Source organism: Pyrus communis, chromosome 3 (genome assembly GCF_041283825.1).
Source record: "Pyrus communis isolate YQ-2024b chromosome 3, ASM4128382v1, whole genome shotgun sequence".
In the NCBI taxonomy this organism is placed as follows: Eukaryota; Viridiplantae; Streptophyta; class Magnoliopsida; order Rosales; family Rosaceae; genus Pyrus; species Pyrus communis.
The window spans coordinates 10,662,891-10,734,787 of record NC_142567.1 but is presented as its reverse complement, the minus strand read 5'-3'; the positions used below and the strand labels follow the sequence as shown (position 1 = coordinate 10,734,787).

General features: G+C 36.7%; 3 protein-coding genes, 1 long non-coding RNA gene and 1 pseudogene across 11 annotated transcripts; 4 read left to right on the top strand and 1 right to left on the bottom strand.

The window, feature by feature from the left end:
• Positions 1-8,153: 8,153 nt before the first annotated feature.
• On the top strand, positions 8,154-9,119 carry LOC148697927 (uncharacterized; annotated as a pseudogene).
• A 17,074-nt stretch (positions 9,120-26,193) lies between these two features.
• LOC137714858 (uncharacterized) lies at positions 26,194-38,561 on the top strand. Of its 4 annotated transcripts, none has more exons than XM_088690999.1 (12): positions 26,194-28,049; positions 28,146-28,776; positions 28,900-29,139; positions 29,711-29,840; positions 31,971-32,123; positions 32,218-32,462; positions 32,551-32,620; positions 33,359-33,565; positions 36,147-36,382; positions 37,066-37,144; positions 37,211-37,348; positions 37,691-38,561. In XM_088690999.1, exons 1-12 carry the CDS (start codon positions 26,612-26,614, stop codon positions 37,892-37,894), a joined length of 3,771 nt encoding a protein of 1,256 aa, XP_088547125.1. In that variant the 5' UTR covers positions 26,194-26,611; the 3' UTR covers positions 37,895-38,561. The 4 variants fall into 4 exon arrangements, with proteins under 4 accessions (XP_088547125.1, XP_068310115.2, XP_068310114.2 ...); XM_068454014.2 differs by having other exon boundaries at positions 32,215-32,462; XM_068454013.2 differs by having other exon boundaries at positions 26,194-28,776.
• A 4,385-nt stretch (positions 38,562-42,946) lies between these two features.
• On the top strand, positions 42,947-52,778 carry LOC137714859 (uncharacterized). Of its 2 annotated transcripts, none has more exons than XM_088691001.1 (11): positions 42,947-43,666; positions 43,795-44,034; positions 45,722-45,851; positions 47,738-47,890; positions 47,985-48,220; positions 48,309-48,378; positions 49,069-49,275; positions 50,762-50,991; positions 51,649-51,727; positions 51,794-51,922; positions 52,261-52,778. In XM_088691001.1, the coding sequence occupies exons 2-11, from the start codon at positions 43,907-43,909 to the stop codon at positions 52,357-52,359; spliced, it is 1,461 nt and encodes a 486-aa protein (XP_088547127.1). In that variant the 5' UTR covers positions 42,947-43,666; positions 43,795-43,906; the 3' UTR covers positions 52,360-52,778. The 2 variants fall into 2 exon arrangements, with proteins under 2 accessions (XP_088547127.1, XP_088547126.1); XM_088691000.1 differs by having other exon boundaries at positions 43,045-43,666; positions 47,982-48,220.
• A 3,578-nt stretch (positions 52,779-56,356) lies between these two features.
• On the bottom strand, positions 56,357-56,816 carry LOC148697926 (uncharacterized). Its single transcript, XR_015960717.1, has 2 exons — positions 56,680-56,816; positions 56,357-56,507 (listed from the first exon to the last, which is right to left on the bottom strand). It is a non-coding gene; the product is annotated as an uncharacterized LOC148697926 (long non-coding RNA).
• Positions 56,817-56,963: 147 nt separating this feature from the next.
• On the top strand, positions 56,964-66,912 carry LOC137714860 (uncharacterized). Of its 4 annotated transcripts, none has more exons than XR_015960716.1 (12): positions 56,964-57,632; positions 57,761-58,000; positions 59,684-59,813; positions 61,687-61,839; positions 61,934-62,178; positions 62,255-62,324; positions 63,068-63,274; positions 64,887-65,122; positions 65,779-65,857; positions 65,924-66,052; positions 66,395-66,550; positions 66,688-66,912. XR_015960716.1 is itself a non-coding variant. In XM_068454017.2 (11 exons), exons 1-11 carry the CDS (start codon positions 57,112-57,114, stop codon positions 66,488-66,490), a joined length of 2,109 nt encoding a protein of 702 aa, XP_068310118.2. In that variant the 5' UTR covers positions 56,980-57,111; the 3' UTR covers positions 66,491-66,912. The 4 variants fall into 4 exon arrangements, 2 of the variants coding, with proteins under 2 accessions (XP_068310118.2, XP_088547124.1); XR_015960715.1 differs by having other exon boundaries at positions 56,980-57,632; positions 61,931-62,178; XM_068454017.2 differs by having other exon boundaries at positions 56,980-57,632; positions 61,931-62,178; positions 66,395-66,912.
• The last annotated feature ends 4,985 nt before the right edge of the window (positions 66,913-71,897 follow it).

Sequence of the window (71,897 nt, the reverse complement as noted above, 5' to 3'; positions counted from 1 at the left end):
AAATAAATAATAATAGTGTTCAGTACTTAATCCATGCACGGTACGTAGAAATTAATCATAAATGATATCCACACGATCGAGGTTAGTTGGAGCTAAATTATGAATACATATAGCAGAAATTTCATAATACATGTTCAGGTACGTAGTCGATACACCAAATAAAAATTAAGTTGGTGAGTCAAAGCCTACAACGGAATGGCAATTGATCTATTAGTATAAATTCTCCACAAGCAAACCTGCCTTATAGTTATGACAAGTGTATGTGTTCGGGCAGAAATTTGGCCCTGGCAAAGCTCCCCTGGGATGTCCCTGGCACGGTGGTTGGTGTGGTTCTTGCTGCTCGATGTTCTGCAAGAAACGTTTAAAGTTAGCTTGAAATGTGTTTTTGTAGGGCCTTTGGTGTGGGACTTAAGGCTCACAATCAAAACTAACAAGGATGTAGGCATGCCACTGTTATCTCAGTATAACAAATGTTGAACAAGTGTGATTTAAGTCGATTACTTGCACCCCAAGTTACTCGGACTTCTTGTTATCAAACGATTGTCACAGATGGGTTAAGTCTGCATTAAGTTCTTTTTATTGCTTTGTAAATAAGGACTTTTAGTTCGTAGACATGCCAAAGCCATGTTAACTATCTCCTTGAACATGACTCAGTTTTAGTGAATACAACTTCATTAAGTTAACCAGATTAACAAATAAATGGGACTCCTCAGTGAGAAGGCAGTTGAAAATGACTTGCATACATAATAAAAAGCAGGTCAAGCGATATATCTACTAAATATACGTACATAAAAAGAGGCTCAGGCAAGATTTTATCTTATCGAGTACGGTTGAAACATCTTGCAAAAACTTCTCTTTGTGTTTACAGAGGTTTGTAGACTAAAAGGATGGTAGATGGCTAGGTTCTACACGAGGGAATCGATACTACAATACTAAGTTAAAGTAGCAGAGCTTTTACAATGGACAAAAGATAGCCTTTCTAAGGGAACTATGGCTAAAAGGACTGAATCTGGACAAGTTTCAGCTTTTTTGGTATGAACTAGGCTTGAGAGCAAAGTTTGGATGTCTTCTGTTTGATTGGTTAAATGTCCTTAATGTTGATGTTTGTCTTCCTTTTTATTGGCAATTTGGCCCAACTACCTTTAGCTTTAATCTTGCCCAAAAGCTCTTGAAAGGTAGTGAGTCATCATCATTTTACTTATAATGCCACTAGAAAGTGCTTTTGTCTTGAGAGTGGGTTCGCCTCCATCACTTGTCAGTTCATTCATAGGCATGCGGCCTATGTCTTGGCTAAGATGTCTTCAAATTACTTTCAAATCTATTGACTGGGCTTCAAGGCTTGGGGCAAGTCTATCTTCCCTTGGTGTTGTTGGGCTTCCCTTCATACAAAGCTCAATGTTTGAATATTAACCCAAACAGTATATGTTCATCATATTAAGTATATAGGTCTACTACGATTTAAGCACACGTCTTAACCGCGACGAGGATTTTGATTACATGATCATATAATTATGACGTTATAAAATTATATATTGAGGCATTTTGATTTGGATTAGATTTTAATTTGCTAAATTATTTTTTAACTTTATATGTGCGTACGTAGGTCACTTGATTAGGAGCGGCACGTCGTCACCATCAAATTTTGAATGCCTTGTAAATTAGAGTAATTTAATTAGGATATTGTCAAAATGATCAATAAATTGTTAACGTTTCACTTAATCATGTATATATACTTATAGTTAGCTCCTTTCTAACCTAAAGGTCCCGGGTTCAAATCGTGAAAACAGTCTCTTTGCAAAGTACGGATAAGGCTGTATACGATATACGTTCTTCATCCCCCCTCCACCAATCTTGAAACACGAGAAGCCTTGTTGGCTTGGAATAATCCTTTACTCAACTTAATTTTAAGAAAATTAGTGGTACGCAACATTTTGATTTTTTTATAATAACATTACTATTATTTAGTAGAAAGTAGCCAGTTAATGTTGCCTAACGTCTTGCTGCTCTTTTAACTTTGTTTTGTCAAAATCCTCGTTGCTTCGAGAAACTGCCTGACATCATCTCTGATTTATTGATGGAAGAATGTATTAGATGATCTACCTTTGCCCTGCTATTTGTTGTAGGATCTTGTTTTATGAAAAAATTTGAGGTTTCATTATAAAATTAATTGATAATATCCGGAATAGTGCAACTTATTGATAAATCTATGTTAGGTCTTTCCTTACATAAATATGAGATTCATTCTCAATACCCTATATCACGTGTGGCGAACTTTTAATCCTAGCACGTGCACAATACAAACAAGATGATGTGAAGCATGTGTGCCTAGCGAGTTTTCAAGCCTAATAGATCAATAACACAAATGAGGGGATGTAGAGCATTGATGCGAGAATTATACGCGCACAAATTAAACCCTCTTTTCGTCAAATTGTAGTATATGTATAAGTAGGGATCGTTCTGGACCGGGGATTAGGAGGGATTGTTAATCACTTGGAAACTGACTCAAAGACGTAAAAACATAATATAAAACACTAAACTAGACTCAAAGAATGCAAAACTAAACTTTAAAACACTAAGACAAACCAAAAGACTCAAAACAAGTTCAAAAGACTCAAAACTGCCTAAAAACACTAACTAGGCAGTTTCTGACCTTAAACCCAATTTTGGACGAATTTAAGATCTAACTTGACTCAAGACTCTTAAAAACACAAACTAAATGTAATCCTAACTAATCTAACACTTTAAAATAAATGGGGGATTGGTTTTGACGAATTTAAAACTAAAACAGAAACTTGGAAACAAAACAGATTGTACAAACGAAATTGATGGAATAGAATGATGAAAAACTAGTTAGAGGGTTCCTTATCCACACATGAACATAACCATATAATTTGACTCCCAGTTATGACTTCAACAAACGATGAATGACAATGCTCCAAGTTAATTAGGTTCGCTTAAATTAACCTTCAGATTTCCCTAGATTCATTGGATTGAATGGGATACGCATTACAACCAAATTATTCCTAATCAAAGTCCCTAACCATGGAATACGCATGATAGAGACATTCAACAAAGATCATTAAGTTCAACGGAAATCATAAACATCGACTAGGCATTCATAACTATGGAATACGCATGTTAATCCAGCCTAGGGTTTACTAAACACAATCGTGACTAGCGATCTTTACTACTCATGAATATAAGTTCATAACGATTATGTGAAATTCCCTTATATCATAGCATCAAGTTTAGGCATGCAAATTAAGTGTCAACCCTCAACCCACATACATAAACAAGTTCTTAATCAAAACAGAAAAGTAAACCACATCTAAAGTTCATGAATTCATAACTGGAGTAAATCAAATCATAACCAACATATGTCCATGGCTTCAAATTCACCTTTAACTAAAACAAATTAGTTCCACATGTTTAACATAATTGAACAACAAGTTAAATTAAACATGAAAACAGAAACAAGAAAAGAAAGAACAAATGGATGGAATTGAATGGATGGAAAGTTAGCTACGGGGTTCATCTCCACATATGTTATACTTGCATAGTAAAACGATTTCCAATTACGTTTCAACAAATCATTAATTCTCAACACTCCAAGTTAATTAGATCCGCTTGAATTAACCTTCAAATCTTCCTAACGTTATTGAATTGGATGATTGCATACGACAACCCAAAACATTCCCCACAAGTCCCCTACATGATTGCATAATAGAGATACAAGCAAGAATCATTACGCTCTATGAAAATTATAAGTGTTAACGAGGCATTCGTTACTATGGAATACGCATGAAACTTATGCCAAGAATTCGTTTAACGCGATTGTTTATAAGCAACCTTCACTACTTGTGAATATAAGTTCGTAACTATTAGGTGAAACTCACTTATATTCTAGCGTCATATTCATGCATGAAAATTAAGTGTGCACTCTCAATAAACATACATAAATAAGTTATCAATCAAACGGTTAAACGAATTGAATCCACAACTTATGAAACGCAATTAGAAGTAATCAAATCAAAATGCAAGCATAAACATATATTTCGAATTACCCCCTAGCCAAGGGGGTTTAGTTCCTCATGGTACAAAACAAAGAGAATCAAAGAAACACCTAAACATTCCAACAACTCAAACTTGAATTGTATGAACGTTTAGGCCCTCTTCTCTTCCATTCCTCATTCGTACAAAACAAAAAGTATTGAAATTAAACATTGAAATCAAAGAAACACCTAAACATTCCAACAACTCAAACTTGAATTGTATGAACGTTTAGGCACTCTTCTCTTCCTCTTCGTTCTAGCACAAGGTCTAAGGATAGTTTGATGGTGTGAATGGTTTGGGGAGTGGTGGAGGAATGGAAGAGGAGTGGTGGAAATGGAAGGATGGTGTTTGGATTGTAAGGGAGACTCACGGCACAAAGGGGGAAGTGTTTGTGGTATGTACAATGGATGAATTTCTGAAATGGAAGAGTGAATGAATGTGTGTGAATTGAGGTGTATGGTATTTATAGGGAGAAAGAGAGGGAACATGACAGCTAGGAACTTGGTGGAAATCTGAAATGGTGATGGGAGATGCATGTGGCTGATTTATGCATGTGATTAAAGGGTGGGAATGCATGTGCTTTGACAGAAATGAAAGGGAATGCATGTGCAATGAGTGTGGAGTGAATGATTGAATGCATGTGGCTGATTTATGAAGAGTGAATGCATGTGGCTGATAGGTATGAATGATTATGGTTGCATGTGGGTGGAAATGCATGTGGAATGCATGTGCAAAGCTGGAAATGGGATGGGAACTCACGGCATGGGCAGATTTCTGGTGGTTGTTTGGGTGTATGTTTAAATGGTGCATGTAGGTGAAGGTGTGGCTGCATGGTTGAATGATTAAAGTGCATGTGGGTGGAAATGCATGTGGAATTAAAACTAGAGTGAATGATGATGAATGCATGTGGATTAAAGAGAGAGAATGTGGTGTAATGATGAAGTGGAATAAGTGCATGTGGATGTGGCTGATTTGATTTATGGAAGATGCATGTGGATTAAAGATGAGTGAATGATTATGGGTGCATGTGGATGAATGTGCATGTGCAAGGTTGTTGTTGTGATAAGTGATAAGTGTATGGTTATGATAAGTGTATGATATGATAAGTGAATGATATGATAAGTGAATGATAAGATAAGTGAATGATATGATAAGTGGTGAATGATATGTAATGATATGTGGGAGTGTGGCTGAAATGAAGGAGTGGAATGTTGGAATGTTATGCACGGCTAAGGATATAGGAAAGGTTTAAATGTCCTAAAACTAAAAGGAACAAGGTTCCAACACTTTGGTCTTCAATTAGGTCTTCAATTTCATCCAACACTTTGGCTCCAAGCATAAGCTATCCATCCTAAGCCCAAAAGTGCTCCAAAAGTCTCCAAAATGCATCTTTTTGCTCCTTTAGCCCTTTGGACCTACAAACACACGAAAATAGCTTAAAGTACTAAAATAACTAAAGAAACATAACGTAAATGCACGAGAACAAGCCATTTAAGTCGCATGAATATGCTCCTATCAAGCATGTGTGCCCTCATTAGGCTTTACACATAGGGCAACCTGCTCTGATACCATCAAAGAAGTTGAGGTTTTATCATAAAACTAATTAACAATATAGAGAGTAATATATAAGTTAATATAAGATCCAAGAATCCATCGCTTAAATAATAGAAAGAAAAAAAGGTAGAAAGTAAGCCAATGTGACATCCACTTGTTCTTTTAAACTTTGTATGGCCGTGCAGGTCCACTATCAATATCACCGATATTATCCAAACTTAACTACATATTACTAGGTGTTGGGTTTTATCATAAAAGTTTTTGGTCGTATTAGAGGTGGAAACTCATATTTATAAGTCGTATATTATTTTGTCATATGCCTAATTTGGATCTTGTTCTCTAACACTGTTACACGCCCTGTCACGAATGTCCCCTAAAAGAAACCAATTCTTACATCGGGAACTTATCAACTCATTATATACCCACACAACTTTTTGAAGCCTCAATCATTCAGTCAATGCCCTTAAGCTAGATCTAGCACGACTTTCTAAAAGCTCAACTTAAGGGAGCACATATATTGGAGTCCAGCAAATCAAGCCCATAATATGTCGAGATAATAGCTTGCAATGATACTATGATAAACTTTGTAAACTCATTGATAGGAGCATATTTATGCGACTTGGTTAGCTTATTTTCTTGCATTTACATAGCTAGTTTCTATTTATTATAGTGATTTAAGCTATTTTCGTGTGCTTGTAGGTTTAAATGGCAAAAGAGGCAAGAAAGTGCAATTTGGAGCATTTTATAGCAGTTTTGGGCTTGGAATGGATAGCTTGCATATGGAGCAAGGTGGATGGACAAATTTGAAGTTCAAGAGAGGCTAGGAATGTGCTTAACATCTGGAAGAATTAAATCAAAGACTTGGAAGATAAGGAATCAGCTATAAAGAAGGAACATTATCCAAATTACCTCATCTTATCCAAACCTTATCCAACCTTATCTTATCTTATCCTATCCTAATCTTATCTTACCTTAATTCTAGCTACAAGGGGGAGTTCTTTTCAGACTTGGACGCATAAAAACCTATTTCTAGAAGCCTTATTTCCTCTCCTAAAAATCTGGCACCTGGACCCTTTCTAGAATGTCTAGAAGCCTGCCGCACCTCTCTCTCCTTTTCCTCTTTGGTTTCTACCATATAGCTAACCTTTTCCTTATGGATTTGAGGTGCTAAAATCCTTTTCCTAAGCTACTTTTGTGCCGCACATAAGCCTATATATATGTATATTTTCTGCCACAAAAACCACCACCCTCTACCATCAGATCACCACACCTCAAAAGCCTAAATTCAGAAAATCCCCATTGTGCCACAGCAAGGAAGGAAGGAAGAGCCACCTGGAGCCGTGCTTGTCATTCAACACGTTGGATTGTTAGAGCGTTTCTAGGTGTATTCTATCTTTGTTTTCAATGTTTAAATTTAATTATCTTTGTTTTGCGAACATGAGGAACTAAATTTGTTTTAGTTAGAGGTGAATTCAAAACCATGAATATATATGTGATATGAATTGATTACATCCAGTTATTGTTTCATAAATCGTGAATGCAGTTTACTTATCTGTTTGATTGATAACTTATTCTTTCATGTTGATTAAGGAGGCCTACTTAGTTTTCATGCATGGATTTGATGCTAAAATATAAGGGAGTTTCACGTAATAGTTACAAACTTATATTTATAAGTAGTGGAGGTTGCTAGCCACAATCGTGTTAAGTAAATTCATGGCAGGAGTATCATGCAGTTCATAGTTACGAATGTCATGTCAATGCTTATGATTTTCATAGAACTTAATGATCTTTGATTGTATCTCTATTATGTTGTTCATGTAGGCAACTATTGAAGAATAATTTGGTTGCCCATGCATTGTCCATCCAATTCAATGAAATTAGGAAAATCAGAGAGTTAATTTGTGCAGTTCACGATTAATTTGGGGCATTGTCATTCATGGTTTAAAGGAATAAAAACTGGAAATCGATTTGTACGCATATGTGTCATGTGTGGAGATGAACCCTCTAGCTAGCCAATCACCCATAATTTCCCCAATTTCGTGCTAACTTTGTTTAAGTCTTTAATCTACTTGTTTTTACTTTAAATTTCGTCCAAAATCCAATCCCTCTTTACTTGGTTGTGTCTTTTAGTTAGAATCTGCCCAATTTTGTGTCTTTTAGTATTTTGAGTTAAGTTAAAGTTAGAATTCATTCAAAGTAATCCCTAGTGTCTAGTTTGAGTCAGTTGCATTGTTTTGTGTTGTTTTGAGTCATTCTAGTTTGTTTTGAGTCATAACAGTCTAGTTTTCTATTATTGAGTCTAGTTTAGTGATTTAGAGTTTAAATTGAGTAGATTAGCATCTCTTCTAATCCCCGACCTAAAATGATCCCTACTTTCATATATTACAATCATAGGGTTTTAATTTGAGTGTTAGAATATTTCACATCAAATTTTGGCGCCGTTTCTGGGGACTTGTAAAATTGCTAATCCCTTTGTTTGTTTGTTTATTTTTCTTTTGATATTTGATTTAGTTTTATTTCTTTGATTTCAGGTACTAGAGAAGCAAGACATGGCAATTACTAATATTCAAGCTCAAATGGTAAATCTTACTTCTCAGTTGTCACTGTATGTTGAAGGGTCTACAATGTAAAGTGTCCCTACATTTGGTGCTTCTTATAGGCAAGAATATCAAGTAAATCAACGTCCGCAAAGAGTTTGGGAGAATGTGAATACCTGGGGTTATCAAGATCATAATCAATCATGTAACTATTTGTTTTCCAACATGTACAATTCAGATTAGAGTGATCTTTCAAACTCTATGTGGTGGGAATCTCAACAAGTTTAACATGAAGGATATTGGCAGCCATATGAGGAGTTTTATTCAAGACCTGCGCGGTTACCACAACCTCATACACAATATGCCCAACCAAACTCAGGTTCGTCAATAGATTGTGCTCAAATTCTTGATGAATTAATTTCTATGTCGCAGGACTCACAAAATCAAGCCAATGAGGCTCAACAAGGAGAATATTAGCAGCCATATAAGGAGTTCTATACAACGCCTATGCAGCCACCACAGTCTGCCCTGCAACAATTCTAACCGAATTCAGGTTCGTCAATAGATTGTGCTCAAATTCTTGATGTACTAACTTCTTTGACGCAGGAATTACAAAATCAAGCCCAAGTGATGAGTAAATTGAAGAATCAAATGGGAGAGATCGCAGAATTCATGGGGCAAATGCAAGAACAAAGTGAACTATCTGACTCAACTGTTGAAATTGCTGAAGCTATCACCTTAGAAAGTGGCCTGGAGGTTGGAGATGAACCCAAGATGTCCAAACCAAGCCAAAACATAAATAAACAGCTGCTGCTCAAAGAAGAGGAGGATAACAAGGCCACAACAAAGGAAGAACCACCCTTGCCGCAGCCCCATATGCCCTATATGCTGTCCACTACAACCAAGGTAAGCCCAAATTCAATTCGTCTTGACCTTGTTCAACCAAATGTCTCTATTCCTTGCAGGATCATGTAATCCAAGGAAGAAGAGGGTGAGAAAGGCATCTTCGAAACCTTTCCAAAGAATCAAAAGCAATAAATGGCTGGGGAATGTCTAAAATTCATCAAAGAGGATATACTTGAGACAACAATTCCCAAAGAAGTTGGATTTTATGACACGGGACAAGTCATAACTCTCAAAACACCAAATATGGCTGAATTTTCTAGTCCTACAACTTTCGAAGGGGTGTTTATTCTTGAGTTCATGTCGGAGCACACAGGTAAGCCACCTCCCCGAATTTCAATTTTGTTTTATACTAATATGTTGTTAATGATTTAGGCACCCCCTCTAGAATTTAAACCATTACCGGATCATTTCAAGTATCACCTCGCATTCAAAGATCAATTCCATGCCATGGGACCTAGGGGAGCTTAAAAGGAGGTATCGTACCGCTGGAAGACGTTAAAGCAAACACTTCTTGGGAGGCAACCCATGCATTCAAATAAAGAAGACCTAGGAATCTCTGGCTCCACAACCAGATTTGCATTTGATGCGAGATTTATACGCACACAAATTAAACCCTCTTTTTGTCAATTGTAGTAAGTATGCAAGTAGGGATCGTTCTGAACCGGGGATTAGGAGGGATTGCAAATCTCTTGGAAACTGACACAAAAACGTAAAAACAATATAAAACGCTATCCTAGACTCAAAGAATGCAAAACTAAAGTTTAAAACACTAAGACAAACCAAAAACTCAAAATGCTTTAAAACATAAACTAAACAGATTCTAAGCACTAAAGAATAAGAAAGTAAAGGGGGATTGAGTTTTGAACGAAATTAAACTAAATGAACAAATTGTAATTAAAGCAGAATGTAAATATGAATATGATGAAAATAGAATGAATGGATGCTAGCCAAGGGGTTCATCTCCACACATGTTACACTTGCATAATAAAAAGATTTCCAATTGCGTTTCAACAAATCATTAATTCTCAACGCCCTGGGTCAATTAGGTCCGCTTAAATTAACCGTCAAGTTTTCCTTAAGTTAATGAATTGGATGGGTTAGCGCAACGCAATTCACAACATTCTCCAAAAGTCCTTTACGTGAAAAGCACAATAAAGATACAATCAAAGATCATTAAGCATCATGAAAACTATAAGTGTTGACGAGGCATTCGTTACTATGGAATACGCATGAAACTAGTGCCAAGAATTCATTTAACGCGATTGTTTATAAGCAACCTCCACTACTTGTGAATATAAGTTCGTAACTATTAGGTGAAACTCACTTATATTCTAGCGTCATATTTATGCATGAAAATTAAGCGCGCATTCTCAATAAACATACATAAATAAGTTATCAATCAAACGGTTAAACAAATTGAATCCACAACTTATGAAACGCAATTAGAAGTAATCAAATTATATTGCAAGTATAAACATATATTTCGAATCACCCCCTAGCTAAAGGGGGGTTTAGTTCCTCATACAAAACAAAGAGAATTGAAATTAAACATTGAAATCAAAGAAACGCCTAAACATTCCAACAACTCAAACTTGAATTGTATGAACGTTTAGGCCCTCTTCTCTTCCTCTTTATTGTAGCATAAGGTCTAGGGATAATTGGTTTGGGGGATGGAAGTGTGGAATGGAAGAGGAGTGGTTGAGAAGTGGAAGGGGAATGGAAAAATGGTGTTTGGATTATAAGGGGAGAGATGGGAAGCTCACGGCTAGGGAAGGGAGAATGTGTTTGTAATGTGTTGTGTATGAAATGAGATGATCCTTGAATGAATGAATGCAAGGGTATTTATAGGAGTAGTGGAGGGATATATGGCTGTTTGTTTAATGAATGATTATGAGTGAATGCATGTGACTTGTGGCTGCAAAGAGAAGGAGAAAAGCTGGAATTTCAAGGGGGAGTCACGGCAATGATGTTGGTGTTGCGTAAATGCATGTGTTTGCTGTTTTGGTTGTTGGTTAAAGTTTGTGTTTGCATGTGAATGTTGTTTGTGTGAAGTGTGTGTGAATGCATGTGAAATAAAGAGTGAATGGTGGCTGAATTAATGATGGAAAACAGTATGGAATGCATGTGAAATGTAAAGGGAAAAGTTGGAAATGGCTAGGAAGGTCACGGCATGGGTGTTTTGGTGCAATGATGAAAGGCAAAGTGCATGTGTTGATTTGTGGTGCAATGATAATGTTTTGTGGCTGAATTGGTAGTGGAATTATGATGGGAGTGCATATGATTAAAGAGTGGGAGTGCATGTGGGTGAATGTGAAGGGAATGCATGTGTTGATGACTAGGTTAGTGGGTGGAAATCTGAAAATGGCATAAGGGAATGGGAGCTCACGGTTTTGGCTAGTGTTTGAATGTGTAAAGTGTTTTAATTAATGAAAGTGTTTGGAGAATGAATGCAATGATGAAGAGTGAATAAAGAATGCATGTAGGGTTAGCTAGGTTGGCTTTGTTTGGGTGCATGTGTGTTAATGGTGGTTTTGCATGTGAATTGATGGATTGTTTTTGATGGAATGGATGGTTCTTTGCATGGCTATAAGGGAGAGAATAAGAGAGAATGGGCTAGGCCCTTTGTTTTATGTCCAAAGTGAATACAAGGCCTTCAAATTCGTCCATCCTCTTGGCTCCATGGATAAGCTATCCAATCCATGCCCAAAAATGCTCCAAATGGCCTCAAAATGCACTTTCTTGCTCCCTAGGCCCTTAGAACCTGAAAACACACAAAAGAAGCATAAAGGACTAAAATAACGAGAGAAACATAACGTAAATGCACGAGAACAAGCCATTTAAGTCGCATGAATATGCTCCTATCAAACTCCCCCACACTTATCTTTTGCTAGTCCTCGAGCAAAACAGAAAAACAAAACAAAACCTAAACCTTCCAACAATCGTCTTAGGGATTTCCAATGCACATGACATGTTAAAAATCATTAGTCCCATAGATTTTTTTTTTGTCATCTTCACACTTAAGTACATTCTTAATCATAGTCACCACATACTATTTCACAATTAAGCATTTAAAACACATTTCGAATGTAGTAACATGCCTTAGAGAATTTGCTCAAATCCTGACAAGATATGCACTCGTTTTTCACACAGATTTTCTGACTACACACCCTACACTAGTTATATGTGAGAGATTGATGTAAACATGAAAGACTAGTATCTCACATATGTTATAAAGAAAGCATTTTCTGGATTTACGATAATGACATGAATATGATCTCATGAATGGAATGCTACTACTTAGAATGAGAACCAGTGATTCCATAAGCTCATACCAAATTCAAACTCCACAAATTGAACACATAACATCAAGATAGAAGTTGAGGGTTGTAACGGGGCTAAGGGTAATGGTTTAACAAAGAAAGGTAAAGTAAAACAAAGGTTCTTAAAGCAATAGTGAGCAAAGTATTGAATTAGGCACTTAGAATTCCCTTTAGAACGCAGAAGTCAACTTTGAACACCCAAGGGGAAGTCACACAAAACTTAGGGCCATATTTAAACTTTTTGGGCCCTTTCTTCAACAATCACACTTGTGAGTCCATTCTCACTTATTTTCACTCTTTTTCTTTCTTTTCTTCTTCTTTTTCTCACATTTTTTTTTCTTTTTCCCGTGCCTCCTTTAAGACTTAGGCACATACATACACACAAAAATCCCTTCCCCCACACTTATTTTCTGCAACATATTAATCAAAAGGAATTCATTTAAGTCATGCTCACTATACTTCAACAACAAGGGTATAGGAAAGTCCTACTCTAGGCTAGGTAAGGGGTGATGTGGTTAACAAAGAAAATAGGCTGAAAAGGCTCAAAAGGGTTAAAACTTACAACAAATAAGAAATATGAAAAGGGATAGGCTTTTTGGCTTTGGCTTGACTAACAACTTCATCTTATTGTATGTTATGCAAACAATGTCATGCTTTGAATGAAACGGATATAAGTTCTAGCATTTAGTTCTATTATGATACAATTGCATTCTAAGTAGCAACCAAGCAAGGAATAATGAGATCATGCAACAACTTTAGAAAACAAAGAATCACAGAAAATAACTCTCCAAAGAAGGTAATAGCTCGAGTCTCACAGGGTTGTAGCGTTTGTTTGAGTTCCTTCCTTCAAGCATGTTACAAAAACGAATTTTTCTTTTATGATTGCATGTGAAGTCATACATTATAACCATAACCAAGCATATACCAAGAGTAAATCAAACTTTTCTCCATGTTTATAACTCTTTTTAACAGTCATGCAATTACAAACCAAATCCTTATCATTGTGTTGGAAGGTACCCTAAGACACAAACACACAAAAACGACTCAAAACACTCTTTTTAGGCTTTTCAAAACATGTTTTTCAAATTTTTATGTGATTTTCGGAGTTATAAAAACAAAACATAATAAAACACTCTAAAACAACTTAAAAACACCTTAAAACAGCAAGGAACAACATTTGAAGTTATGGGTGATAAAATCCCACGAATTTGCATTAACAACATTAGTTACCCCCCCACACTTAAATCAAACATTGTCCTCAATGTTTTAAGCATAGATTCACACAAAGCATAAGTAAACACACAAAAAGCACTTAATTAAACATGGCAGAATGTAATTAACAAAGAGAAGAGTTTAGGGACGCAAATCTGGTTATGGAGTGTAAATTCCCTCTTCTCCTTGGTGATTGCATTGAGGCTTTGATCTTTGTGATTCCACAGGCTCATTCTTGAACTGGTTTCCTCCCATCGTTGATTTTCCTTTGTGCTACTCTTGAACTGGGCAGCAGGATTCTTTTGGTCTCCCCCGGAGGTCTGAGCTTTCCCCTTTTATCTGTTTCTTTGTTCAATCTTTGCAGGAGTGGTCCCTTCTCTGGAAGTGTATCAACCGTTGAAGATGACTACTCGAGAGCAACGCTAGGTAAGCAATCAGGAATAAATTCCAGGCAGTCGGATCCAGATCGGAAGACTGACTCCAAGTGCCAGCTGATTGCTTCTTTCACTTTGCCATGCGAGTAAGAACAAGGACAAAGAAAAAGAAAGGGAAAGAGCATGATATGAGATACTTTTGCTTTTGACCTTGATGATATGAGATACCTTTGCTTTTGAAGAAGCGGTGAACGAATCAGCACACTTCAATCCGCCATTTCCTCCTGGGTCATCTGTACTCCAGGCATCTGGTATCATCTTTGGGGAAGAAGAAAGAATTGAGTATTTCGAAAGGCTTTGCTGGGAGTGCACCCTCAGAGGTGAGGGAGAGTTGGGCATTTTCTTCAGGTTTGCCTTGCCATAAAAGACGAAGGTCGACATATATAGAGATAATATCAAGTGGTGGTATTGTTCTTTTACCCGTGTCGACAAACATCTCTTCGATTTCTGAACGGACGCCTCTTCGATTTCTGCACGACGCCCCTTCGATTTCTGAACGACACGTAGTAGTGCGTACGCGGCTCTGTCTGAGCTCTTTTGACAAAGTCGCACGGGTTTTCAGAAAAGCAGAGAAAGCGTCGCCGAAATTTACGCTTGTCGGCGAAAGTGTAGCTGCGATGATGACCTCCACGTGAACTTTTGACAAAGTTGCACACGTCTTCTGAAAAGCCGAGAAAGCGTCGCCAAAATTACGCCGGAAATTCCGGCTTTTTGAATCGGTGGACGCGTCGCCTTGGCTTCTTATAGATGTATCGATCACCGCAACAAACACACTCTGAAGATTTCCCATTCTTTGAAAATCGACTCCGGCCCTTTGAAAATTAACTCCATCCACCCCATCTCTTTGAACACTTTTGAAAAATGGCAAACCCATCGAACCTTAGCTTAGATTTGAGTCTCAGCAGCGATCCGGTTGCGCCCCGTCAAGGTAATGTATGGCGTCCTTCTTTTTTATCTTCTAACGATCTTCTTACAGGTGAAGACTCCGTGATGCAGGACGCCACAACAGCTACAATAGTAGCTAGAAACCTCCTTACTCCAAAAGATAGTAGGCTGCTGTCAGGACGGTCCGATGAGTTGGCCGTTCAAGAGTCCCTCGCACTTAGTGTTCAGTGTGCGAGTTCTGTGTCCAACATGGGCCAACGCCTGCTTGCCCGCTCCCGTCAGGTGGAATCATTGATGGCAGAGGTGGAAAGTCTTAAGCAAGAGATCAAACTGCTTAAGTACGAGAATAGAAGTTTGCATGTGCTTGCAAACAACTATTCATCGGGCATGAAAAGGAAGCTTGATGAGCTGCAAGAATCCAATGGTCGCATGCAAAGTGACCTTCAAAGTGACCGTCAAAGGCTTGCGGCTTACTTCCAGAGGCACATTTTTCCTGGCTCATCCAGCGCTTGGCCAAGTATTGAGGCCTGGAATGCTCTAGCTCCGATGCCTCCCGCTTCTATGCCTACCGCTCCGATGCCTTCCGCTCCGATGCCTTCTGCTCCGATGCCTTCAGCTCCGACGCCTCGTAGTGGGGCTTCACGTAAACAACCTTTGTGAAGCACCATCTTTCTCCATGTTTAGTATTTTATTTAATATATGATTTTTTTTTTTTTTTTTTTTTTTTTTTTACATAAATAAAATCAAACGGCATGGAATTGGTCCTTGAATGGAAGGTGATACTTGAAGTGAACCGGCATTGGTTCAAATTCTAAAGTAGGTGCCTGGATCATTAACAACATATTAGTATAAAAGAAAATTGAAATTCGGGGAGGCGGCTTACCTGTGTGCTCCGACATAAACTTAAGAATAAACACCACTCCCTGGAAAGTTTCAGGGATATTGGACTTGGCCAGATTGCATGTGAGTATTGGTCCTTGTCTTGTGTCATAAAATTCAATTTCTTTGGGGTTGTTTGCCTCAAGTATATCCTTTTCTAGACATTCCCCAGTCACATCTTGCTCTTGATTCTTTGGAAAGGATTCGAAGATGCCTTTCTCACCCTCTTCTTCCTTGGATTGCATAATCCTGCAAGGAATAGGGACATTCAGTGGAACGGGGTTAGAAATAATTAACTTTGGAACAACCTTACCTGAATTGGATGGCGTAGGAGCGATAAATGCCTGCGGCAAAGGTGTTTCCACCCTTGCCATAAGTTGCGTGTGTTCCTCTTCCTCAATTAGCAGCTCCTCATCCACTTCTTGCTCTTGAATTTGTTTCATGAACTCCATAATCTGCCCAATTTGCTCCTCCAATTTACCCAACTTCTTGTCTTGATTTTGTTCGTCCTTGGTTTGAGTTTGGACTTCCTGCGTCAAAGTAGTAAGTAATTGAAAAATCGTATCATTATCGCTTGAATTACTTACATTGCTTTGGGCAGGTTGTGGTGGCTGCATAGGCGTTGTATAGAACTCCTCATATGGTTGCCAATATTCTCCTTGTTGAGTCTCCTCGACTTGGTTTTGTGAGCCCTGCACCAAACAAAGTAATTCATTAAGCTTTTGATTATAATCTATTGACGAACTTGAGTTTGGTTGGGCATATTGAATATGAGGTTGTGGTGGATGCATAGACGTTGAATAGAACTCCTCATAAGGCTGCCAATATCCTTCTTGTTGAATATGTTGAGGTTCCCACCATATAGAGTTTGAATGATCACTCCAATCGGAATTGTAAGTATTGGAAAACACGTCGTTCCTTGATTGATTATGATCAAATGTACCAACTCTTTGCGTTTGGTACTCTTCCATAAGCTGTGACAAAAGAGAAGCACTATCAAGTGCCATGTCTTGCGTCTAAAATAAAACTAAAAATATATACACACAAACGAAAATAAAACAATCCAAGAGATTAGCAAAGTTGCTAGTCCCCGGCAACGGCGCCAAAATTTGATGCGAGATTTATACGCACACAAATTAAACCCTCTTTTTGTCAATTGTAGTAAGTATGCAAGTAGGGATCGTTCTGGACCGGGGATTAGGAGGGATTGCAAATCTCTTGGAAACTGACACAAAAACGTAATAACAATATAAAACGCTATCCTAGACTCAAAGAATGCAAAACTAAAGTTTAAAACACTAAGACAAACCAAAAACTCAAAATGCTTTAAAACATAAACTAAACAGATTCTAAGCACTAAAGAATAAGAAAGTAAAGGGGGATTGAGTTTTGAACGAAATTAAACTAAATGAACAAATTGTAATTAAAGCAGAATGTAAATATGAATATGATGAAAATAGAATGAATGGATGCTAGCCAAGGGGTTCATCTACACACATGTTACACTTGCATAATAAAAAGATTTCCAATTGCGTTTCAACAAATCATTAATTCTCAACGCCCTGGGTCAATTAGGTCCGCTTAAATTAACCGTCAAGTTTTCCTTAAGTTAATGAATTGGATGGGTTAGCGCAACGCAATTCACAACATTCTCCAAAAGTCCTTTACGTGAAAAGCACAATAAAGATACAATCAAAGATCATTAAGCATCATGAAAACTATAAGTGTTGACGAGGCATTCGTTACTATGGAATACGCATGAAACTAGTGCCAAGAATTCATTTAACGCGATTGTTTATAAGCAACCTCCACTACTTGTGAATATAAGTTCGTAACTATTAGGTGAAACTCACTTATATTCTAGCGTCATATTTATGCATGAAAATTAAGCGCGCATTCTCAATAAACATACATAAATAAGTTATCAATCAAACGGTTAAACAAATTGAATCCACAACTTATGAAACGCAATTAGAAGTAATCAAATTATATTGCAAGTATAAACATATATTTCGAATCACCCCCTAGCTAAAGGGGGGTTTAGTTCCTCATACAAAACAAAGAGAATTGAAATTAAACATTGAAATCAAAGAAACGCCTAAACATTCCAACAACTCAAACTTGAATTGTATGAACGTTTAGGCCCTCTTCTCTTCCTCTTTATTGTAGCATAAGGTCTAGGGATAATTGGTTTGGGGGATGGAAGTGTGGAATGGAAGAGGAGTGGTTGAGAAGTGGAAGGGGAATGGAAAAATGGTGTTTGGATTATAAGGGGAGAGATGGGAAGCTCACGGCTAGGGAAGGGAGAATGTGTTTGTAATGTGTTGTGTATGAAATGAGATGATCCTTGAATGAATGAATGCAAGGGTATTTATAGGAGTAGTGGAGAGATATATGGCTGTTTGTTTAATGAATGATTATGAGTGAATGCATGTGACTTGTGGCTGCAAAGAGAAGGAGAAAAGCTGGAATTTCAAGGGGGAGTCACGGCAATGATGTTGGTGTTGCGTAAATGCATGTGTTTGCTGTTTTGGTTGTTGGTTAAAGTTTGTGTTTGCATGTGAATGTTGTTTGTGTGAAGTGTGTGTGAATGCATGTGAAATAAAGAGTGAATGGTGGCTGAATTAATGATGGAAAACAGTATGGAATGCATGTGAAATGTAAAGGGAAAAGTTGGAAATGGCTAGGAAGGTCACGGCATGGGTGTTTTGGTGCAATGATGAAAGGCAAAGTGCATGTGTTGATTTGTGGTGCAATGATAATGTTTTGTGGCTGAATTGGTGGTGGAATTATGATGGGAGTGCATATGATTAAAGAGTGGGAGTGCATGTGGGTGAATGTGAAGGGAATGCATGTGTTGATGACTAGGTTAGTGGGTGGAAATCTGAAAATGGCATAAGGGAATGGGAGCTCACGGTTTTGGCTAGTGTTTGAATGTGTAAAGTGTTTTAATTAATGAAAGTGTTTGGAGAATGAATGCAATGATGAAGAGTGAATAAAGAATGCATGTAGGGTTAGCTAGGTTGGCTTTGTTTGGGTGCATGTGTGTTAATGGTGGTTTTGCATGTGAATTGATGGATTGTTTTTGATGGAATGGATGGTTCTTTGCATGGCTATAAGGGAGAGAATAAGAGAGAATGGGCTAGGCCCTTTGTTTTATGTCCAAAGTGAATACAAGGCCTTCAAATTCGTCCATCCTCTTGGCTCCATGGATAAGCTATCCAATCCATGCCCAAAAATGCTCCAAATGGCCTCAAAATGCACTTTCTTGCTCCCTAGGCCCTTAGAACCTGAAAACACACAAAAGAAGCATAAAGGACTAAAATAACGAGAGAAACATAACGTAAATGCACGAGAACAAGCCATTTAAGTCGCATGAATATGCTCCTATCAACATTCCTAAACTCTACTCTTTATTGCTTCTATTTTGCCATTATTGTCGTGTTTGTTAGTTGTGTTGTTTGATTGTTTGTTTGTGAGTCTTTGTTTGAAACATTGAGGACAATGTTTGGTTTAAGTGTGGGGGGGTAAACAAAGTGTTTTTCATGAAAATTCGTTGGATTTTATCACCTATCACTTCTAAAGTTGTTACTCACTATTTTTAAGTGTTTTTATTGTGTTTTAAAGTGTTTTAATGTGTTTTGAAAGAAAAAATACGAAAGTTTGAAAAAAATTCGAAAAAATGTTTTGAAAAACCCAAAAAGAGTCGTTTTTAGAGTCATTTTTGTGTTTGTGTCTTAGGGTACCTTCCAACACAATGATGAGGATTTGGTTTTTAATTGCATGACTATTAAAGAAAGTTACAAACATGGATGGAAGTTTGATATGCTTTTTGGTTTATGCTTAGTTGTAGTTATCATTTACGAATTCACATGTAATCACAAAAAGGAAAAAAATCAGTTTTTATAACATGCTTGAAAGAAGAAACTCAAACTAATGCTACAACCCTGAGAGACTTGAGCCTAAACTTTATTTGGAGAGTTATTAATCTATGAGTTTTTGTTTTCTAAAGTTGTTGCATGATCTCATTATTTCTTTGCTTGGTTGCTACTTAGAATGCGTTTTCATCATTATAGATCCAAATACTAGAATTCATGCCCGTTTCATTCAAAGCATAAAATTGAGTGCATAACAAATAACAAGATTAAGTTGTTTAGTTACCACCAGAGCCAAAAAGCCTTATCCCTTGTATTTGTATTGTAGGTTTAACCCTTTTGAGCCTTAGTTAGCCTATTTTCTTTGTTAGCCACATTATCTTTACCTAGCCTAGTTTAGGATTATCCATAACCTTGTTCTTAAAGAATAATGGAGCATGACTTAGAGGGAATTCCTTTTGATCGACATTATGCAGAAAAACAAGTGTAGGGGAAGGTTTTTCATTAGAATTCTATGAGGTTGTACGTTTAGTGTGCCAAAGAAAAAGAAAAGGGCACGGAAAAAAAAAACGTGAAAAAGTTGACAAAAGAAAAGGAAAAAGAGTTGGAAATAAGTGAAAATGAACTCACAAGTATTGATTGTTGAAGAAAGGGTCCAAAAGTTTGAATCTGGCCCTAAGTGATGTGTGAATCTTCCCTTCGTGTTTAGAGTTGATTTCTGCATTCAAAGGTGAATTCTAAATGTTTATTTCATTACTTTGCTTACTATCACTTTAAGAACTTTTGTTTATCCTCACCTTTCTTTGTTAGCCAATACCTTAGCCCTGTTACAACCCTTAGACTTCTATCTTGATTATTATGTGTTTTAATATGTTGAGTTTAGAATTGGTACGAGCATATGGTATCCCTGGTTCTCGCGTCTAAGTAGTGGCATTCCGTTCATGAGATCATATACATGTTGATAATTCCAGAAAGTGCCTTCTTTGTTATAACATATGTGAGTGTTTAGTCTACATGTTTACATCAATCTTCTCACATATACCTAGTGTAGGGACTGTAGTCAGGAAATCTTTGTGAAAATATAGAGTATATCCGGTGAGGAATTGAGAGATTCTCTAAGGCACAACATTCAAAATGTTGTTTTAATTGATTAAATGTGAGCAAGTGAGTGGTGACTGTGGTTAAGTGTTTACCCGAGGGTAGGGATAGCTAAAATCTGTGGTAGTAGTGATTTTTAACATGTCATGTTTCATTGGAAATCCCTGAGGCAATTGTTGGAAGGTTTAGGTTGTGTTTTGTTTTCTTTGTTTTGCTCAAGGACTGGCAAAAGCTAAGTGTGGGGAAATTTGATAGGAGTATATTTATGAGACTTAGTTAGCTTATTTTCTTGCATTTACATAGCTAGTTTCTATTTATTATAGTGATTTAAGCTATTTTCGTGTGTTTGTAGGTTTAAATGGCAAAAGAGGCAAGAAAGTGCAATTTGGAGCATCTTAGAGTAGTTTTGGACTTGGAATGGATAGCTTACATATGAAGCAAGGTGGATGGACGAATTTGAAGTTCAAGAGAGGCTAGGAATGTGCTTAACATCTGGAAGAATTAAATCAAAGACTTGGAAGATAAGGAATCAGCTATAAAGAAGGAACATTATCCAAATTACCTCATCTTATCCAAACCTTATCCAACCTTATCTTATCTTATCCTATCCTAATCTTATCTTACCTTAATTCCAGCTGCAATGGGGAGTTCTTTTCAGACTTGGACACATAAAAACTTGTTTCTAGAAGCCTTATTTCCTCTACTAAAAATCTGGCGCCTAGACTCTTTCTAGAATGTCTAGAAGCCTGCCGCACCTCTCTTCCTCTTTGGTTTTTGCCATATAGTTGACCTTTTCCTTATGGATATGAGGTACTAAAATCCTTTTCCTAAGCTACTTTTGTGCCGCACATAAGCCTATATATATATGTATATTTTCTGCCGCAAAAACCACCACCCTCTACCATCAGATCACCACACCATCCACCACACCTCAAGAGCCTAAATTCAGAAAATCCCCATTATGCCGCAGCAAGGAAGGAAGGAGGAGCCACCTAGAGCCGTGCTTACCATTCAAGACGTTGGATTGTTGGAGCGTTTATAGGTGTATTCTATCTTTGTTTTCAATGTTTAAATTTAATTATCTTTGTTTTGTGAACATGAGGAACTAAATTCGTTTTAGTTAGAGGTAAATTCAAAACCATAAATATATATGATTACATCCAGTTATTGTTTCATAAATCGTAAATGCAATTTACTTATCTATTTGATTGATAACTTATTCTTGTATGTTGATTAAGGAGGCCTACTTAGTTTTCATGCATGGATTTGATGCTAAAATATAAGGGAGTTTCGCCTAATAGTTACAAACTTATTTACAAGTAGTGGAGGTTGCTAGTCACAATCTTGTTAAGTAAATTCATGGTATGAGTATCATGTAGTTCATAGTTACGAATGTCATGTCAATGCTTATGATTTTCAAAGAACTTAATGATTTTTTAGTGTATCTCTATTATGTTGTTCATGTAGGGAACTATTGAAGAATAATTTGGTTGCCGATGCGTTGTCCATCCAATTCAATGAAATTAGGAAAATCTGAGAGTTAATTTGTGCAGCTCACGATTAATTTGGGGCATTGTCATTCATGGTTTAAAGGAATAAAAACTGGAAATCGATTTGTACGCATATGTGTCATGTGTGGAGATGAACCCTCTAGCTAGCCAATCACCCATAATTTCCCCAATTTCATGCTAATTTTGTTTTAAGTCTTTAATCTACTTGTTTTTACTTTAAATTTCGTCCAAAATCCAATCCCTCTTTACTTGGTTGTGTCTTTTAGTTAGAATCTACCCAATTTTGTGTCTTTTAGTATTTTGAGTCAAGTTAAAGTTAGAATTCATTCAAAGTAATCCCTAGTGTCTAATTCGAGTTAGTATCATTGTTTTGTACTGTTTTGAGTCATTCTAGTTTGTTTTGAGTCATAAGAGTATAGTTTTTTGTTATTGAGTTTAGTTTAGTGATTTAGAGTTTAAATTGAGTAGATTAGCATCCCTTCTAATCACCGGCTTAAAACGATCCTTACTTTCATATACTACAATCATAGGGTTTTAATTTGAATGTTAGAATATTTCACATCACTCATGCAAGTCCACCACCAATATATTGTTAATGTCCCAACTTAACCGTCTATTACTAACATGTTGTCCAATATCCTAGTGGATGACGTATTCGGTTTCCACTCCTGCATCCCGGGTTCAAAACTCTTAAATTATTGTAATAGTTTCAAACCCTCTCCTTCACTTAATAATAATAAATTTTAAAAAATACTTTAAATTATTTAAGTACATAAAACTAACTGTAATGTTTTACCAAAATTATCAGAGGATGGAATCTCATATCTACGTATGACAAAACAATGTACAATTAGAGGTTTCACTTGTAATATTATGAAGTCTTTTTTTTTTTTTTTTTTGTATAAAATCCAACACCAAATAAAAAGTTTTTATCCATGAATATTTAAACGTACATACATCTCTGCTGCTAAAAAACAAAATATTGAAATGCAGTTTCCAGGGAGTTCCATAACGATGAGTTGCCAAAAGGAGATAGAGATCTGGGGTGTATTTTTTTTTTTTTCTTTTCAACGAAAACTTTATTTATTTTTTTGGTAAGTGGGATCCAAAATGATCGCCAATGAGGAATTTTTATTAAAACATACACATCTTACAAACAAAACAAAGGTCCAATTTATTCCAAAAAACAAACAAAGAACGGGCTTAAAAACAAAGAAAACACAAAAAAAAAGCCCAACAATAGTGAAGCCCAAACAAAAATGAACAACCCCACCATCCACTGTGGTAATCACTGCCAATCCAAAAATCAACCAGTCACCAGATCCTCCGTCCATTGCAGATCATCCCCTCCACAAACTTAAATAAGAAGTTAAGAGCCAATGGAAGTTGCGCATATATTAGTCCTAGTGTAAAATAATGTTTGACAATAGTCTTGTCGTTTAGGGTAAAAGCCATTTCATATGTAAGACTAGGTTATTAATTAACTATCGCATTTGAGATCACAATACCAGACACAATCTTTATATATAAAGCCAATAGGCTCCTTTTGGAGTCACGGCTTCACTAAAAAATTTAGGACAAATATGCCTCCAAACAAAAAAATTCAAAAAGCAATCCAAAATAATACTGGGATATTTTCGTCATATAAACAATATTTTTTAATAATTATAATAATACATTTAAAACATGTAAGTCATGCGTATCACATCATGATTAAAAAAAATGCCTTCTCAAATTGTGGAGTGTACGCTTTGTTATATATCATTTCAAATTGTGGAGTATACTTTAAATGGCACCTGTAGAGTTAAGTATTAAACTTAACACTCCTTATTGCGCATATAAATCTTTTGCTGAAAAAAATTGAACTTTATCAGCATATAAGTAGTTAGATTACTTTTGATACAACGAATTATTTTGATAATAGAATCTTAATTTTTTTCATGGTATCACAACCAAATTGGTCTAAGTATGAAACTTAATGTCTACATATCACATGCTCCACGTCTTGTGTTATTCACGTGTTAGATTTGAAATTCTCCACGTGGGAGTGGGGATGTTAGAGTATGAAATTCTCCACATGGGACAAGGAATAAACGTCGTGGGGTTGTTTGTTATCCCTCACTAGAGTTCACTAGACCAGACTTGTCCCGTGTTTGTTCCCTGGAAGGCCTAGATTTAATGAGACCAACTCTCACTCGTCTCGACTAAAGTAGGGCTAGCCGGTCTTAGCTAAGCCCCCCAAAAACCTTGGGACTGCTAATCCCATCTCCCACATGCAAGTCTTATGAACGGTGCAAGTCTGCAAGCATGCTTCCGGGCAACTTCGTTTGCCAACCCATACCGAGATATGCAACCCAACCCCATCACTGCCTAAATCTCAACACCAAAATTCGAAATAAAAAATACAAAACAATAACAACAACAATCCCAATAGAAAAGTTCTTCCTTATTCTTGAAAATTCTAGAGAGAAATGAACATAGAAGGGGATAGAGTAGTTTTGGGACGAAGAGAAATTGAGAGACGGAGAGGGAGGAGAGAGTAGCTTTGGGGATGCTTGCAGGAAAAATGGTTTTGGAGAATGTTTTGCAGGAAAAAAATGGAGCAAATGTGAATGGGGGACGGAATTGAAGAACTCTCTGGAGAGAGTCTAGAGATAGGATGAGTGTTCTAGACACTTCGGCCTTGTTTGACATGTCGTATAAGCAATCAGATAGGACTAATACTACGGACCCGACCATTTGGTGTCTTCTCGTATTAAATAGTTGCCGGATTAATTTAACCAGTTGGATAAGGTAGTCAAGTATACACCTTCTTAATAAACCCTTCCAAAAGGAGTGGATTATTAGTCCAGTTCCCGCTCATCCTGATACGCATGACTAATGAAATACTCAGCAGTAAACAGGCGGCAGCAATCAAAGGAACCGCCGCACCAACATTTCCTTTCGGCTAGTTCCTTACAACCCACCTGCCACAGTGCTTGCCGCCAAGACTCCCCATTGAGTTCAACCTTATGATCTCAATCCCATTCAAAATCCCATCAATTGCATAAGGCAGACTCATATTCGAAGGTCCTGCACTTACGGACAAAACACCCGATTCCTCTCCATCAACCACAAAATCTGCATAGAACGGAGAAGCCAACATATAATTTGTTGTCGGTCCCTCCCTCTTCGCCGCTGCATCTCCGACCCCTACAAACAAACAAACAAACAAAGATTTGTCATTTTTTTTTTTCTTTCCTTTTCTTATTTGGTCAATACCAACCAAACACAATATAAATAATACGATCATTAGTTCGATACTACGTCAAAAGCCCGACTAACTTAGTCAGTATTATCCGGTAGCTATCTATCATATCTGACAGAAATAATCAGTACAATCCGAACTGCCAAACAAAGCCTTTATGCAAAAAAAAAAAAAAAAAAAAAAAAAGCTAACAATGTAATATTGTTAATTTAATAATAAAATATTATTAAATGTGTATTACATAATATAATATTATAGTTGTTAATTATTTTTCTTTTTTTAGTTCGACATTACACCAAATGCTTCATTAAGTTAGCCCAGCTTATTCTAGTCTAAGCCAGTCCAGCTTAGTTCTTGAAACTAGTTTAGTCCGAGATAGTCCGATACAATAAACGCAGGCGTAGATGAATTGAAGGTAATCAAAACAGAAATTAATAAAATATGGGTAAAAGCTAAGAAAAGTATGTAGATGATATCGCTCTTAATTTTATATGAAACTCGACCAACGTTAACACACTAAAATTAGATATTTGAAATATTTTAAACGGTTAGTACTAATAATATGAAATTACTCGAAAGATTGGGTACTTATCCGTGTAGTAAAAAAAAAAACAAAAAAAAAAAAAAGGATTTGTTACGATAGAAATGAAAGGGAAATAAAGTAACTAAAGAGATCAATGAAAACAAAAGTTTCATGAAAACGGCATGAGAGGATCATTAATACAAGAACAAGAGAAAGCCTTTACCCTTCCTTCCTTCTCATCACCCAACGGCCGAAAGGCTTTACAGAAATTCATAAAAATCTCCATTTTTGTAATTTTGTATATGAATATATTTTGCATTCAATCATTAATATCGATCACGACCAAACCAGGGTTTGATCAAGCATCACGATCTTCAATCAATTCTCAACCGTCTGATTGATGACTCCGGCGTTGACATGTCGCCGGCGTTGCTAGAGACCAGAGCTCCGGCGCACCCCCATCAACAGCAACAAGCGAACCTCAATAACGGTCAGATTTCTCGCCCTTTGTCGTTTGATTTTTCCTGGGTTTTCGTTGCCATACCAATCCGAGCAATATCAAAGTTCGTCACACACGATGGACCCATCAAATTTAGGCGATACATCGTCGAATTCGAAGGAGTTAAACTCCAATTTTAGCTTCAATACGCCGCCAGGTTCTCGGCAGGGTTCGGGTCTTTCCAGGCCGAGGCTTGTGAAGGTGAGGAGGGGCTCGGCCTCCCAGGTTCTGAAGCCGGCTGCCTCCTTGGAAACTGGGTTTCATCCCGGATTTAATCCGTTTCGAACGAGTTTCGAGAGTTCGAATCCAGTCTCATCCGGGCCAGAAGCTGGGACTTCAGTTTCTGGGGCATTTGGGACCCCTAAGAGTGGGAATGAGGAAAAGTTGTTTGGGGCCAATAAGATTGATCCGACTGCGAATTCGGGGAAATGGGATTCTAGTGGAGGTTTGGGGAGAGTTGTGATTGATGATATGAGGAATTTGAAAATTGGGAGCGGCAATGAGTTTTTCAATACAAAAGTGGGTGCTATTAGTTTTAATGCAAGAAGTTCGAGTTCAGCTGCGGGGTTGGATAAAGGTGGTTTTGTTTTTGGAAATGGCAATAAGAAGAATTCTAGCATTGATGAAAGCATTGTGTCAAAGCTTCCTGAGGATATGAGGAAGTTGAACATTGAAGGTCCCGAGAAGCGTGAATCTGTTGAGATACGTAACGATCAAAAGTTTAATTTCAGTGCAAGTGATAAGACCAAGTCTGGGTCGGGTATTAATGACAATGTGGGTGGTTCTCTGGGCGAAAATGACGAATCAGAACTGCTAAATGAGTTGAAGAAGAAATTGAACATTCGAGAGACCGTGCAGCTGGATCAAAGTACTGACAGGCGTAATGCCGATGATGTCAATAAGTTTGTCTTTGGAAATAGTAAAAAGGATAGTTATTTATCAGCCGGAGCCTCAGAAAATGTACTTCCAGATAAGATGAAGACTCTGAACATAAAAGATACTTTTGATGGAAGAAAAGGTAATCTTCTATTGAGAAAGATGGAGAAGTTGGATATAGGCAGTAGGGCTGGAGACTCTACGCAACCAGATCCAGGGAGATCTTCACATGAAACATTTATAAAAACTATGGAAACTGGAAATTGTAGCGACAAGTTATTTCACATGAATGAGAAGAGGGATGAGTTTTACTTTACAAGCAAGCACGATGGTTTAGGCACACACTCTGTAGAATTTAAAACACCACACCCTAAAGCAAACGTGTTTACTGGCGTAAACAAGAAAGTGGAATTCAACGCGAAGAGGCAGTCATTCAAGGAAACAAAAATGAAAAAAACAGCTGCAAAATTAAGGCGTTCTACCTCAGCCCATCTGGGACCTGGGCATGATTTTGTTTCAAGAGAAGGCAGTTCTGAAGAAAACATTGAGGCCTCTGAATCCTATTCGCCAATGGAGGTTTCTCCGTATCAAGAAACATTGGCTGATAACCAGTGTTCAAAAGAGAATTCTGCTGCATCTGGTGAGTCATTTAATCTACATAACAACAATTCAGCCCCTTGTTCAGTACCTACAGTTTCAAATATTCTTATTGATGAAGATCTGGCTATGGCTACAGAACATTTGGATATAAATGAAGCTGATGCAACAACCAGAGAAGCAAAAGGGGACACTTATGAGTACCGTCACGATGGTAGTGTTGGTACCGAAGGAACTCTTGAAGGATCTATGTCCGAGGTTGAAACTGAAAGCTTTAAGTCTGCAGCTGAGGAGGTAGACTTTAATAGCGATAACTCTCATACTTCAGCAGAAACTGAAGCCAGTTCGAGCTCAAACATGGAGAGCCATGATAATGATGGAAGGCTACACTTTGGCTTCCCTTCAAGTTCAGAAAATAGAAGTGGGTCTAACTTCACCTTTGCTGCCTCTTCCGATGCTCAAAGTCAAGTATCTGCATCAAAACGCCTCCAGAAAAAGAAAAGTCTGGTAAAGGCTGGTCAAGATACCAATAATATAGTTCCAAATGTTAAGATTCCATATGCAGCATCCTCTTCACAGTTTTTGCCCTATTCTGGTGCTTCAGCACTTATGTCACCTGGACATTATCAGAAAATAGAGTCATCTATCCCACAACCCAGACATGGAGATAATACCGGAGTGCGTAAGGAACAGGAGATAAAGCAAGAATCTATTTCTTTGTCTGCTGAAGCAGCTGCAGCTCAGGAAGCATGTGAAAAGTGGCGACTAAGGTCAGGACTTGTAATCATTTAATCATCTTTGTCTATGCTTAGTTATATTTGGACCTCTGAGTGGAGTAATATAGCCCTGTGCTAAAGATGAACTTCTTTTTGTTGAATTTGATACATCTCCAGGGGAAACCAAGCATACTCTAATGGGGATCTATCTAAAGCTGAGGACTGCTACACACAAGGAGTGAATTGCGTTTCTAGAAATGAGACATCTAGAAGCTGTCTTAGGGCATTGATGCTGTGCTATAGCAACCGTGCAGCAACACGTATGACTGTTGGAAGAATAAGAGATGCACTTGGGGACTGTATGATGGCTGCTGCAATTGATCCCAACTTCCTGAAAGTGCAGGTTAGAGCTTCCAAGTAAGTATTTTCTCTTTACTATTTGATATTTTCTTTTGACTTTCCAGTATGAACCTCTGCGCTAATGCAGCTTCTTTTTTTGTTGATCTCACTTTCCGACATACAATAGGATGAGTTATGCAAACATTTCATGATATCTAGTGCGTTTTTACTTTAGACCATGAAGTTTTGGAATTTACGACCCAACCACCTGAAATTTATATGTTGGATATAAATTTATAACAAAAGTCAAACGATGGACTTTAAAATTTTAAAATTTTGCTATAATTCTTGTTCAATTTTAATACAATTGATTGTTAGACTTTTGCTGCTTACCATTACTTGTACAATATTGTGCGGTTGTTCTTGGATCATCTGGTTCTAAGTTATTTTACTGTCACTCAAATTTCTACTTCTCATAATTTTCATTGTTGTTCTGCTGGTCTTTGATTAGGCATTTCCTATTGAATGTGCTTTGTCACTTTGATTTTTGAGTTCAGGCATAGAATTTTTCAGTCATAAATTCATAAGTGCTTTTCTTTTCACATAACATAACCTTCCCTAATTGTATTTCTTTTTAAAATTCTTAAAGCTGTTATCTTGCTCTTGGGGAAGTTGAAGATGCTTCACAACATTTTAGGAGGTGCCTGCAATTAGCAAATGATGTCTGTGTGGACCGAAAGATTGCAGTAGAAGCTTCTGATGGCTTACACAAAGCACAGGTAGTGTAATTAATTAAAAACCTGATCTTACTGCTTTCCATGCGATTCACCATTGTCTACATTTAACATCACTTACAAATTACGTTGTGTACATTATAAATTCTAAGTCGTATGTTGTGTACATGAAATTGGTTAATACAGTACTCATCTGAACCCTGATAATGCTGAAACTTTTTCTCTCAAAAACAGTTTAAGTTGCACACCACATAGTTTGTAGGGTGATTGAGCCAAGAAGAAATAAGGAATTTTCTGATTGTAAAGCCCCTATCTTGGCTTGTAAAGGGAAAAGACAGGAGAAAAAAGGGGATCAAAGTTGGAGTGTTGATCTGTTTGGGGTTTTAACTTATATTTAATTTCTTTCTTTTCATCTTCAATATATTATTTCGTCCGAAGGCATTGCAGATTTCAAATGTGCTCATAATTATTGTTGCTCATGTTTGATACTTGATTATATGGGAGGTTGTGAAATTGTAGTCAGGAATGCTTATAACTTGGTTGTAGAAGTAAAACCCTGTGGGATAGGTCAGAGGAACTATACTTTCAAGTTGGTATCAATTGAGGATGGCCAGGGAGGTCTAACAAATGTATTTGCAAAGGCTATTGTTGAGTAAGGACTTGGTATTGTTGGTCGACAGTGAATTAAAAATTTGGTTTGAGTTTCTTTTGGATTAGAATGAGTTATTGTGGGGCTGTTTTGCTGTTGTGAACAGTGATGATAAAGCGAAAGTGAGTGTTTTAGTGGATTTAAGCGTGTTATAAACAAGATATTGTAATGAAATTTTGGGAATTTTAAATAACCATTCTGCATCCTCCAGGCCAGCGAATTTTTTTTTTTATATAGCATATATCTATAATTAGTTTGAGAGATATAGGATCAATAGCAGTGTGAGCATGAAGGTTGAAGTATAGTATTACCGTGTACTCTCCTAAACCTCAAATTGAAAAGCAATGGTCTTTTATTTGTATATCTTCTCACTTGGTGCATTTTGTGTATATCTGAGGAGGAGATTGTGAATCATGTTTTCTCCATTGCTCTTGTTCTGCACAGTTGTGATGGAAATTGTGTAAGGGAGTTAGAGCTAGTTGGGTTATTCCAAATTGTTGTTTTGAGCTTCTAAGTACCAAGTTTGAGGCTTTAGGAAGGTGGAGGAAAGCTAAATTTTTGTGGGGTTGCTTTTGTGCTGGCAGTTTTTTGGAATATTTGGGTGGAGCGTAATAGAAGAATTTTAAAGAATACAAGGGTGTGGGACTAAACGAATTATGATGTAGTTAGATACTGGGCAGCTCCGCTATTTGCACATCAGTTTCGAATAAGGATGGATGCATTTGCTGCTGTGAAATGAATTTAGGTTTCAAGTCTTCAGGTTTTTGTATCTTAATTTGAGAGGTCTGGTTCTGTACTATAAGTTTGATTTTGGATTATGGGTAGCTTATCTAATTTTTGGAACTGTTTTTGTTTTTATTCAAACTTAGTCTTCCTCAAAAGAAAAAAAAAAAAGAAAAGAAGAATAGCAATCGAGTACCACCATGTAAAATCAGATGTATAATAATTTCAACCTTTAACTTTTTGCTCACATATCATTTTATATTTCGAAGTTCGATTTTAAAGATTATTTCACATTCTAGCAAGAGTGTACCCTATCCCATGTTACTGTGGGAACATGTGTAGATGAAATGTGGGACCAAGTTAGATAATGGGCAGCTCTTTGGATATTAGTTTCAAATGTGTAGGGATTATTTTCACTCTTCTATAATAATGGATGTGTTAGCAGCAATGAAAATGAATTTATATTTTTAAGTCTTGGTTTATGTAACATTATAACTTAGCTCTTTTTGAGAGGTCGTTTTTTATACTTCAGGTTAAGATATACATTTCTCTTTTATTATTTTTTGGCCAATAACAGTTTTATATTGCATACATGTACACACGTACCAAGTTTTTGCATGTAATGGGGATCGCTTGTGGATCCCTATCTGCATTGTATTTAATGATCTGAAATATATATATTATGTCTCAATTGGATCATCCCTGCAAAACATCAATCAAATCTTAAGCCCTTGTTTTAACTCTTGGATTTTTACGGAGGAGTGTTTGTATACAAACTGATTTAGGGTTTCAATTGCTGGCAGAAAGTGTCTGAATGCCTGAATCTTTCTGCTGGACTTTTGCTATGGAAAACATCTACTAATGCCGAGCATGCTTTACAACTTATTGATGAAGGTTTGGTAATAAGTCCTAGCTCAGAAAAATTACTTGAAATGAAAGCAGAGGCTCTTTTTGCGGTTAGTGATTTATTTAATCATGTTTTTTCCTTTATTGGTTTTTGCTACTATGATTTTCAGTCAGTTGTGGGTTTAATTCTGTATTCCCTAGCAGGTGCGGAGGTATGAAGAGGTGATTGAGCTGTGTGAGCAGACCCTTAGTTCTGCGGAAAAGAACAACCTTCCAGCAGATACCAATGACCAGGTCGTTTCTGCAGATAGTTCCGAACTCTCAAAGTACTTTTACTTCAGACTCTGGCGGTGCCGTATGATTTTTAAATCCTATTTTTATCTTGGAAAACTCGAGGAGGGTCTTGCTACACTAGATAAATATGAGGAAAAGATGTCTACCTCATATAGGTAACTTTTAGACACGATTTTAGATGTTAAATTGTGTTAAAGGTTTGCTTTTGTTGCTTGAAGTTCCTAACAGTATGCGAATGTCCAGGAATTGGAGCAAAACTCTGCAATCATCAGAACCCCTTGTTCTCGTTGTACGTGAACTTCTGTCTCATAAGGTATGCTCAGTCTCTGCCGTGTTTCTTGACTTGTACAATCCTCTCTAGGTGCACATGTAATGTCACAATTGAGTAGAAATATTTGAACTCATACCTCATCCCATATTAAAGAAAGTTGGGCAGGATCCTCTTCAGCTGTCTTGCCGACATGTAATTACAAATAAAGACATGAAGTATTTTCAAAACTAGATAGGACTTTCTTAACCGTGTCATTTTCCTCCTATAGACAAAGAGTGTATTTGTTACTTAAACGGCCTATTATCAAACCTCATTGGTTATCCTGGTGGAACTTTCTATATGTTAGCACTTGCTATGATGTCTGCCTACAGCTTTTTTAATTTTTTGTTTTTGAGATATATAGTAGTTTCTAGTCATTTGATTGCAGATATATTTACAAACCAATCACTTTCTCGAACAATATTTCCTTTTTCAAGTGGTGTCAGGGTAAAAGAAGGTTGTACTTTAGTTTATGCTTGGCATTCTTCAGTGTCTACTAGTTTGTTTTTCCAATATTTGATGCGTTTAATTTGGGGAAATGTTATTGGCACTCCACAAAGGTCATCCTTTACTCTTCCCTTATAAAAAGGGAAAAATTGTACTTTTGACTTATTTGGAGTGTCAATAACAGCTCCCTTAATTTATTCATCATTAACTGTTTAATTGAAAAATATGAAATGCTCTACTGCATATACATGCTGCTTATGTAGTGACTTTCTTCTTTGTTATTGTACATCGTAGGTTGCAGGGAATGAAGCATTTCAGGCTGGAAGACATACTGAAGCTGTTGAGCATTATACTACTGCTTTGTCCTGCAATGTTGAATCACGTCCATTTACAGCTGTTTGTTTTTGCAATCGTGCTGCTGCATACAAAGCATTGGGCCAGATTACTGATGCTATTGCTGATTGCAGTCTAGCTATAGCTCTTGATGGAAATTATCTAAAGGTTTGTTCAGAGCTGAAGTTTTCTTAATGATTCTTTGATATGGCATTGCTCATGATTTTACTTATTCATTACTTTTTTTCTTTGGTAAAAGGAGGGGCTGGTTTTATATCTCTGTTTGATTGATATCAGAGATATACAAACTAGTAGTCTTGTTAGGTCAATAAGGGGGCGTTTGATTGACCGGACTAGGACTGGATCATGACTTCTCTATGTGGGCTTATTTTAGGCTATTTAAAATGTGGGGTCTAAATAGAACCAACCCAAGCCAATCCCTGCAATTAATCTAGGACAAGCCATGAAATGTGCCCTAAGTGTATTAGTACCTCTAATCAATTTGTATCTTAGTGACACAGCACCTGTTTTTGGGGAGCATTGGGAATGTGTGTTGTGATACTTATTTGTGTGTTTGTGCGGTTTCTTCCTGTGGAAATGCAATAAATGGATCTTATGGCTAACACATTAATTTTCAAGGAAATCTTAAAACATTTCTATTTCAATTGCAATGCACAAACATCAAAGTTTCCAAGAATATCACGTTTTAATTTCAGATTGCAGTCTACTGAACTTCTCAAAATTGTGGTCAAATTTTGTTTAAGATATCCAAGAATTTTACTTTTGGGTTAACTAGGGGTGGGCACAGGCCGGGCCGGTCCCAAAATTGAAGGAACCGGACCAACCCGTTTGTAAATAACATGGGGCAAGGCTGGGTTGGGCGGGTTTTGGATTTTTCAAAATAAGATCCGGACCTAACCCGGCCCTTTTGAAACGGGCCGGTTCCTACGGGTCCTCACCTTCCGGTCCCTCCCTCCTTTCTACAACTCTCCCTCCTTCATCGCCTACCTCCTCAACTCCCTCCCCACCCAGATCACCTCCGCCAACAATGTGTCCGATGTCGACCCCATCCCCACCGGCACTCCGGTCATCGTCCCCGTCAATTGCTCCTTTTCCAACAATAATTACAGAGGCGAGTTCCGGCACCTCCACCCAAATATATAGAAGCCACATTTTTAGGGTCAGCAGGACGACTCAAACGGTGAGATCCGGTCCAAGACCATCTTCATCCCGGACAAGGAGTGCTAGAAGCCAGACCTGCGATTGAAAATGTCACAACTTTTCACAAATTTTGTAAATCAAAATTAAGAAATTGACGAAATTGGAAGAAATGAGGGAAATAAGTCACCTCGGTGTCGAGATCGGAGGAGGAGACGGAGGAGTTGGTGGGGGAGGAGGGCGGCGACAACATATCATTTCTCGGTGGGGTGTGGGTGTGGTGTGTTTGTGCTCCGGGAAGGAGAGTTGCAGAGATGGGGGGAGAAGAAACAAGGAAGAGGAATGAAGGAGAAGGTTCGAGAGATTGGGGGAGGGGAGAAACACGGGGAAGTGGGGTGTCCGTGTGTGTGGAGTGTTCGAGAGTGAGACTCTGTCAGAACTGTCATGGGGAACAAAAGGAAGTGAGCCTGGGAGACAGTACCCAACACGGGGGTATTTTTGCAAACGGGCCAGTCCAGGTACTTGTTTTTCTATACTTTTGGAACCAGCCCGAACCTAAAATCTCAAAGCCCCGCCCCGCCCCGCCCGTTTGTCTTTTTTTTTAAATTAGGAACCGGCCCGTACCCACCCCGAACCTTGATTACCCGCCCTGACCCGCAGTTCCTATACCCGTTTGCCCATCCCTAGGGTTAACCCTTGAGAATTTAAGACATATTAGATATGAGTATTTGGCTCCACTTAGAAGGTCTTCCCTGGATAAAAGATTAAAATGAAGGAATTTTCAGTCAGTTCAGTTTTGACACCATTTTTGATATCCATATAATTTTTAATTTCTAACTAATAATTTCTCCCATATCCTTTGGTTTCTGGTTTATATCAATCTCAAAGTGCAGCTTCTCCAGGGTTAGATTTTATTTATAGACTTTAAAAATCTGGTGTGCTTTGCTCAGGTTTCCTCATGTATTGTGTTATGTTATACTGTAGCGTGAATATCAGTTTCCATTCTCCAATGAACAACGGATAGATGTGTAAAACATAACCTTACTTGTGCTTCACAGGCAATATATTTATCACATTTAGAATGGATGTGACCACGGAAATGCTCCTTGGTGATTAATTTTTCATAAGGATATGGAATTGTTATGAACTGTTTGCATGGGATAAAGTAATCAGGAAACATTGACATAGGCATATGGATTAGAATTGTTTGGCTCCCACATTTGGGATGTGAACGGGCTAGACTGGAAAAGAGTGACCTGAGCTTTCAGAATGTTGTACAAGATGTTGGCAGAGTTGTCAAATACTGTATGGTTTGTTTTATTGGTCCGTGTGAACCTTTGTATTTAAGCCTCTTGATTTATAAGTGGTTGCTTGTCTATGAACGTTTAAAATTTGAAGTCTATGTGTCAATTATGTTGGGGATGGAAGAAGACTACACTAATACAATTAAGTTGTCATTCCTCTAGTAGGTGGCGCTTTGCCACTTTCACAATCCTTACAAAGTTGCATTTCCTGTGACATATTGCATTTCAGAACAATTATTTTCTCCTGTATGTTATGTCAGTTCCTGTTTTCTTTTATACCTTTGCAGGCTATTTCTAGACGAGCCACATTATACGAGATGATCAGAGATTATGGAGAAGCTGCTAAAGATCTTCAGAGACTGGTATCTATTCTCACTAAGCAGGTCGAGGAAAAAACTAATCTGTGTGGAACATCTGACAGATCCTTTAGCAGCACAAATGACTTGAGACAAGCTCGTCTTCGTCTCTCTGAAATAGAAGAAGAAGACAGAAAAGACATCCCCTTGGATATGTACCTTATTCTGTAAGTTTGTCTGCACCTATATTTATTTCTGGCATATGGTTGCAAACTGGCCCCTCTTTAGGACGTTTACATGAATGCTGCTAGACTGTACGGTTAAATAATTGTTGAGGCTGAGTTGTTATACATTCATGTGGGTGTACTGAGTAATTAACTGTAGCTGTTGAGGCTGAGGCTGAGGAAACCAGTTTTTTAAATTATGGGGTGGTTCATTGACTTCCATCTTGTTCACAATAGTTAAAGTATCCTTCTGTTGGTTTAATTGCCAAGCATAAAAAACTTCTCTAGATGGTAATTTAAGCAATTGAAAAAACGAACAATAAAAGCTGGCTTTACAGTGAAGTGTATGGGAAAGCCTATGCTAGAAGCAGGGAGAACACTATCAGAGACTTGGATCTCGAATTTGAAACTATCAAGAAAATTTAGACCGAGATCGTCAACTTAACACTGAAGCTGCTTGCTGATAATTCCTTGGTATAATATAAGTAATTCATTATTTACAACAAGCTCTTTGGTAATGCTCCATGCTCTGGATTGTAGGCAGATAAGAATAATCCAAGGAACCTAAGAAATACTTACACATGCCGTTTATGATTCTCCTAGAAAAGTTGTAGCTTTTTAAGACAGTTTAATTCCGAGTATAGTTGATTGAAACTATCATTAAGTTAATTCGGTTATAATGGTAGGGGAGTTGAACCATCTGTTTCGGCATCAGAAATCAAGAAGGCCTATCGGAAAGCTGCACTTCGACATCATCCTGACAAGGTATGTTATATTTTATGATTTGTAGCTTGCCTACTGCTATTCACCGTCTAACATGTTCTTTTATAGGTTGGTCAATTCTTTTCAAGGAGTGATAATGGTGACGATGGGCGTTGGAAGGAGATAGCAGCAGAAGTGCACAAGGATGCTGACAGGCTTTTTAAAATGATTGGGGAGGCATATGCAGTACTTTCAGACCCAACCAAGGTCTCAAAACACTTCGCAATAATGCTTTATTTTATTTTTTTTGCCGGTTATGTTTCAAATAAACAAGCCTTTGTGCAGCACCTTTTTGTTGAAAAAAGTTTGTACTTTTTGTTCTTACTGCCATCATCCTTATTTGGGTTATCAGAGATCTTTTCCTCTTAGACATTGATATGCTATGGGTTTTAAACTTTTATCGGTAGAGACCAGTGAGATGTTTCATATTCTGGTCAATGATAATCTAATGATTATTGTTTGGGTATTGTGTTTCACAAAATCGATGAAGATGATGTTAAAATCCCAACTTTCTAAGATATTGTGGTGTTTATTTTACTCATGTTGCAGCGTGCAAGGTATGACACCGAAGAGGAGATGAGGAATGCACAAAAGAAACGCAGTGGAAGCAGCACATCTAGAATGCCAGCAGATGTTCAAAATTACCCATTTGAAAGAAGTAGCAGTAGGCGACAATGGAGGGAGGTTCCGAGATCATATGGTAACTCATCTTCTAGAGGGTCAGAAGCAACATGGTCAAGTAGATATTCTTGAAGACATGCCTGATTAGAACCTTGATTCTTCAGAAGAGGTTTTGAATGGAATGAGGTTAGAAGATGGATTTATTGCGTTGCTACATGTGTAGCTTCAATTCAAGGATCAACCGACATGTGCAGTTGATTCAGCTTGCATCTCAATGGTAGTGAACTCCCGACTGTCAACAGCTTGAATGGATTGTGATTGTTTACTGGCAGTAGGGGGGAAAAAGCTCTAGTTTCCTTGGAAAGTTTGCAGACTTACATAAGCTTTGGTGGAGATACTGTAGTCTGAAATATCAAACGAGGCGATGCCTCCTGCATCAGTGTGTGTTTGTGTGTAGAAAAAGAGGACCGAGAATGCGTACAGCTGACGGTATGTGAAGACGCAAACCAGAAAGTGCTCGTTCCAGTTTGCTAGTCATTGTATCGACACGCCAGAGATTTTTTGAAGTGCTGGAATTTTTGTGTGTTTGATGCTTTTGCTTCAGAGATTGTTTGAAGAATAATTGAGCCTGAGAAAACTATTACCACAAAATATATTGTCGACACGCCACAGATACACACACCGGGTGAGGGGTTCTTTATTTTTGTGTACAGTCACTATTTCTGGGTGAGGAAGTTGAAATGATTTTATATATATATTTTTTTTTTTCAAATTCAATACATTTACATTACTGAGCCCAGATCCTGTGCACTGCCGTTTTCCTTTTGCTAGCCGGCCGCCCTTTGCGGAATTTTTCTTTTATGACTCGTTTGATAATCCGTAATTAAAATAGGAGGAATTGAATTGATGTGCATTGAGGAATTGGAATGGGAGGTTGTTTATCAAAATTTTGTACATTGAAGTGTAGGAATACAAATTACATATAAGTTATTTATCAATTCATCTGAATCAGAGTGAGAATCAATGTTATGTTAAAATTTCTTATTCTAAACTAATTGTTGTACATTCTATACCTCATAGAAAAAAAGAATCAAATTCCTATTCTCACAAATAGTAAACACAATATGTATTAGAATTTACAATTTAATTATTGCATGTATATTTATTTTTTAACAAAAACTTTAATTCATATAGGATAGTTCTATTAACACCATGCAATCTTACGAAGACACCCCACATTTTTTATTATTTTCACTTAAACTTTCATTTTACCTTTATTTTATTTTATTTTTCAAGTTGCAAAAGAAAAACATACTGATGAGGATGACCTTATGTATGTCATGAAAAATAGGCCACGGTATGTTTGCGGGCAAATTTTCCATCTAGATTGGTGGATCACTAACTTTAAGGACACCAATGTGATAACCAAAATTGGTTGTGGGCTAGAGTTCCTAGAGTGCCGATTCAATACAAGGAGGATAATATCATTAAGGATATCAGGCAACCAATTGGTTATGTGATTAGGGTTGATGAGGTTACTCTGGGGCTTGGAAGTGGACCTTAGGTTCGGTTTAAAGAGAGTTTTGATAGTGAACCATGACGAGGATAACCCTACCCTAGTGGGCTACGAAAAGTTGTTCGAAGTTTGCTTCTACTGTGGTACGAGAAGAATTGAGGGACATGATTGCCTTGAGGTGGAGGCTGATGATGGCTGTTTTATGATAGACAGAGTATTTGAGGATGAGCCCTCAGTTTTCCTGAAGGTACAGTTAGTGGATGAAGATATGAAGGCCAACCTGCACAAGGATGTGATGTTGTGTTTTTCTAGCGCTGCAAATGTGGATGAAGAGTATACTGAGAATGATAAGGCGGGACAGAGAATAAAGGAGGAAGGTCCTGATGAGGAGGGCTGGACTACTGTGATACCTAAGTAGAAGAGAAAAGCTGAGAAGTGCAGGGTGGGGAAAGTTTGAGGGATGATAGGCTGAGGGACGTGGTTAGCAGCCCTAAACACAAATGGGTGGCTAGAGCTAACCTTGTCCAGAACTGGGGAGGTCTGGGAAGATGGTGGAGCATGATCAGCATGTTGAGTGAAAACTGTAAGTATCTTGGTATTGATAGAAATTGTTGGAGAATGATTTTGTGCTAAACCAGAATGTCATAGTCGCCTGCTGTTAGCTACTGATGGTTAAGTTCAAAGCAATGTGGTTAATGCATCCTGAATTTAAATAGTTTGTAAATAAGTTGTGTAACGAGCTTAATAAGGTTCAAAAGAGAGTTATGAATACTAATACCGTTGGTAACAATAACATAAACAGCAACGACGAATTACAAACTGAAGCTCAGATCATTGATGAATTGTCCCAAGTTTTAAGAGAGGAGGAAGTAATGTGGGCTCAAAAAAGCTTTCCCATCTTAGTTCTACATTTAGAAGAAAAAGAAACGAAAACAATAAGATAAGAGATGGGAATGGATTATGGTGGTGTCGTGGGGAGGGGCTTGAACAGGTTTTTGTGTAGGATTTTAAACTAGGTTTTTCTTGTTCTTCCCCTCCTAGCACTAATGAGATGTCTACAATTGCGAATATTATCAAGCCTTGCATAAATGAGGAGCAAAATAATTTTTTACTGTCCCCAATTACTGTAGGTGAAGTTTGGGACGCTGTAAATAGTATTGAGGCACTAAAAGCCCCAGGCCTTGATCGGTTTCATACTAGTTTTCACCAAGGTTGCTGGGATACAGTTAAGAACTTTGTTTTTTCAGTATGTTGAAGGATTTCTTTAAAAATAATGGGAGTCTCTGACTGACAAACCAAGGTGCATTTGCACCTGGTAGATCAATAAAGGATAATATTGTGATTGCTCATGAATTGTTCTCAAACTTTAACAGAAAAAAAAAAAAAAAAAAAAAAAAAAAAAAAGAGGAAGGATGGGTATATGGCCTTCAAGGTGGACCTAGAGAGAGCCTATGATATCCTTAACTGAGATTTTATCAGGTATGTCCTTTTTAAGCTTGGTTTTAGGGTGAGACGGGTGAATGTGATTATATAAACCTTTACCTCCTTCTCAATTATCATTAATGGCAATATACGTTGTTATTTCTATGAAAGATACTTGATCGACTCCTGTTGAATTTTTTATTCAAGTTGTTATGCCCATACTACACTTCGTACAAGTGTGTTCATTTTGCACACCTTAGCAATTTTTTTTTTTTTTCTGTAGTTTGAATAACCAAAACTAGAATATTTTTGTGGAATGATTTGTCACCCATTGACACAACTGTCGCTCGTTAACGTTGACACACCTCGACCCCAAATAACAAAATTTATGGGGCTGTGATGTGCTGGCTATCACTAAATTGACCACATGACCCCATCGAGAGACGACATCATGAGCCAACTTAATAGCGAAGCCATAGTAAGATAATTATGATGTGGGAGAATTTGAACCAAAATGTTCTTTACTAATAGAATAAAAGCTACTACAAAGTCTCCTAATCAACCTACCCACTTGGGGACACAAGTACAGGGATAAGATCCCATTACTATCACATAACATCTGAGCAACTAGAAGTATAACACACTTCTAGTTATTTCTATGAAAGATACTTGATCGACGCATGTTGAATATTTTATATAAGTTTTTATGCACATACTACACTTCGTAAAATTGTGTTCATTTTGCTAGCAATTTTTTTTTTTTTTGGGTAGTCTGAATAACCAAAGCTAGAATATTTTTGTTGAATGATTTGTCACTTTTCATTGACACAACTGTAGCTCGTTAACATTGACACACACTGACCCCAAATAACACAATTTACGAGGCTGTGATGTTCTGGTTGTCACTAAATTGACCACATGACCCCATTGAGAGATGACATCACAAGCCAACTTAATAGCTAAGCCAGAGTATGATAATTATGACGAAGCCATAGTAAGATAATTGTGATGTGAGAGAATTTGAACCAAAATGTTCTTTACTAATAGAATAAAAGCTACTACAAAGTCCCCTAATCAACCTACCCACGTGGGGACACAAGTACAGGGATAAGATCCCATTACTATCACATAACACAAGTATTTGATACCTCACATTAGCAAATACATTGCTAAGGTAGTTTAAAAGGAAAATGCGTTTTTCATTTAACAAATGACTCGCACCTTTTCCTCATCCCTTATAAGTGTAGAACTCCTTGTGTTAAAGTTCAACTATATCTAAGGGATCATTTTCTGAAGAAAAAAAAAAATCAAAAGTCACTGGTTCTTTCCACCATTATGACTGGACTGAACATGTTTCCAATTGTGATCATTTTGCTTTTGGCCAGTTGCTCTCATACTTCGGAATTGGAGGGTAAAGAGAGTTGACTCGACTAGAAATAAGTTGGAAATTCCGTTTGAGAGTTAAAAACACATTTATGATATGTTTACTAATTTGGAATTGGAATGACCGTTTAGACTAATCAGGAGTTAGAATGAGAAGGAATCAAATTCCAACATACTGTCACGTAGGGATGGCAATGAATCGGTTTGGGGACGGAAATGCTATATCCATCCCCATAACCACGAAAATTAATCATATCCATAATCGCAAATTAATCATCGGGTATTATCCATAACCATACCCACTGGATAACGGATTCCCCATCGGTTAACAGTTATATCCATCTTTGTCAATACAAAAAATATATTCGCCTAATTGACGCATGATAATTTAATAAATATTAATTTCGTCATTAAATATTTGATGTATAAAATGATTTAATTAATGGATCTTTTGGAGCATAAAAATTAAAGCTAAACTTTAATAATGTTGGTTGATCTTTGATATCTCTCATAGGTATTGAATTCTCATAGATTTTGATTCATATCAAAACTTTTGAACTTTGCCACAAAATGCAATTCACACAATGCAATTTTTGTATTCTCAAAGTAAGATTCGGTCAATAATAAATACACACACACACACATATTATATAATATTTTAATATTATATTATATATTATTTGATTCGGGTACGGGTACGGATATGGATTGGGGATCTTATAACCATATCCAAAATCATAACCGAATAATATTTACAGTTTTTCCCCATACCAAAATATACCCGAATTTTCAAACTCAAATTCAATTCATTCGGACGGTTATCTATAGTTATCGAATTTAACGGTTGAAATTTTAATCCTTACGAAGACTTATCCTGCAAGTCATTTATCTGACTATGAGATTCTCCACTTTTCCTAAAGTAGCTTTGGAATTGAAAAGCAATCCAAACATGCGTCTAGACAAAGCAGACTTTGATTTAATACTTTGATCCTATGACAGAGTTTGTTTCATCCATAATGTAGTTGCTAGTTGCAAGTTCATAGCAAAAACTAGCAACCCAGTTTCAGCTACCGTCGCCGCCGCATCCGCCGCCGCACAAAAACTAAGTTTTCAGCGGCGCGTATCGTCCTACCGCTGTCATTGTCAGTGCTGGCCATAATTTATGAGTGCTTCAGATCCAGACGGATATCGGAACATCCTGAAGGCGTCGATCCTGAAATCCTTGATTGGATTCGGAAACTCAGCCCCGCCGAGCTCAATAGTATTAGGAATCGCGACCCTGCCTTCCTCGATGTGATTCGGAACTTGGACTCTGCTGCTTTCCCTTCGGAATTTTCTGGAAGCGTCGACGGTCCTCTAAACCCGCCGTCTGTTCCGTCTCCTGCCCCCGCCGTGCTTGGTGGTGGAAGTTCAGAAAATAGAACTGGGTCTAACTTCACCTTGGCTGCCTCTTCCGCTGCTCAAAGTCAAGCATCTGCATCAGAACGCCTCCAGAAAAAGAAAATTCCGGTAAAGCAAGAATCTATTTCTTTGTCTACAGAAGCAGCCGCGGCTCAGGAGGCATGTGAAAAGTGGCGAGGAAGGTCATCTTTGTCTATTCTTAAAACTCATTGTTTGATGTCCCTTTTAGTTATATTTGGACCTCTGAGTGGAGTAATATAGCCCTGTACTAAAGATGAGCTTCTTTTTGGTGAATTTGATACACCTCCAGGGGAAACGAAGCATACTCTAATGGGGATCTGTCTAAAGCTGAGGACTGCTACACACAAGGAGTGAATTGCGTTTCTAGAAATGAGACATCTAGAAGCTGTCTTAGGGCATTGATGCTGTGCTATAGCAACCGTGCAGCAACACGTCTGACTGTTGGAAGAATAAGAGATGCACTTGGGGACTGTATGATGGCTGCTGCAATTGATCCCAACTTCCTGAAAGTGCAGGTTAGAGCTTCCAAGTAAGTATTTTCTCTTTACTATTTGATATTTTCTTTTGACTTTCCAGTATGAACCTCTGCGCTAACGCAGCTTCTTTTTTTGTTGATCTCACTTTCCGACATAAACTAGGATGAGTTACGCAGACATTTGATGATATCTAGTGCGTTTTTACTTTAGACCATGAAGTTTTGGAATTTACAACCCAACCACTTGAAATTTATATATAGTGGGATATATATTTATAACAAAAGCAAATGGACTTTAAAATTTTAAAATTTTGCTATAATTCTTGTTCAATTTTAATACAATTGATTGTTAGACTTTTGCTACTTACTAGTCCTAACAATTTCTTACACAATCCGTTAACACGACACAAAAATAACAGGTTTCGGGTCAACACGATAACTAATCGGGTCATTATCGGGTCACATGATAATAACCCATTAATAAGGGATTCTTAACAGATTTACACGAGACTGGCACGAGGGTAACCTGTTTCGACACGATAAGAAAAAAATTATTTTGATGATTTTAATTTTTTAAACTACTAAAAAAAGCTTACTATAAAATACAATAGATATAATGAATATGTATATATTGTTTATTAATTATTATTCTATATAAATTTTAAATTTTAAAATTTAAGTTTTATTTATTTATTTATTTTTATAGGATATTATAGGCAAAGATTGAGATTAAAATTCATAAAACACATTAAAAATAAAAATATCAAGTAATTTAAAAATACCAAACACATTAAAAAAAATAGAATAATTAATTTACATGTGCGAAAAATATGTAAACGCTCGTAGTCACATCTTCTATGCTTTGAGGATGGGTATATGATCGTTTGAATTTTTAAAACCATACAAGCTCTCATGAATAGTATTTTTAAGGGAGTTCAAAATAAACAAAATTCATAATCATTAATGTATTAGTCTGAAAGATGTGAAAGCATAATAAACATTCATAATTGCATTCTCAATGCTTAGACGATGGTTACATGGTCATTTAGATTTTTAAAACCCTCCAAATCTCATGAACAATTTTTTTTTTTTTTTTTTATTTGAGTGCAAAATTAATAAAATTAATAATAATTATTGTAGAAGTGTGAAAAATGTAATCACTCGTAATGAAAAGCTTTACAACTTTCATGAAGGGGTCAACTCCAAAATTTAGTATGTATATACTAATTTAGTATTATGTTGTACATTTTTTTGGGTCAAATTATGTTTTTCATTTTTATTGATTTAAAATATATTTTTCTTAACGGGTAACGGGTCGGGTCATATTACCTGATAATATTAACGGGTTGATTTCGGATCAGGTCATATTACTGTTTACTTTAACAAGTATTAAATGACATGACCTGTTAAGCTATCGGGTATGACACGAAAACGACACGAACATGAGAAACACGACACGAATGCCGTGTCTACTACTTACCATTACTTGTACAATATTGTGCTGTTGTTCTTGGATCGTCTGGTTTTAAGTAAGATATTTTACTGGCACTCAAATTTCTGCTTCTCATAATTTTCATATGTTGTTCTGCTGGTCTTTGATTAGGCATTTCCTATTGAATGTGCTTTGTCGCTTTGATTTTTGAGTTCCGGCATAGAATTTTTCAGTCACAAATTCATAATTGCTTTTCTTTTCACACAACATAACCTTCCCTAATTGTATTTCGTTTTAAAATTCTTAAAGCTGTTATCTTGCTCTTGGGGAAGTTGAAGATGCTTCACACAATTTTAGGAGGTGCCTGCAATTGGCAAATGATGTCTTTGTGGACCGAAAGATTGCAGTAGAAGCTTCTGATGGCTTACGAAAAGCACAGGTAGTGTAATTAATTAAAAACCCGATCTTACTGCTTTCCATGGGATTCACCATAGTCTACATTTAACATCACTTATAAATTCCAAGTCGTACGTTGTGTACATTATAAATTCTAAGTCTTATGTTGTGTACATGAAATTGGTTAATACAGTACTCATCTGAACCCTGATAATGCTGAAACTTTTTCTCGTTTTCTTAAAAACAGTTTAAGTTGCACACCACATAGTTTGTAGGGTGATTGAGCCAAGAAGAAATAAGGAATTTTCTGATTGTAAAACCCCTATTTTGGCTTGTAAAGAGAAAAGACATGGGAAAAAGGGATCAAAGTTGGAGTGTTGATCTGTTTAGGGTTTTAACTTATATTTAATTTCCTTCTTTTCATCTTGAATATATTATTTCGTCTGAAGGCGTTGCAGATTTCAAATCTGCTCATAATTATTGTTGCTCATGTTTGATACTTGATTATATGGGAGGTTGTGAAATTGTAGTCAGGAATTCTTATAACTTGGTTGTACAAGTAAAACCCTGTGGAACAGGTTAGAGGAACTATACTTTCAAGTTGGTATCAATTGAGGATGGCCATGGAGGTCTGACAAATGTATTTGCAAAGGCTATTGTTGAGTAAGGACCTCGTATTGTTGGTAGACAGTGAATTTAAATTTGGTCTGAGTTTCTTTTGGATTAGAATGAGTTATTGTGGGGCTGTTTTGCTGTTTTGAACAGTGACAAGAAGGCAAAGATGAGTATTTTAGTGGATTTAAGTGTGTTATAAACAAGATATTATAATGAAATTTTGGGAATTTTAAATAACCATTCTGCATCCTCCAGGCCAGTAAATTTTTTTTTATAGAGCATATATCTGTAATTAGTTTGAGAGATATAGGATCAAAGCAGTGTGAGCTTGAAGGTTGAACTATAGTATTCCATGTACTCTCCTAAATCTCAAATTCAAAAGCAAAGGTCTTTTATTTGTATATCTCCTCACTTGGTGCATTTTGTGTATATCTGAGGAGGAGATTGTGGATCATCTTTTCTCCATTGCTCTTGTTCTGCACAGTTGTGATGGAAATTGTGTAAGGGAGTTAGGGCTAGTTGGGTTATTCCAAATTGTTGTTTTGAGCTTCTAAGTACCAAGTTTGAGGCTTCAGGATGGGGGAGGAAAGCTAAATTTTTATGGGGTTGATTTTGTGCTGGCAGTTTTTGGAATATTTGGGTGGAGCGTAATAGAAGAATTTTAAAGAATACAAGGGTGTGGGACTAGATGAATTATGACGTAGTTAGATACTGGGCAGCTCCGCTATTTGCAAATCAGTTTCGAATAAGGATGGATGCATTTGCCGCTGTGAAATGAATTTAGGTTTCAAGTCTTCAGGTTTTTGTATCTTAATTTGAGAGGTCTGGTTCTGCAAAAGTGTATCCTATCCCATGTTACTGTGGGAACGGGTGTAGATGAAATGTGGGACCAAGTTAGATAATGGGCAGCTCTTTGGACATTAGTTTCAAATGTGTAGGGATTATGATGTGTTAGCAGCAGTGAAAATGAATTTATATTTTAAGTCTTGGTTTATGTAACATTATAACTTAGCTCTTTTTGAGAGGTCGTTTTTTATACTTCAGGTTAAGATATACATTTTTCTTCTATTATTTTTTGGCCAATAACAGTTTTATATTGCATACATGTACACACGTGCCAAGTTTTGCATGTAATGGGGATCGCTTGTGGATCCCTATCTGCATTGTATTTAATGATCTGAAATATCTATATTATGTCTCAATTGGATCATCCCTGCAAAACATCAATCAAATCTTAAGCCATTGCTTTAACCATTGGATTTTTACGGAGAAGTGTTTGTATACAAACTGATTTGGGGTTTTAATTGCTGGCAGAAAGTGTCTGAATGCCTGAATCTTTCTGCTGAACTTTTGCTATGGAAAACATCTACTAATGCCGAGCGTGCTTTACAACTTATTGATGAAGCTTTGGTAATAAGTTCCAGCTCAGAAAAATTACTTGAAATGAAAGCGGAGGCTCTTTTTGCGGTTAGTGATTTATTTAATTATGTTTTTTCTTTTATTGGTTTTTGCTACTATGATTTTCAGTCAGTTGTGGGCTGAATTCTGTATTCCCTAGCAGGTGCGGAGGTATGAAGAGGTGATTGAGCTGTGTGAGCAGACCCTTAGTTCTGCGGAAAAGAACAACCTTCCAGCAGATACCAATTTTACTTCAGATAGTTCCGAACTATCAAAGTACTTTTACTTCAGACTCTGGCGGTGCCGCATGATTTTTAAATCCTATTTTTATCTTGGAAAACTCGAGGAGGGTCTTGCTGCACTAGATAACTATGAGGAAAAGATGTCTACCTCATATAGGTAACTTTCAGACACGATTTTAGATGTTAAATTTTGTTAAAGGTTTGCTTTTGTTGCTTGAAGTTGCTAACACTATGCGAATGTCCAGGAATTGGAGAAAAACTCTGCAATCATCAGAGCCCCCTGTTCTCGTTGTACGTGAACTTCTGTCTCATAAGGTATGCTCAGTCTGTGCCGTGTTTCTTGACTTGTACAATCCTCTCTAGGTGCATATGTCATATCACAACTGAGTAGAAATATTTGAACTCATACCTCATCCCATATTAAAGAAAGTTGGGCAGGATCCTCTTCAGCTGTCTTGCCGACATGTAATTACAAATAAAGACAAGAAGCATTTTCAAAACTAGATAGGACCTTCTTAACCGTGTCATTCTCCTCATTGGTTATCCTGGTGGAACTTTCTCATATGTTAGCACTTGCTATGATGTCTGCCTACGGGTTTTTTAATTTTTTGTTTTTGAGATATATAGTAGTTTCTAGTCATTCGATTGCAGATATATTTACAAACCAATCTCTTTCTCGCACAATATTTCCTTTTTCAAGTGGTGTCAGGGTAAAAGAAGGTTGTACTTTAGTTTATGCTTGGCATTCTTCAGTGTCTACTAGTTTGTTTTTCCAATATTTGATGCGTTTAATTTTGGGGAAGTGTTATTGGTACTCCACAAAGGTCATCCCTTACTCCTCCCTTATAAAAAGGGAAAAATTGTACTTTTGACTTATTTGGAGTATCAATAGCAGCTCCCTTAATTTATTCATCATTAACTGTTTAATTGAAAAATACGAAGTGCTCTACTGCATATACATGTTGCTTATGTAGTGACTTTCTTCTTTGTTACTGTACATCGTAGGTTGCGGGGAATGAAGCATTTCAAGCTGGAAGACATACTGAAGCTGTTGAGCATTATACTACTGCTTTGTCCTGCAATGTTGAATCACGTCCATTTACAGCTGTTTGTTTTTGCAATCGTGCCGTTGCATACAAGGCATTGGGTCGGATTACTGATGCTATTGCTGATTGCAGTCTAGCTATAGCTCTTGATGGAAATTATCTAAAGGTTTGTTCAAAGCTGAAGTTTTCTTAATGATTCTTTGATATGGCATTGCTCATGATTTTACTTATTCATTACTTTTTTTTCTTTGGTAAAAGGACGGGCTGGTTTTATATATCTGTTTGATTGAAATCAGAGACATACAAACTAGTAGTCTTGTTAGGTCATTAAGGGGTCGTTTGATTGACCGGACTAGGACTGGATTTTGACTTCTCTATGTGGGCTTATTTTAGGCTATTTAAAATGTGGGGCCTAAATAGAACCAACCAAGCCAATCCTTGCAATTTGTCTTGTGTGTTTATGCGGTTTCTTCCTGTGGAAATGCAATAAATGGATCTTGTCTAACACATTAATTTTCAAGGAAATCTTAAAGCATTTAATTCATTTCTATTTCTTCTTTTTTTTTTTTTTTTTTTTTGAAGAAGAAGAAGAAGAAGAACTTTCTATTTCAATTGCAAGGCACAAACATCTAAGTTTCCAAGAACGTCACGTTTTAATTTCAGATTGCAGTCTCCTGAACTTCTCAAATTTGTGGTCAAATTTTGATTAAGATATTCAAGAATTTTACCTTTGGGTTCACCCTTGAAAATTTAAGATATATTAGATACGAGTATTTCGCTCTACTTAGAAGGTCTTCCCAAGATAAAAGATTAAAATGAAGGAATTTTCAGTCAATTCAGTTTTGACACCATTTTCGACATCCATTATAATTTTTAATTTCTAACTAATAATTTCTCCCATATCTTTTGGTTTGTGGTTTATATCAACCTCAAAGTGCAGCTTCTCCAGGGTTAGATTTCATTTATAGACTTTAAAAATCTGGTGTGCTTTGCTCAAGTTTCCTCATGTATTGCGTTATGTTATACTGTAGCGTGAATATCATTTTCCAATCTCCAATGAACAACGGATAGATGTGTAGAACATACCCTTACACGTGCTTCACAGGCAATATAATACACATTTAGAATGGATGTGACCACCGAAATGCTCCTTGGTGATTAATGTTTCGTAAGGATATGGAATTGTTATGAACTGTTTGCGTGGGATAAAGTAATCAGGAAACATTGACATAGACATATGGATTAGAATTGTTTGCCTCCCACATTTGTGATGCCAACTGGCTAGACTGGAAAAGAGTGACCTGAACTTTCAGAATGTTGTACAAGATGTTGGCAGAGTTGTCAAATACTGTATGGTTTGAACTTATTGGTCCTTGTGAACCTTTTGTATTTAAGCCTCTTGAGTTATAAGTGGTTGCTTGTCTACGAACGTTTAAAATTTGAAGTCTATGGGTCGATTATGTTGGGGATGGAAGAAGACTACACTAACACAATGAAGTTGTCATTCCTCTAGTAGGTGGTGCTTTACCGCTTTAACAATCCTTTCAAAGTTGCCTTTCCTGTGGCATATTGCATTTCAGAACAATAATTTTCTTTGATTGGGTCCTCCTGTATGTTATGTCAGTTCCTGTTTTCTTTTAAACTTTTGGCAGGCTATTTCTGGACGAGCCACATTATACAAAATGATCAGAGATTATGGAGAAGCCGCTAAAGATCTTCGGAGACTGGTATCTATTCTCACTAAGCAGGAAGAGGAAAAAACTAATCTGTGTGGAGCATCTGACAGATCGAAAGACAGAAATGTCTTGAGACAAGCTCGTCTTCATCTTTCTAAAATAGAAGAAAAAGACAGAAAGGTGCCCTTGGATATGTACCTTATTCTGTAAGTTTATCTGCACCTATATTTGTTTGTGGCGTATGGTTGCAAACTGGCCCCTATTTAGGACGTTTACACGAATGCTGCTAGACTATCCAGTTAAATAATTGTTGAGGCTAAGTTGTTATACATTCGAGTGGGTGTACTGAGTAATTAACTATAACTGTTGAGGCTGAGGCTGAGGAAACCAATTTTTTAAATTATGGGTGGTTCATTGACTTCCATCTTGTTCACAATAGGTAAAGTATCCTTCTGTTGGTTTAATTGCCAAGCATAAAAAACTTCTCCAGATGGTAATTTAAGCAATTGAAAAAACGAACAATAAATGCTGGCTTTACAGTGAAGTGTATAGGAGAGCCTATGCTTGAAGCAGGGAGAACACTGTCAGAGACTTGATCTCAAATTTGTGACTATCATGAAAATTTAGACCGAAGCTGCTTGCTGATAATTCCTTGGTATAATATAATTAATTATTTACAACAAGCTCTTTGGTAATGCTCCATGCTCTGGATTGTAGGCAGATAAGAATAGTCCATGGAATCTAAGAAATACTTACACATGCCGTTTATGGTTCTCCTAGAAAAGGTGTAGCTTTTCAAGGTAGTTTAATTCCGAGTATAATTGATTGAAACTATCATTAAGTTAATTCGGCTATAATGGTAGGGGAGTTGAACCATCTGTTTCGGCATCAGAAATCAAGAAGGCGTATCGGAAAGCTATACTTCGACATCATCCTGACAAGGTATGTAATATTTTATGATTTGTAGCTTGCTTACTGCTATTCACCGTCTAACATGTTCTTTTATAGGCTGGTCAATTCTTTTCAAGGAGCGATAATGGGTGTTGGAAGGAGATAGCAGAAGACGTGCACAAGGATGCTGACAGGCTTTTTAAAATGATTGGGGAGGCATATGCAGTACTTTCAGACCCAACCAAGGTCTCAAAACTCTTCGCAATAATGCTTTCTTTTTTTTTTCTTTTTTTTTTCCGGTTATGTTTCAAATAAACAAGTCTTTGTGCAGCACGTTTTTGTTGAAAAAAGTTTGTACTTTTTTGTTCTTACTGCCATCATCCTTATTTGAGTTATCAGAGATCTTTTCCTCTTAGATAGTGATATGCTATGGGTTTTAAACTTTTATCGGTAGAGACCAGTGAGATGTTTCATATTCTGGTCAATGATAATCTAGTGATTATTGTTTGGGTATTCTGTTTCACAAAATTGATAAAATCCCAGCTTTCTAAGAAATTGTGGTGTTTATTTTACTCATGTTGCAGCGTGCAAGGTATGGCACCGAGGAGGAGATGAGGAATGCACAAAAGAAACGCAGTGGAAGCAGCACATCTAGAATGCCAGCAGATGTTCAAAAGAAGTAGCAGTAGGCAACAATGGGGAGAGGTTCCGAGATCATATGGCAACTCATCTTCTAGAGGGTCAGAAGCAGCACAGTCAAGTAGATATTCTTGAAGACATGCCTGCTTAGAACCTTGACTCTTCAGAAGAGGTTTTGAATGGAATGAGGTTGGAAGATGGATTTATTGCATTGCTTCATGTGTAGCTTCACTTCAAGGATCAACCGGCGTGTGCAGTTGATTCAGCTTGTATGTCAATGGTAGTGTGAGCTCCCAAGTTTGAAGCAATGCGGTTAATGCATCCTGAATTTAATTAGTTTGTAAATAAGTTGTCTAACGAGCTTAACAAGGTTCAAAAGAGAGTTATGAATACTAATACCATTGGTAACAATAACATAAACAGTAACGATGAATTACAAACTGAAGCTCAGATCATTGATGAATTGTCCCAAGTTTTAAGAGAGGAAGAAGTAATGTGGGCTCAAAAAAGCTTTCCCATCTTAGTTCTACATTTAGAAGTAAAAGAAACGAAAACAATAAGATAAGAGATGGGAATGGATTATGGTGGTGTCGTGGGGAGGGGCATGAACAGGTTTTTGTGTAGGATTTTAAACTGCGTTTTTCTTGTTCTTCCCCTCCTAGCACTAATGAGACGTCTACAGTTGCGAGTATTATCAAGCCTTGCATAAATGAGGAGCAAAATAATTTTTTTACTCTCCCCAATTACTGTAGATGAAGTTTGGGACGCTGTAAATAGTATTGGGGCACTAAAAGCCCCAGGCCTTGATCAGTTGTATACTAGTTTTTACCAAAGTTGCTGGGATACAGTTAAGAACTCTGTTTTTTCAGTATGGTGAAAGATTTCTTCAAAAATAATGCGAGTCTCCGACTGACAAATCATACAAATATAGCACTCATTCCCAAAGGGGAAAATCCAAAAACTGTTGGTAAGTCTTTGTAATGTGAGTTATAAAATAATTACTAAAGTCATTATTAAGAGATTAAAGCTTATTCTGAATCTTTGTATTTCTCCAAACCAAGGTGCACTTGCACCTGGTAGATCAATGAAGGATAATAATGTGATTGCTCATTATTGTTCTCAAACTTTAACAGAAAATAAAAAATAAAAAATAAAGAAAAGAAAAGGAAGTAGGGGATATGGCCTTCAAGGTGGACCTCGAGAGAGCCTATGATATGCTTAATTGAGATTAATTCAGGTATGTCCTTTTTAAGCTTGGTTTTAGTGTGAGATGGGTGAATGTGATCATATAATGCTTTACCTTTACCTTCTTCTCAATTATCATTAATGGCAACATACTTTGTTATTTCTATGAAAGATACTTGATCGACTCCTGTTGAATTTTTTATTTAAGTTGTTATGCACATACTACACTTCGTAAAATTGTGTTCATTTTGCACACCTTAGCAATTTTTTATTTTTTTTTGGGTAGTCTGAATAACCAAAACTAGAATATTTTTGTTGAATGATTTGTCACTTTTCATTGACACAACTGTAGATCGTTAACATTGACACACCCCGACCCCAAATAACACAATTTACGAGGCTGTGATGTGCTAGTTGTCACTAAATTGACCACATGACCCCTTTGAGAGATGACATCACAAGCCAACTTAATAGCTAAGCCATACTATGATAATTATGACGAAGCCATAGTCAGATAATTGTGATGTGAGAGAATTTGAACCAAAATGTTCTTTACTAATAGAATAAAAGCTACTACAAAGTCCCCTAATCAACCTACCCACTTGGGGACACAAGTACAGGGATAAGATCCCATTACTATCACATAACACAAGTATTTGATACCTCACATTAGCAAATACGTTGCTAAGGTAGTTTAACGAATGACTCGCACCTTTTCCTCATCCCTTATAAGTGTAGAACTCCTTGTGTTAAAGTTCAACTGCATCTAAGGGATCATTTTCTGAAGAAAAAAAAAATCAAAAGTCACTGGTTCTTTCCACCATTATGACTAGACTGAACATGTTTCCAATTGTGATCATTTTGCTTTTGGCTAGTTGCTCTCATACTTCGGAATTGGAGGGTAAAGAGAGTTGACTCGACTAGAAATAAGTTGGAAATTCCGTTTGAGAGTTAAAAACACATTTATGATATGTTTACTAATTTGGAATTGGAATGACCGTTTAGACTAATTAGGAGTTAGAATGAGAAGGAATCAAATTCCAACATACTGTCACGTAGGGATGGCAATGAATCGGTTTGGGGACGGAAATGCTATATCCATCCCCATAACCACGAAAATTAACCATATCCATAATCGCAAATTAACCATCGGGTATTATCCATAACCATACCCACTGGATAACGGATTCCCCATCGGTTAACGGTTACATCCATCTTTATCAATACAAAAAATATATTCGCCTAATTGACGCATGATAATTTAATAAATATTAATTTCGTCATTAAATATTTGATGTATAAAATGATTTAATTAATGGATCTTTTGGAGCATAAAAAATAAAGCTAAACATTAATAATGTTGGTTGATCTTTAATATCTCCCATAGGTATTGAATTATCATAGATTTTGATTCATATCAAAACTTTTGAACTTTGCCACAAAATGCAATTCACACAATGCAATTTTTGTATTCTCAAAGTAAGATTCGGTCAATAATAAATATACATACACACACACACATATATTATATAATATTTTAATATTATATATAATATTATATTTTATTTTATTTGATTCGGGTACGGATACAGATATGGATTCGGGATCTTATAACCATATCCAAAACCATAACCGAATAATATTTACAGTTTTGCCCCATACCAAAATATATCCGAATTTTCAAACTCAAATTCAATTCATTCGGACGGTTATCTATGGTTATCGAATTTAACAGTTGAAATTTTAATCCTTACGAAGACCTAGCCTGCAAGTCATTTATCTGACTACTAGCCTCTCTGCACGCACTAACGTGCGTGCGAGAGGCATTTTTGCATCACGGGCGCTACGCGCCCCAAAGATGTGTTGTTTTAAATATTCTTATATTTCTTAAGTGATTATTTTATAAATTGTGTTTGTGTCCATCACAACAATTTCTTATTATTTTCAATTTTTTATTATGTTCAATCATCTAACTTAGTCTTTTTGCACCTGCCCATTATGTATAAATATGTAGTCTTCTGAAGAAAAAAAAAGCCAAGGCGGTTTTGGATGATCAGATTAATTTAATTATATAATTTTCAGTTTGACTTTAAGTTTATTGTCTGTTTCATTTATGAATATATTAGCCTCTCCGCATGCACGCATTTTTGCATCACGGGCGTTACGCGCCCCTAAATGTGTATTGCGTTAGTTTTTTTTCATTGTAATTGTCAAGATATATTTTAAATGTATTGTGTAAAGAGGAACTTTTTCGTTACCATGCACATCCTAAAAAATTATTCAGTTTTTCGTTTTCACTTTGCGTAAAGTAATGATTTAAATGTTACGCAAAGTGAAAACGAAAAACATAACTTTTTAGGACTTTATCATGTTTACAAAATTAAATAGTAAGAAATGTTAAATGTAATTGTGAAGATTTTGCATTAGTTTTTTTCCATTGTAATTGTGAAGATATAATTTAATTGTATTGTGCAAAGATAAACTTTTTCTTTACCATGCATGTCCTAATCACATTTGGTATATATAGTTTATCAGTAATACAAATTGGAATTTATAAACACTTACAATGCCAAGTTGTTAACATATATACTTGAGCATCTCTGATCTTCATCCCAATCGTCGTTGTCTCGGAGTCTTAGTAATTTGCACCCCACGATCACCTCAGACCTTATTCAAAGACTGCGTCAAAAAAGAAGGGGCCGTGTTCCATCGTTAAGGGCCAGGGGAAAACAATTTTTGGTTACAAAGAAACCAATCAAACATCATATCAACCGCATAAAACCCCATATAATATGCTATTTTTTTTATCAAAATAATACGCGGATTATGCAGACAAAAAAAAAATAGCGAGAAATAAAAAAGAACAATACAAATAGATAAAAAGTACCAATTAACAGAACAAAGAAAGCTAATGTAGAATAGAATATATTTATGAGAAGAATTGGTTCTCTTCAGCGTGTGGATTACATTCTCTTAGAAGAGGCCAAGGCTATCTTCTTGTTTGTGCCTGTCCATGAGATAACTCAAAACATTAAGTATATGAAGTTTAAAATTAAAAAAAAAAACAAAAAGACAACAAAAGAAAGCTGAGCAAATGGGGAGTAAGAGATCAAACAAACAGTGTGTGTGGTTGAATAACCTTCTTGGTTATCTTCTGGGGAAAATTATGATAGTCTTACCTCCTTTGCCGAAGCCTTGAAAATTCTGCCTTCTTGTTTGTGCCTGTCCACCACTTTTAAAATCCCCAAATCAACTTTGAACTGCAAACCCATATTGTAATTCAATAAAACCTGAACAAAGTGAATTAGGATTAAACAATTCGATGTTGAAGAAGCATCAAATGAAATAAGGTGGACCGGTACCCATAAATTATATTAAAGGAGAAGCATAGATGAGATTCTCCACTTTTCCTAAAGTAGCTTTGGAATTGAAAAGCAATCCAAACATGCGTCTAGACAAAGCGGACTTTGATTTAATACTTTGATCCTATGACAGAGTTTGTTTAATTCATCCATAATGTAGTTGCTAGTTGCAAGTTCACAGCAAAACCTAGCAACCCTGTTTCAGCTACCGTCGCCACCGCATCCGCCGCCGCCATCAGCACAAAAACTATGTTTTCAGCGGCGCGTATCGTCCTACCGCTGTCATTGTCAGTGCTGGCCATAATTTATGAGTACTTCAGATCCAGACGGATATCGGAACATCCTGAAGGCGTCGATCCTCAAATCCTTGATTGGATTCGGACACTCAACCCCGCCGTGCTTAATAGTATTAGGAATCGCGACCCTGCCTTCCTCGATGTGATTCGGAACTTGGACTCTGCTGCTTTCCCTTCGGAATTTTCTGGAAGCGTCGACGGTCCTCTAAACCCGCCGTCTGTTCCGTCTCCTGCGCAGGCCGTTCTTGCTATCCTTGATTTGATTGGGACACTCGACCCTGCCGTGCTTGATGGTGGAAGTTCAGAAAATAGAAGTGGGTCTAACTTCACCTTAGCTGCCTCTTCCGCTGCTCAAAGTCAAGCATCTGCATCAAAACGCCTCCAGAAAAAGAAAAGTCCGGTAAAGCGAGAATCTATTTCTTTGTCTGCTGAAGCAGCCGCAGCTCAGGAGGCATGTGAAAAGTGGCGACTAAGGTCATCTTTGTCTATTCTTAAAACTCATTGTTTGATGTCCCATTTAGTTATATTTGGACCTCTGAGTGGAGTAATATAGCCCTGTACTAAAGATGAGCTTCTTTTTGTTGAATTTGATACACCTCCAGGGGAAACGAAGCATACTCTAATGGGGATCTGTCTAAAGCTGAGGACTGCTACACACAAGGAGTGAATTGCGTTTCTAGAAATGAGACATCTAGAAGCTGTCTTAGGGCATTGATGCTGTGCTATAGCAACCGTGCAGCAACACGTCTGACTGTTGGAAGAATAAGAGATGCACTTGGGGACTGTATGATGGCTGCTGCAATTGATCCCAACTTCCTGAAAGTGCAGGTTAGAGCTTCCAAGTAAGTATTTTCTCTTTACTATTTGATATTTTCTTTTGACTTTCCAGTATGAACCTCTGCGCTAACGCAGCTTCTTTTTTTGTTGATCTCACTTTCCGACATAAACTAGGATGAGTTACGCAGACATTTCATGATATCTAGTGCGTTTTTACTTTAGACCTTGAAGTTTTGGAATTTACAACCCAACCACTTGAAATTTATATATAGTTGGATATATATTTATAACAAAAGTCAAATGGACTTTAAAATTTTAAAATTTTGCTATAATTCTTGTTCAATTTTAATACAATTGATTGTTAGACTTTTGCTACTTACTAGTCCTAACAATTTCTTACACGATCCGTTAACACGATACAAAAATAACAGGTTTCGGGTCAACACGATAACTAATCGGGTTATTATCGGGTCACATGATAATAACCCATTAATAAGGGATTCTTAACAGATTTACACGAGACTGGCACGAGGGTAACCTGTTTCGACACGATAAGAAAAAAATTATTTTGATGATTTTAATTTTATAAACTACTAAAAAAAAGCTTACTATAAAATACAATAGATATAATGAATATGTATATATTGTTTATTAATTATTATTCTATATAAATTTTAAATTTTAAAATTTAAGTTTTATTTATTTATTTATTTTTATAGGATATTATAGTCAAAGATTGAGATTAAAATTCATAAAACACATTAAAAATAAAAATATCAAGTAATTTAAAAATACCAAACACATTAAAAAAATTATAATAATTAATTTACATGTGCGAAAAATATGTAAACGCTCGTAGTCACATCTTTTATGCTTTGATGATGGGTATATGATCGTTTGAATTTTTAAAACCATACAAGCTCTCATGAATAGTATTTTTAAGGGAGTTCAAAATAAACAAAATTCATAATCATTAATGTATAAGTCTGAAAGATGTGAAAGCATAATAAACATTCATAATTGCATTCTCAATGCTTAGACGATGGTTACATGGTCGTTTAGATTTTTAAAACCCTCCAAATCTCATGAACAATTTTTTTTTATTTATTTGAGTTCAAAATTAATAAAATTAATAATAATTATTGTAGAAGTGTGAAAAATGTAATCACTCGTAATGAAAAGCTTTACAACTTTCATGAAGGGGTCAACTCCAAAATTTAGTATTTACATACTAATTTAGTATTATGTGTACATTTTTTTGGGTCAAATTATGTTTTTCATTTTTATTGATTTAAAATATATTTTTCTTAACGGGTAACGGGTCGGGTCATATTACCTGATAATATTAACGGGTTGATTTCGGATCAGGTCATATTAATGTTTACTTTAACAAGTATTAAACGAGATGACCCGTTAAGCTATCGGGTATGACACGAAAACGACACGAACACGAGAAACACGACACGAATGCCGTGTCTACTACTTACCATTACTTGTACAATATTGTGCTGTTGTTCTTGGATCGTCTGGTTTTAAGTAAGATATTTTACTGGCACTCAAATTTCTGCTTCACATAATTTTCATATGTTGTTCTGCTGGTCTTTGATTAGGCATTTCCTATTGAATGTGCTTTGTCGCTTTGATTTTTGAGTTCCGGCATAGAATTTTTCAGTCACAAATTCATAATTGCTTTTCTTTTCACACAACATAACCTTCCCTAATTGTATTTCGTTTTAAAATTCTTAAAGCTGTTATCTTGCTCTTGGGGAAGTTGAAGATGCTTCACACAATTTTAGGAGGTGCCTGCAATTGGCAAATGATGTCTTTGTGGACCGAAAGATTGCAGTAGAAGCTTCTGATGGCTTACGAAAAGCACAGGTAGTGTAATTAATTAAAAACCCGATCTTACTGCTTTCCATGGGATTCACCATAGTCTACATTTAACATCACTTATAAATTCCAAGTCGTACGTTGTGTAAATTATAAATTCTAAGTCTTATGTTGTGTACATGAAATTGGTTAATACAGTACTCATCTGAACCCTGATAATGCTGAAACTTTTTCTCGTTTTCTTAAAAACAGTTTAAGTTGCACACCACATAGTTTGTAGGGTGATTGAGCCAAGAAGAAATAAGGAATTTTCTGATTGTAAAACCCCTATTTTGGCTTGTAAAGAGAAAAGACATGGGAAAAAGGGATCAAAGTTGGAGTGTTGATCTGTTTAGGGTTTTAACTTATATTTAATTTCCTTCTTTTCATCTTGAATATATTATTTCGTCTGAAGGCGTTGCAGATTTCAAATATGCTCATAATTATTGTTGCTCATGTTTGATACTTGATTATATGGGAGGTTGTGAAATTTTAGTCAGGAATTCTTATAACTTGGTTGTACAAGTAAAACCCTGTGGAACAGGTTAGAGGAACTATACTTTCAAGTTGGTATCAATTGAGGATGGCCATGGAGGTCTGAAAAATGTATTGTTGAGTAAGGACCTCGTATTGTTGGTAGACAGTGAATTTAAATTTGGTCCGAGTTACTTTTGGATTAGAATGAGTTATTGTGGGGCTGTTTTGCTGTTTTGAACAGTGACAAGAAGGACAAGATGAGTATTTTAGTGGATTTAAGTGTGTTATAAACAAGATATTATAATGAAATTTTGGGAATTTTAAATAACCATTCTGCATCCTCCAGGCCAGTAAATTTTTTTTTATAGAGCATATATCTGTAATTAGTTTGAGAGATATAGGATCAAAGCAGTGTGAGCTTGAAGGTTGAACTATAGTATTCCATGTACTCTCCTAAATCTCAAATTCAAAAGCAAAGGTCTTTTATTTGTATATCTCCTCACTTGGTGCATTTTGTGTATATGTGAGGAGGAGATTGTGGATCATATGTTCTCCATTGCTCTTGTTCTGCACAGTTGTGATGGAAATTGTGTAAGGGAGTTAGAGCTAGTTGGGTTATTCCAAATTGTTGTTTTGAGCTTCTAAGTACCAAGTTTGAGGCTTCAGGATGGGGGAGGAAAGCTAAATTTTTATGGGGTTGCTTTTGTGCTGGCAGTTTTTGGAATATTTGGGTGGAGCGTAATAGAAGAATTTTAAAGAATACAAGGGTGTGGGACTAGATGAATTATGACGTAGTTAGATACTGGGCAGCTCCGCTATTTGCAAATCAGTTTCGAATAAGGATGGATGCATTTGCCGCTGTGAAATGAATTTAGGTTTCAAGTCTTCAGGTTTTTGTATCTTAATTTGAGAGGTCTGGTTCTGCAAAAGTGTATCCTATCCCATGTTACTGTGGGAACGGGGGTAGATGAAATGTGGGACCAAGTTAGATAATGGGCAGCTCTTTGGACATTAGTTTCAAATGTGTAGGGATTATGATGTGTTAGCAGCAGTGAAAATGAATTTATATTTTAAGTCTTGGTTTATGTAACATTATAACTTAGCTCTTTTTGAGAGGTCGTTTTTTATACTTCAGGTTAAGATATACATTTTTCTTTTATTATTTTTTGGCCAATAACAGTTTTATGTTGCATACATGTACACACGTGCCAAGTTTTGCATGTAATGGGGATCGTTTGTGGATCCCTATCTGCATTGTATTTAATGATCTGAAATATCTATATTATGTCTCAATTGGATCATCCCTGCAAAACATCAATCAAATCTTAAGCCATTGTTTTAACCATTGGATTTTTACGGAGAAGTGTTTGTATACAAACTGATTTGGGGTTTTAATTGCTGGCAGAAAGTGTCTGAATGCCTGAATATTTCTGCTGAACTTTTGCTATGGAAAACATCTACTAATGCCGAGCGTGCTTTACAACTTATTGATGAAGCTTTGGTAATAAGTTCCAGCTCAGAAAAATTACTTGAAATGAAAGCGGAGGCTCTTTTTGCGGTTAGTGATTTATTTAATTATGTATTTTCTTTTATTGGTTTTTGCTACTACGATTTTCAGTCAGTTGTGGGTTGACTTCTGTATTCCCCAGCAGGCCCGGAGGTATGAAGAGGTGATTGAGCTGTGTGAGCAGACCCGTAGTTCTGCGGAAAAGAACAACCTTCCAGCAGATACCAATGACCAGTTCGTTTCTGCAGATAGTTCCGAACTCTCAAAGTATTTTTACTTCAGACTCTGGCGGCGCCGTATGATTTTTAAATCCTATTTTTATCTTGGAAAACTCGAGGAGGGTCTCGGTACACTAGATAAATATGAGGAAAAGATGTCTACCACATATAGGTAACTTTTAGATGTTAAATTGTGTTAAAGGTTTGCTTTTGTTGCTTGAAGTTGCTAACACTATGCGAATGTCCAGGAATTGGAGAAAAACTCTGCAATCATCAGAACCCCTTGTTCTCGTTGTACGTGAACTTCTGTCTCATAAGGTATGCTCAGTCTGTGCCGTGTTTCTTGACTTGTACAATCGTCTCTAGGTGCACATGTAATGTCACAATTGAGTAGAAATATTTGAACTCATACCTCATCCCATATTAAAGAAAGTTGGGCAGGATCCTCTTCAGCTGTCTTGCCGACATATAATTACAAATAAAGACATGAAGTATTTTCAAAACTAGATGGGACCTTCTTAACCGTGTCATTTTCCACCTATAGACAAAGAGTGTATTTGTTACTTAAAAGGCCAATTATCAAACCTCATTGGTTATCCTGGTGGAACTTTCTCATATGTTAGCACTTGCTATGATGTCTGCCTACAGGTTTTTTAATTTTTTGTTTTTGAGATATATAGTAGTTTCTAGTCATTCGATTGCAGATATATTTACAAACCAATCACTTTCTCGAACAATATTTCCTTTTTCAAGTGGTGCTAGGGTAAAAGAAGGTTGTACTTTAGTTTATGCTTGGCATTCTTCAGTGTCTACTAGTTTGTTTTTCCAATATTTGATGCGTTTAATTTGGGGAAGTGTTATTGGCACTCCACAAAGGTCATCCTTTACTCCTCCCTTATAAAAAGGGAAAAATTGTACTTTTGACTTATTTGGAGTGTCAATAACAGCTCCCTTAATTTATTCATCATTAACTGTTTAATTGAAAAATATGAAATGCTCTACTGCATATACATACATGCTGCTTATGTAGTGACTTTCTTCTTTGTTACTGTACATCGTAGGTTGCGGGGAATGAAGCATTTCAGGCTGGAAGACATACTGAAGCTGTTGAGCATTATACTACTGCTTTGTGCTGCAATGTTGAATCACGTCCATTTACAGCTGTTTGTTTTCGCAATCGTGCTGTTGCATACAAAGCATTGGGCCGGATTACTGATGCTATTGCTGATTGCAGTCTAGCTATAGCTCTTGATGGAAATTATCTAAAGGTTTGTTCAAAGCTGAAGTTTTCTTAATGATTCTTTGATATGGCATTGCTCATGGTTTTATATCCCTGTTTGATTGATATCAGAGATATACAAACTAGTAGTCTTATTAGGTCATTAAGGGGTCGTTTGATTGACCGGACTAGGACTGGATTATGACTTCTCTATGTGGGCTTATTTTAGGCTATTTAAAATGTGGGGCCTAAATAGAACCAACCAAGCCAATCCTTGCAACTAGTCTAGGACAAGCCATCAATGTGCCCTAAGTGTATTAGTACCTCTAATCAATTTGTATTTTCTTAGTGACACAGCTTTCCACCTGTTTTTGGGGAGCATTTGGAATATGTGTATTGTGTGTTTATGCGGTTTCTTCCTGTGGAAATGCAATAAATGGATCTTGTCTAACACATTAATTTTCAAGGAAATCTTAAAGCATTTAATTCATTTCTATTTCTTCATTTTTTTTTTTTTTTTTTTTTTTTTTGAAGAAGAAGAAGAAGAAGAACTTTCTATTTCAATTGCAAAGCACAAACATCTAAGTTTCCAAGAATGTCACGTTTTAATTTCAGATTGCAGTCTCTTGAACTTCTCAAATTTGTGGTCAAATTTTGATGAAGATATTCAAGAATTTTACCTTTGGGTTCACCCTTGAGAATTTAAGATATATTAGATACGAGTATTTCATTCCACTTAGAAGGTCTTCCCAGGATAAAAGATTAAAATGAAGGAATTTTCAGTCAGTTCAGTTTTGACACCATTTTCAACATCCATTATAATTTTTAATTTCTAACTAATAATTTCTCCCATTTCTTTGATTTGTGGTTTATATCAACCTCAAAGTGCAGCTTCTCCAGGGTTAGATTTTATTTATAGACTTTAAAAATCTGGTGTGCTTTGCTCAGGTTTCCTCATGTATTGCGTTACGTTATACTATAGCGTGAATATCATTTTCCAATCTCCAATGAACAACGGATAGATGTGTAGAACATACCCTTACATGTGCTTCACAGGCAATATATTTACACATTTAGAATGAATGTGACCACCGAAATGCTCCTTGGTGATTAATTTTTCGTAAGGATATGGAATTGTTATGAACTGTTTGCGCGGGATAAAGTAATCAGGAACATTAACATAGACATATGGATTAGAATTGTTTGCCTCCCATATTTGTGATGCCAACGGGCTAGACTGAAAAAGAGTGACCTGAACTTTCAGAATGTTGTACAAGATGTTGGCAGAGTTGTCAAATATTATATGGTTTGTACTTATTGGTCCTTGTGAACCTTTGTATTTAAGCCTCTTGAGTTATAAGTGGTTGCTTGTCTACGAACGTTTAAAATTTGAAGTCTATGGGTCGATTATGTTGGGGATGGAAGAAGACTACACTAACACAATGAAGTTGTCATTCCTGTAGTAGGTGGTGCTTTACCGCTTTCACAATCCTTACAAAGTTGCCTTTCCTGTGGCATATTGCAATTCAGAACAATAAATTTCTTTGATTGGGTCCTATAAAGTTGCCTTTCCTATGGCATATTCCTTACAAAGTTGCCTTTCCTGTGTCATTCCTGTAGTATGTTATGTCAATTCCTGTTTTCTTTTATACTTTTGGCAGGCTATTTCTGGACGAGCCACATTATACGAGATGATCAGAGATTATGGAGAAGCCGCTAAAGATCTTCGGAGACGGGTATCTATTCTCGCTAAGCAGGAAGAGGAAAAAACTAATCTGTGTGGAGCATCTGACAGATCCATTAGCGGCACAAATGTCTTGAGACAAGCTCGTCTTCATCTTTCTAAAATAGAAGAAAAAGACAGAAAGGACATCCCCTTGGATATGTACCTTATTCTGTAAGTTTATCTGCACCTATATTTGTTTCTGGCGTATGGTTGCAAACTGGCCCCTCTTTAGGACGTTTACACGAATGCTGCTAGACTATCCAGTTAAATAATTGTTGAGGCTGAGTTGTTATACATTCGGGTGGGTGTACTGAGTAACTAACTGTAACTGTTGAGGCTGAGGCTGAGGAAACCAATTTTTAAAATTATGGGTGGTTCATTGACTTCCATCTTGTTCACAATAGGTAAAGTATCCTTCTGTTGGTTTAATTGCCAAGCATAAAAAACTTCTCCAGATGGTAATTTAAGCAATTGAAAAAACGAACAATAAATGCTGGCTTTACGGTGAAGTGTATAGGAGAGCCTATGCTTGAAGCAGGGAGGACACTGTCAAAGACTTGATCTCGAATTTGTGCTATCATGAAAATTTAGACCGAAGCTGCTTGCTGATAATTCCTTGGTATAATATAATTAATTATTTACAACAAGCTCTTTGGTAATGCTCCATGCTCTGGATTGTAGGCAGATAAGAATAGTCCATGGAATCTAAGAAATACTTACACTTGCCGTTTATGATTCTCCTAGAAAAGGTGTAGCTTTTCAAGGCAGTTTAATTCCGAGTATAATTGATTGAAACTATCATTAAGTTAATTCGACTATAATGGTAGGGGAGTTGAACCATCTGTTTCGGCATCAGAAATCAAGAAGGCGTATCGGAATGCTATACTTCGACATCATCCTGACAAGGTATGTAATATTTTATGATTTGTAGCTTGCTTACTGCTATTCACCGTCTAACATGTTCTTTTATAGGCTGGTCAATTCTTTTCAAGGAGCGATAATGGGTGTTGGAAGGAAATAGCAGAAGACGTGCACAAGGATGCTGACAGGCTTTTTAAAATGATTAGGGAGGCATATGCAGTACTTTCAGACCCAACCAAGGTCTCAAAACTCTTCGCAATAATGCTTTCTTTTTTTTTTTCTTTTTTTTTTTTTCCGGTTATGTTTCAAATAAACAAGTCTTTGTGCAGCACCTTTTTGTTGAAAAAAGTTTGTACTTTTTTGTTCTTACTGCCATCATCCTTATTTGAGTTATCAGAGATCTTTTCCTCTTAGATAGTGATATGCTATGGGTTTTAAACTTTTATCGGTAGAGACCAGTGAGATGTTTCATATTCTGGTCAATGATAATCTAGTGATTATTGTTTGGGTATTCTGTTTCACAAAATTGATAAAATCCCAACTTTCTAAGAAATTGTGGTGTTTATTTTACTCATGTTGCAGCGTGCAAGGTATGGCACCGAGGAGGAGATGAGGAATGCACAAAAGAAATGCAGTGGAAGCAGCACATCTAGAATGCCATCAGATGTTCAAAAGTAGCAGCAGTAGGCGACAATGGGGAGAGGTTCCGAGATCATATGGCAACTCATCTTCTAGAGGGTCAGAAGCAGCACAGTCAAGTAGATATTCTTGAAGACATGCCTGCTTAGAACCTTGACTCTTCAGAAGAGGTTTTGAATGGAATGCGGTTGGAAGATGGATTTATTGCATTGCTACATGTGTAGCTTCACTTCAAGGATCAACCGACGTGTGCAGTTGATTCAGCTTGTATGTCAATGGTAGTGTGACCTCCCAAGTTTGAAGCAATGCGGCTAATGCATCCTAAATTTAATTAGTTTGTAAATAAGTTGTCTAACGAGCTTAACATGGTTCAAAAGAGAGTTATGAATACTAATACCATTGGTAACAATAACATAAACAGTAATGATGAATTACAAACTGAAGCTCAGATCATTGATGAATTGTCCCAAGTTTTAAGAGAGGAGGAAGTAATGTGGGCTCAAAAAAGCTTTCCCATCTTAGTTCTACATTTAGAAGTAAAAGAAACGAAAACAATAAGATAAGAGATGGGAATGGATTATGGTGGTGTCGTGGGGAGGGGCATGAACAGGTTTTTGTGTAGGATTTTAAACTGCGTTTTTCTTGTTCTTCCCCTCCTAGCACTAATGAGACGTCTACAGTTGCGAGTATTATCAAGCCTTGCATAAATGAGGAGCAAAATAATTTTTTTACTCTCCCCAATTACTGTAGATGAAGTTTGGGATGCTGTAAATAGTATTGGGGCACTAAAAGCCCGAGGCCTTGATCGGTTGTATACTAGTTTTTACCGAAGTTGCTGGGATACAGTTAAGAACTCTGTTTTTTCAGTATGGTGAAGGATTTCTTCAAAAATAATGCGAGTCTCCGACTGACAAATCATACAAATATAGCACTCATTCCCAAAGGGGAAAATCCAGAAACTGTTGGTAAGTCTTTGTAATGTGAGTTATAAAATAATTACTAAAGTCATTATTAAGAGATTAAAGCCTATTCTGAATCTTTGTATTTCTCCAAACCAAGGTGCACTTGCACCTGGTAGATCAATGAAGGATAATATTGTGATTGCTCATGTATTGTTCTCAAACTTTAACAGAAAATAAAAAATAAAAAATAAAAAATAAAAGAAAAGAAAAGGAAGTAGGGGATATGGCCTTCAAGGTGGACCTAGAGAGAGCCTATGATATGCTTAACTGAGATTTTATCAGGTATGTCCTTTTTAAGCTTGGATTTAGTGTAAGATGGGTGAATGTGATCATATAATGCTTTACCTTTACCTCCTTCTCAATTATCATTAATGGCAATATACTTTGTTATTTCTATGAAAGATACTTGATCGACTCCTGTTGAATTTTTTATTTAAGTTGTTATGCACATACTACACTTCGTAAAATTGTGTTCATTTTGCACACCTTAACAATTTTTTTTTTTTGGGTAGTCTGAATAACCAAAACTAGAATATTTTTGTTGAATGATTTGTCACTTTTCATTGACACAACTATAGCTCGTTAACATTGACACACCCCGACCGCAAATAACACAATTTACGAGGTTGTGATGTGCTAGTTATCACTAAATTGACCACATGACCCCATTGAGAGATGACATCTCAAGCCAACTTAATAGCTAAGCCATAGTATGATAATTATGACAAAGCCATAGTAAGATAATTGTGATGTGAGAGAATTTGAACCAAAATGTTCTTTACTAATAGAATAAAAGCTACTACAAAGTCCCCTAATCAACCTACCCACTTGGGGACACAAGTACAGGGATAAGATCCCATTACTATCACATAACATTAGAGCAGCTAGAAGTTTCACACAACAGTAAACACATAAAAGTCAGTGCTTTGCGTAATCGAAAATATGATCATAAGTTATTACAAACTAGAAAAAATTGCAGTAAAGAATCATCACCCAGAGTAAAGAGGATGGACGCTTCACTGCCAAGCCCGCTTGTCACCTCTGGGGTTCTCCTTATTCACGCTACATCCTGAGGGGTAAAAAACAAAAGCTGGATCAAGCTTATTTAGTTAAAATCATTTAAATATATAATAAACCTCGTTTTGAAATCTCATATATAGTAAAAACTACTTACGTAGCCAAGTTCAAATCACATCGCTTGTCATATCAAAGAAAGTAATACTAATCATATAATCAAGGTAATTCAAAATGTATAGCAAGCAGATGAAGTAGCATCTAGTTGATCCATTACTAGCATGAGCTTTAAAGTGGAAACTCTGAGTAATCATTTAAACTATCATTTAGACATCGAATTTGCACAAACAGAGAGCGCCACGTGATTTAGAACACCAAAAAAACCCAAAATTAGGTCTCGGGTCCTACATGCATTGCCGTACTTCAGCAACGCGGCGCCATGCATAGGCCACGTGCCGCCGCGGTGGTGCCATGCATCGTCACGTGCCAGAAAACACGCGCACTTGTGTGGCCACCGTCGCCAGTGAACGCGACACCCTACTTGCCGTCACGGTTCAACGAGTAAAGGTCGCACTTGCCGTCGCTGAAAAGAGTTAACAGAGTTGACGTGGAGGAGAATATGCCGTTAAGTCTAACGACACAATTGACATCGCCGTTAAGTCCAACGGAGATTTCCATTGGCAGTCGCTGGTGCCGTTGCCAGAATCTGCAGAAAACGATCAGGGCCTTCCCCCGAGTCCAAATCGAAGGTTTGTTAGCTCTAAATCGAAGGAAAATTATCCTAAAGGCTCAGGAACTTACCCAAACACAGAATAAGGCGAATGAGAGTCAAACCCAACTCAGATTCGACAGAAACTCGCCGGAGTGCTTCGTTAGATTCTGGAAATGGACACCAAGAGCATGCATATTAGAATCTCTGAGTTACTCAATGTAAAGCCCATGCAAAATGATAGGAATAGTTACCTAGGATAGGTTCAAGCTAGACTCGAGCGCCACAAGCCACAAACTTGTCGGAGTTTGCCCAGAGAAGACCACCACCAGAAACTGGGCAAGGGTACAGAGAAAATGCAGGGGCTAAAACCTTGAGTCTCAAAGACTCCAATATAAGATTTTGGGGTTGGATGTGTCAAGAACTCCAAGAGGATGAAGGCGAGAAGCTCTCGGAGCTTAGCGAGAGAATTTGAGAGTTAGAGAGATAAGAGTGAAGCTGCAGAAATGGGAAGCAGGATGGCACAGTGTTGGGCGTAGTCCCACTTAAGTGAAACTACAAATTGCCCTTCCTAAATTTGATCATTACAATTAAGCTCTCGAGTTTTGATTTCAATTTTATTTTTTGACTCAATATCAACCTACGTGAACATAGTTACAAAAATATACGAAAGTACAAGAAATGGATCTACCAAAAAAGGGCGCCCATTTATTTAATCTATTGTACTTCAACAATTCTTCGCTTCTTAACAAATTTATTCTCTTATGTCATATTTTCATTTTGTAGGAATAATAATGCTTGGGAAATACGTTTGTTTATTTACTATAGAACAGTTAAGGCTACTGGTGTTCTTTTTCCTACTTGTCGTATCTTTTTCACCCAATGATACTTAGTCGTTTATGATGGTCATAAACACGACACGCAAGTTCAGTTCACGGTTTGAGTAACTATATTGTAATAAACTAGTCAATCAATTAATTTGCAAAGTAATATTTGTGCGAAATAATAAATACTTAAATGATTGTTGAGATTTAAACAATTTATGGCAACTTGTAAGTTGTTTTTATCGTAGCAAATAAATACCAAATTTAGAAATTTTCGTATTTGATACCTAACATCAACAAATACGTTGCTAAGGTAGTTTTAAAGGAAAATGCGCTTTTCATTTTACGAATGACTCGGACCTTTGCCTCATCCCATATAAGTGTAGATATCCTTGCATCAAAGTTCAATTGCATCCAAGGGATCATTTTCTAAAATAAAATCAACAGTCACTAGTTCTTTCGACCATTATGGTCAGACTAAACATGTTTTCGATTGTGGACATTTTGCTTTTGGCTAGTTGCTCACTTCTGACGTTGGCACATTTGGATGACTCGCCGACTGTAGTTGAGTGCAAAAACATTTTAGCATCAAGTATGCATTTGACGTGTACAACTATATTTTCAAATGGCGAAAAATTAGTGATGGCAGATGCCAGGCTCTTGTGGCATTGGGAAGCTACCATAATGTTTTCGTGATTAACATTTTTACTTATTAACACACAAAGAATAGAACTGCCTCTCAAGCCAGAGCTGACCGAAGAATTTAGTCATTGTATAATTGAAACTTCCATCCCACCTCACTCTTCTCTATCTTAAAAAGAGAATTGAACTTCTATAGGGCTAACAAGTTTGTGGGATGTTTCATGAGTTAGAATAAAATTTGGATACATTTGTTTGATGCCTTATTACAACTTCACTTTGTTGCTTTGAGTTGTAAAACATTTCATAATTGAAGAGTGAAAAGAACTACCACTCAAATTTAGAAACTTCGTGAAACATCGCAAGTATATATAGGTCAATTTTATATTTGTTTTGCCATTACCCTTGCATTACGTCACATTATTGCAAGTACACCACATACTGATGTGTCGTGATTATTTTTGTAGAAACTTATATTTCTCGTCCCATTTAAGGCATGTATGGAAATATTGTCGAGCATATGGCTACTCGTATGATCGCGATCTTCCTTATAACAGCCACACGTGTCTTCTTTATTGTTTCTGGATCTAATTTGAGAAAGATGAAAACTTCGCCATATAGTATTACTCAAAATTCTTACTAAACGATGTTGAAATAGGCTTATGAAAGATTCTTGATCAACTCCTATTGAACTTTTGATTCAAGTTGTTATGTGAAACCCTGTCCTCGATTTACCGTATTTTGTACTATCGGATTTATGAAATTACCATTGTACCTTTGAGTTCACTTTCGTTGACCGTCTCGTCGAAACACGTAGTTCTAATTTAATTAATTTATTCATTTCATACTCATCACCACGTGCGCGTAGGCATGAACGGATTCAAAATTGTATTTATAACAAAGATTCTACGTTCTAAAGTCGATTTTTTTTGGATATTTTGTATTTCGTCTTATACGTTCTTAATTTGCGAACCAACAGGGGACCTACCTGGGATTTTTGTCCCCTTAGCTTTTACCTTATCCGGATACATTCCCCACTTTTAGATTTTCTTACTTTCCTTTTATAACTCTCTCTCTCCCCTTCACTTTTCTCTTCTTCTTGTTCCACAACCCCGAGATCTCTCTCTCTTTCTGCAAACTCTCACTTTCCATTCTGAGTTCACTCACAATCACAACAACCCTCACCATCTAGACAGAAGAGCTTCGAAAAACCAGTGATAAGCCGTGGAACTCCACAACGACAATCTCACCGTTCGTTTCTTTCCCCGTCGAACTCCGACCACTTTTGTGAACTTTCC

Bases quoted from the DNA above. Each gene is read 5' to 3' on its own strand.
- LOC137714858 (XM_068454012.2), top strand. From the start codon at position 26,612: ATGGACCCATCAAATTTAGGCGATACATCGTCGAATTCGAAGGAGTTA. The intron at 32,463-32,550 runs GTAACTTTTAGA...GCGAATGTCCAG, and splicing joins AAGATGTCTACCTCATATAG to GAATTGGAGCAAAACTCTGC. The intron at 36,383-37,065 runs GTAAGTTTGTCT...TTATAATGGTAG, and splicing joins TTGGATATGTACCTTATTCT to GGGAGTTGAACCATCTGTTT.
- LOC137714859 (XM_088691000.1), top strand. From the start codon at position 43,907: ATGCTGTGCTATAGCAACCGTGCAGCAACACGTCTGACTGTTGGAAGA. The intron at 45,852-47,737 runs GTAGTGTAATTA...AATTGCTGGCAG, and splicing joins ATGGCTTACGAAAAGCACAG to AAAGTGTCTGAATGCCTGAA. The intron at 47,891-47,981 runs GTTAGTGATTTA...TGTATTCCCTAG, and splicing joins AAGCGGAGGCTCTTTTTGCG to CAGGTGCGGAGGTATGAAGA.
- LOC137714860 (XM_068454017.2), top strand. From the start codon at position 57,112: ATGTTTTCAGCGGCGCGTATCGTCCTACCGCTGTCATTGTCAGTGCTG. The intron at 62,179-62,254 runs GTAACTTTTAGA...GCGAATGTCCAG, and splicing joins AAGATGTCTACCACATATAG to GAATTGGAGAAAAACTCTGC. The intron at 65,123-65,778 runs GTAAGTTTATCT...CTATAATGGTAG, and splicing joins TTGGATATGTACCTTATTCT to GGGAGTTGAACCATCTGTTT.